We start from the raw sequence: 72,089 nt of genomic DNA on the forward strand, positions 1-72,089 counted from the left end.
ATCAAGTGACTACTTTGGCTATCATGGATTCATCTGAATATCAAACACCGCCAACAAAAGAATCTCCAAATGTTTCAAGGTGGTTGGGAGCTTCAATTAGTAAGAAATGAAATGTAGTCCCTATCAGTGTACCAATGGAGGATATGGTGAGTAGATGCCTCGGGAAAACACCTAAGTCTAAGAAGCTAAAAGCAGAAGCTATGCTAGAAGTGGATGAGAATACAGGGCATTGGGTAGCTGAAGTAGCTAGGCTGATTTCAGACAAAGATCTAGAGAATGCTACTGAGAAAGATTTTGTTGTTGAAAAGGTTGATTTAGGAACTGCTTCAAGGGCTGCTAACGCAAAACACCTAGAGTCCTCCACTAAAAGAATGTTATCCAGAACATGGAAGGATGAGAAGGACAAACGGGAGTTGAAACAGGTTGTTAAGCAAATGGTAGAGTACATCAATGCCATACATCATCCCAGTCCATAGCCCCTATCACAGGTTTCTCAAATTTTTGATCCTAAATCACCCATGAACCAAAATTTGTTGGATAAGGTTCAGAGGAATCGTATGATGGCAGAAACCTTTGAGGAGTGGCTTGAATCCATAATTCAGCAAGGAATAGGGTATATCGCCAATCTGATCAGGGTGTATGAGGATGTTGTAACTATAACTCAAGAGCTTGAAACAGAGGTGTCGGCGTGGGAGAAGGAAAGGAACAAATGGGCTGTAGTATTGATTCAGATGAGAGATGTGCAGAAATATGGTGTCATGAAATTTCTCGCAGAAAAGGTAGTAAAAGATTTGGATGACATGGTACTGTATGTGGCCAAGGAAAATATTGAATGGAGAAATTTAATCATAAAGAAAGGTCACGAAGAGTCCATTAAGATGTTGAAAGAATTGAAAGAACTCATTGCCGTGATGCAGAAAGACTTAAAGTGCATTGATGTACAACTTCTTAAGGAAGATGGACAAACCATTGAGCATACAATAGATATGGTGGAGAGTTTCAAAGGAAAGATGAACTTGGTTAAAGAATCAAAGTCTTTAACTAGAGATGACTTCGCTAGAGTAGCTCGAATTGAATCTATGTTAGTTGTCTATTCAGATCACTTGGAAGTGCACAAAATTAAAGTTATGCAAGTGAGTATGGACAAATAAGTTTGGAAGCAATTCATCCTACACATTGGGCTCCCACATTACTAGGTTGTTCATAACTTCTCTGTGGCTCATATGGAGTGGTGAAATATACATGGCACCACACACCCATGAGACAATTTAAGCCATTTTTTGTTGTTATCATTATAGCTCTATTTATGACTCTTGGTCATTTAGTTAATTTCAATTATGAACAGTTGTTTCTTGAAACTTTGGTTTTAGTTAATGGGTCAGTTTCATTTGCTAAAAAAAAGACAATTTAGCCTAGTGGCTATAAATATTAGTTATGGATGTTTTGGTGGGGATCCATAAAAATTTTGTAAAAATTGAGAGAGCAGACTGGTTTTACTTGTTAATTTCAGTGAAATACCCATCTTTGAATGGAATAGAATATATGATATATCTTTAGAAAACCTGTGAGTTTGAATATATAAAGATTTCTGTTGGAATAATTATGTGTTCATGTATCAGATTCCTTTCTCTGATTTTTCATTTTAAGTCTGTGAATCAATTAGATGAATGAAATTAGCTGAAAGCATTTGAATATTCTGATTCCCCTTGTCCTATGAGACATGAGCGAGTATCAATCAGAGTTCAAATATTTTTGATCATCATATGAGTTAATCTTTATTTGAAGTTTAATGTCTTAATATGAATTTCATTATCTATCATGAATTGTTCACGTTGTGTTTACAAGTGAATGTTAAAGCCTTTTGTTTGCTTTCTAGTTAAAAGAGAATTACATGATTAAATTTATTCAAGATTCATTGAATATCATATAGGGAGTTGTACCTTTATGTAGAGGGTAAAATAATAATTATTTACCCAACTGTTGGTTCTCATTGGTTTTCTATTGGGCAACAGGAGTATTTATTTATAAATTTTGAGAGATCCAATCTATTAACCAATAGATTTTTGGCGACTCTGCTGGGGAGTCGAATAATAAGATTAGTTATATAGCCACAAGAAAATAAGTGATTTGTTTCAGTTTGTGTGAACTTGTGAATCATGAGCACACTGGAGTCACAAAGGTACACTAGGTCTCAGAGGCGTGAAGGGATATTTGATCCAGTTTTTCAAGACTTGCAAAATTTGAATTTCTTTCCTCCCTTTATAGCCAGAAGAAGAGCAAGAAGTAGACCCCCAAGCTCTTCCCCTAATTTTCCTCAAACTTCTATTTGTTAGGCCTTAACCTTGCATGGTGTTACTTTTCCCTCTGTAATTAATCCTACTCCTTTGAATATTGTGCTTCCCATGGCTAGAAATAATCCATGGGGTCCAGCTGTAGGACCACTTGCTCTTGGCGCTAATTTACATTCTTTACCTAAAGGGTCTAGAGAACACTTACCCAAGTTCAATGGTGATGGAAGGGTGACAGTCGATGAACATTTTAATGCATTTAATGTTGCATGTGGGGTTTTAGCTGTTCAACATGAAGATGTAGCAATAAGGTTATTTGTCCAGACATTAACTGAAGGAGCAGCTGATTGGTTTTATCATTTGCCAGATGGTGTAATAACAAATTGGCAAGATTTGAAGACTGGGTTCGAGGTTAGGTTCAAAGTAGCAGAAGATGAGCATTCCCTCATAGCCCAGTTAGCCCAATTAAAAAAAGAGATTCCTAAATCAATGAGGGATTTTGTGGCAAAATTTGATAAAATTGTTCATAAGATTCCAGCTAATAGAAGGCCCTCTAATGATAATTTAAAGTGTTTCTTTATTAATGCAATGCCTACAGAAATAAGTTTCTTTATTCGTAGGCAAAGAGTGCAAGATTTGGCTGCTGCCAAAACTTTTGCAGTGGAGTTAGAAGATGATTTAATTAATGTGGGTAAATGGAAAAGAGAAGCTCATACTGCCATCTCACAGTCATCAAATTCCACAACTTCATCTGACCCTGTAATCCAAAGACTGATGAATTATTTAATTACCCTTAAAAGTCAGTTACCTAAGACTAGTACTTCCTATCCTCAACCTTATCAAGATGTTCCAAGAAGAACTAATAATCAACCCACAGGGATTGGGAATAAAACCTTACAACTACCTCCAGTTCAACAAAGACTGGCCATTGAACCACCACCTCATAGGGGAAACATGTGTATTTTTCATTTAATGGATGATCATGATGGTAGTTCATGCCCTGAAATGGTACGACATGCACAAATGCTTACTGCAGGAGAAGTCATAAGTGAGCTTGGTTCAGAAGGAGATGTTTATGGGCAGCCTGGCCACTCTGGAATACACTTTCTTGAATATGAATCTGATTCAGATAGAGGAGGTGATATATTGGTGACCTTTGAAGATCCCTCTTGTGTCGTTCTTACTAGGAGTCAGCGTCCTTCTAAAACTGCAAGTATCCCTACTTATTCTGAAATCTTAACTAAGGGTAAAGAAACCATGAACCGAAATTTTGATAATGGTTCAAAGGTTCAAGAAGTTCAAATGTTCAAGTGGTCTGAGTCTGATACTTCTTTTGATATAGTGGAATTTTCCAAATCATCAAGAATTCAAATCTTGCCTGCAGAATACCTTAAGCTAAACCCTAAAGAATTAGAAAAACTAATTAAGTATGTGCAAGAAGGAAATTCTCAGTTGAAACCCTCAAGCTTGCCATTGGTTAATCTTGAAACTTCACAATATAACAAGGAGGTCAAAACTACGGAATTGTTTGCCACTTCTACATCTAAGACATCTGTTGATGAACCAGTTGAACCATTGCACATATCTGATCCAAAACCTGAGCCATTTTATGTGTCTTTGTTTATTAATGGATATAAGCTCAATAATTGCATCATCGATTCAGGAGCTTCTAATAATATAATGCCCTCTGCAGTTGCCAAAGCTTTAGCCCTCCCTCTCACTAAAACCTTTGGGAAATGTTATTCAATGGATTCAAAATAGGTGCCCTTGCTTGGTCAGATAAAAGATGCTCAAGTTGCTCTGGCAGTTCATCCAAATAAAAGAGTAAGGCTAACCATACTAGTTGTTGATATTCCTGCAAGTTATGGAATGCTTTTAAGTAGAACCTTCTGTAAGGTTTTAGGTGGTGAAATTAAAATGGACTGGTCTGAATCAATGATTCCAGTAGGTAAATAGAAGATTACTCTCATTCCTAAACCAAAATCCAAATATACTGTTTTTCCTTCTGATGATCCAAAGTCACAAATATTATATCAGGAGTGTGAATTTGGAAACTACTTGCTTTTCTCTGATGATAAAAAGAGTATGTCAGAAGATGTGGTTGATCATACTGCAGAATTATGGATAATGGAATTTGATGGAAGTTGTGCATCTGCTGGGTTTGGCATTGGAGTGGTACTTATTTCTCCACAGGGTGAGAAGATTCCTTTTTCTTTTAAACTAGAGTTTAAAAATACAAATAACACTGTAGAATATGAAGCATTATTGCTAGGAATTGAACAAGCCAAGAAAAGAGGGATTAAATTGTTGTGCACTAAAGGTGATGTAGAATTGATTGTAAATCAGGTTCGTAATCATTATTCTATGAAAAATGAGAGACTCAAACATTATAGAAATAGAGTTTGGGATGAAATTGAGTATTTTGATGCATTTTCAATAGAAGCTATTCCCAGAAGTCAAAATTCTCGCGCAGATTCTCTAGCAGTATCAGCATCTTTACTACTTCCACATCCATATTTTGGTACTGATGTTTATAGAGTGGAAGTAATCTATCATCCTAACGTTCCTGATAATTTGGATTTCTGGCAAGTGTTTGAAGATGATAAGCATATTGATAAATTCTTACAAAATGCTGCCATGTTTGCTTCTTATTTTGAAGGTTCAGAAAACCAATGTAATGAATTTTGTCCAGATGAGAAGGGAAGCTTCAGAGAGGGAGTAGTTTAGCTTAAAGGGAATCAAATTCCAAAAGGATTGGTAACTTTAGAGAGCTTGTTTGACCGCAATGACAAGTGTGTAAGAAGAACTTAATCCCAAAATGCTTATACATCAGGTGAATATGAGAAAATTAATATTGGTGATGAAAATAATCCAAAAATGGTTAATTTGGGTAAATGTTGCACTCCTAAAGAAAGGCATTTGTTTATTGAACTGTTGCGAAGGTTTCTTGATGTTTTTGTCTAGTCTTATGAAGATTTGAAAGATTTTAGAGATGGTCAATTTCAACATCATATTCCCCTTAAACCAGGAGCAGCTCCTTTCAGGCAGAAACTAAGGAATTATAACCCAAAAGTTGCAGATGCAATTTTCAGAGAAATAGATAAAATGCTTCAGGCAAGGATAATCTATCCAATCCACCATTCTACATGGGTGGCTAATATTGTTTCGGTTCGTAAGAAAAATGGAGAAATAAGAATTTGTGTTGATTTTCAGAATCTGAATCAAGCTAGTTTGAAAGACAATTATCCTTTATCAACGATGGATCACATTCTCCAAACTGTTGCCAGATCTGAAATGATGTCAATGCTTGATGGTTTCTCTTGATATAATCAGGTAAGTGTGGCAAAAGAAGATCAACACAAAACCGCCTTTACAACACCACGGGGAACTTTTGCTTATAACCGCATGCCTTTCGGTCTGATAAATGCTAGAGCTACTTTCCAAAGAGCAATGAACCTTTCTTTTGGTCATCTGATTGGTAAGATTATTGTTGTGTATCTAGATGATTTGACATTTTTCTCCAAGAAAAGGGAAGATCATTTTAAGGATTTAAAAATTGTGTTGCAAAGATGTCGAGATCATGGTATTTCTCTTAACCCAAAGAAATCAGTTTTCTGTGTTATTGAAGGAAAGTTTTTAGGACATATAGTTTCACAAGATGGTATCAAGATTGATCCTGATCCTGTTAAAGCTATTCAACAACTAAGTTTGCCGTTAGACAGGAGTGGTGTCAAATCATTCTTTGGTCAGGTAAGCTTTCTTAGGAGATTTGTGCCATATTTTGCTGAAATCACTAAACATATTATAGGAATGATGAGTGAAAAACAAATCTTTAAATGGAAAGAGGAAGCAAAGAAAGCTATTGAAGAGGTTAAAAAGGCCATTGCTCATGCTCCAACATTAATTAATCCTGATTTCAAGAAAAACTTTATCATTTACTGTTATGCTTCGGAACATACAATGTCCGGTATTCTCCTGTAGAAGAATGAACTCGGTGAAGAGTTCCCCATTGCATTTATGAGCATTCTACTTAAAAAGCATGAATTAAACTATTCATTGAATGAGAAGCAGGCTTTCATAGTTGTTAAAGTTTTTAAGCATTTCAAGTATTACATATTGCATTCTCATTCAATTGTTTTTGTGCCAAATTCTGCTATTAAAAGTATGTTGACTCAGCAAGAGGTGGGAATGAATAATAGAGCAACTTGGGTTTCAAAGGTTCAAGAATTTGACTTGGATATCAGACCAACAAAGTTAGTTCATGGACAAGGATTATGTCGCCTAATGGCAGAAAATAAAGAAGAAGAAGAAAGTTTGCCTTTAACTCTGTTTGTTAGCCTGCAGGATGAATAGTTCACGGATGTAGCCTTTTTCCTGACATATGGAGAATGTCCTACACATTTATCTCCTAGAGAAAAGAGAAACTTGAAGTTAAAAGTAGCTAAGTATGTTATTTTTGATAACATATTATACAAGAAAGGTCTAGATGGAACTTTCCTAAGGTGTGTGGATAAAGCACAACATGAGGCCTTGTTGAAATCATTTCATGATGATGTTTGTGGTGGACATTTCTCTTCTATAGTCACCGCATACAAAATATTAAGGAACTGCTATTATTGGCCTAGTATGTTTAAAGATGCTTATGCCTGGGTTGCTAGGTGTGATAAATGTAAATTCTTTATAGGGAAACCGCAACTAGCTGCTTTACCTCTCAAGCCAGTGGTTGTGGAAGAACCTTTCAAGTAGTGGGGACTAGATTTTATCAGTCCACTGACACCCTCTTCTAGTGCTGGACATACACATATTCTCACGGCTACAGATTATTTTACTAAGTGGGTAGAAGCAGTGCCTATTAGGAGAACAACCTCAGAAGTAGTATGTGAGTTCATAAAGGAAAATATTGTGGTTCGCTTTGGGATACCATTAAAGATAGTGACTGATAATGCTGCAAATTTTTCTTCTACAGAAATATCCATGTTTTGTTATGATCACGGTATTTTTTTGGTGCATTCCTCTAACTATTATCCACAGGGTAATGGTCAGGCAGAATCTAGTAACAAAAATCTGATAAATATCATGAAGAAATTGGTCAGTGAAAATGCTAAAGATTGGCATAAAAGGTTATATGAAGCCCTGTGGGCATACATGACATCACCAAAATGAGCAATTGGTATGTCACCTTTTGAACTTGTGTATGGTGTTGGGGCTCAGCTCTCACTTCCTCTTGAATTGGCAGCTTCCAAATTACAGACAGTTATTGAAGATTCACATTTTCGAAATGCACTGGAAAGGAGGATTATGCATCTAGCTAGAATAGAAGAAGAAAGGGAAAAATTGGTTGACCACATTACGGAACATCAGCAGCGGGTTAAATAGATTTTTGATCGTAAAGCCAGGCTGAGGAAATTTATGCAAGGAGATCAAGTCCTACTCTGGGACAAAAGAAGGGAGCCGAGGGGAGCACATGGAAAATTTGAGTCCTTGTGGAAGGGTCCATTTCTGATTCATGAAGTAAAGGGACCAAATTCTTTCAAGCTTGCATATATGGATGGTACTGTTCTTCCCCTGTCTTATAATGGATAGGATCTCAAGCTTTACAAATTGTAAGCAGGCATTCCCTGCACTCTTTGTACATAGCTCAGTTTTGTTGTGTCTAGTTGTGCCTATTTTGAATCCTCGTCTTTGTTTTAGCGTGAAACCATAGATTCTAAGTTCCTTCCTAGTCCTTCACAGCCTTGGTCCCCAGTCAGAGACAATTGTTACCCCCTTTTTTTTTCCTCTTATAGCCCATCAAAAATAAGGGTCATCATTTTCGCAAATCTTAAGTCTTCATCAATCGAGTTTCGTACTCATCTGTTGAACCTTTTATAAAGTTCAAAATTTGGGTTCAAAGGAAATGCGATCCATTAAGTTCTAAGTCTTCATTAGCATAGTCATTGAACTTGAACTTTGAACCTTTCCGGTTCAAGGTTCAAGGTTCAATCGGTCTTTTGTCTTGTGTTTTGTGGCTGTCTCTTTAGTACTAGTCTTGTGGTCGCTTTGAACTTGAACCATTGAACCTTTTTTTTGAAATGGTTCAAGGTTCAAGGTTCATTCCCGTGTCATTGAATGTTCCTTTTGTCTCTTTCTACCTGTTCACAAATGTTGATCTTTTGTCATTGAACTTTGAACCAATGAACTTTTAAAATAGTTCAAGGTTCAAAGTGGTGTTTCAAATGAGCCCGATGGTGTTTAGGAAGAAAAGGCAGGGCGATGGAAACATAATATTCCTTGTTTTTTGTGTTTTCAAATTTTAATCATGGAAAACAATCATGAGAAAGCATGTCGACTATGTGAAATTGATTTTTAATTAATGAGCATGTCAGAACTATATCAAATCATGAGGGGTTTTACACAGATAAATGAGCTAGGGTGAAGCATGTTTTGGTACTTTTTAGTGTTTTCCGTCCTTAAATATGATGCTTCTCAAGTAAGACAATTATTGTTGCCGCTGGTGAAGAGTAGAGATGTGGAAGGTAATTTAGCTCAGTTTTTCCAAGGGTTACATAGTTTGATGGTGAAGACAGGTGAGTTCAATTGCTTATTTCCCCCTACTCTATTTTAGTTCTGAAATTGGAAAAGTGTAATTCTTTGCCTCAGAGTTGAATGCTGTCTGATTGATGCAATTTTAAGCAAAAAATGAGACCGACTCTTCCAAAATTGGGTCGAACATCATGCTTGATTAGTACCCTCCCAGAATTAGATGATACAATCTTCATTCAAGATGAGTTAGATAATTTTCTAGAAAGAGATAAGAACCCAAAAGCCAATTCCATGATGGAAAAGATAGTTCACAGTGGTCTGGTTGAGGCCGCCGCATTCCCAATTACTGCTCCTTGCCCATAATTAGTATATGCATGCATGAATAGATATGATGCTAGTAATAGGTGTATTAGGGCCAATAATGGAGACATGCTAGTGCAGATTGACAGAGAAACAGTAATGGCTACAATTGGAATTCCTCACAAAGAGCCATATGAAGATTGGTCCATAAGAACCTCATATGCATTTTTCTCTGAGAAGAAAAGTGTTTATCGGAGCGTCATTGCTAGAAACTGGCTCCTTAAAATATAGAAGGGAGGTTCTAGGTTGCCTAAAACCATTGACAAGAGAGAATTTTATTACAGAGGTAAGAGATATTGTGATTCTTTTGAATAGACTTAAGGGGAATTTGCATGCCTTCTATTGGGAAGACTGGATGTATTTTTACATGCAGGTATTATTATCTAGTGAGAAATACCTTGACTGGACGCAAGTAATTGCTGAGAGATTGCACGAAGGTTTGAGTAATTTTGTTGGAATAGCTGGTTTTCATATGACTTCCTACCTGTTTTATATTCTATCCTGTATCAGACAATGGCCAGCATTATATCAAGAACCTTGGGTTGATGGAATCAAGGTCTATGAGTTTTATCCACATTTGCAGATACAGAGGCACATAGAAAACTTCTTGAGATGGAATGATGTCTTTGTGGGAAGATTAACTTTTGAACTACAGGGAAATTTGAATAATAGAATGTCACCTGAAGCATTAAAGTTGGTCAGTACATATGGGAGTTGTTTTATTCAATTTCCTAGATTTACTTATATTACAATTGGTGGCTTTGAAGATGAACCTTTCAAATTGCCCAGATATTCTCTTGATAGTTATGTACTCTTAGAAGTTTGCAGATAGTTAGCTCATGTTGATAAGAAATTAGGGATGAAAAGTGAGTTTGAAGCAATTTTCCCAGTTGAACCTGGATATTATAGTTGCAAAATTGTTTTTGATGCATTGAACTTAGAAATGGAGCTCAAGAAAATGAATTTGCAGCCTTATGTTGCTCAGCAGGGGTTTGACAGCAAACAATATGCAATGAAACACCTGAATGTTGATGTGAACTTATCACATATACCCCAGTTAGAAGACTACTGGGAAGATTATCGTGATGAATTTGAAGTTCGGAGAAGATTATGGTCAAGGTTCACTATACGACAAATCATTACTTTGAAATTGTCAATGAACATAGCAAGAATACAAGAAGAGGAAGGTGAAGATGTATTGGACCCAGAGTTCAATGAAAGAGTTCATGAGCAACCTATTCCTAAAATTGACTGGAATGGGAGAGAAGAAGAAAATATTCAATCTAGAACCTTTAATGTTATAAGGAGAATAGAAAAATGGTTAAGAGACTATAGCTCTGGAATAAGATTGACCACTACCTCAGCCGAGAAATCAGTTGAGCAACCTCATGCTGTTGTACCAATTTCTTCTTCTGACATTATTGTTGATATTGCAGGTGTCACTGATACACAAAGTGAGAAGGTTCAAACTAGGAGATTTAAAGAATCACTATTTGACCCCTCATCAGTTCGAGTCACCCATTCCAGAAGTAAGAAGGAAAGTAAAGAAATTTCAGGAAAAGAAACTATCATAATTCTTGATAGTGAAGAGCCGCAAGTGATTATGGGTGAACCAGAAGTGAACATCCCTACAGCTCAAGATGCAGGTAAAGAAAAGGAGCAACCTGAGGAAAACCCCAATCAAGTGACTACTTTGGCTATCATGGATTCATCTGAATATCAGACGCCGCCAGCAAAAGAATCTCCAAATGTTTCAAGGTGGTTGGGAGCTTCAATTAGTAAGAAACGAAATGTAGTCCCTATTAGTGTACCAATGGAGGATATGGTGAGTAGATGCCTCGAGAAAACACCTAAGTCTAAGAAGCTAAAAGCAGAAGCTATGCTGGAAGTGGATGAGAATACAAGGCATTGGGTAGCTGAAGTGGCTAGGCCGATTTCAGACAAAGATCCAGAGAATGCTACTGAGAAGGATTTTACCGTTGAAAAGGTTGATTTAGGAACTGTTTCAAGGGCTGCTGACGCAAAACACGCAGTGTCCTCCACTAAAACAATGTTATCCAGAACATGGAAGGATGAGAAGGACAAATAGGAGTTGAAACAAGTTGTTAAGCAAATGACAGAGTACATCAATGCCATAAATCATTCCAGTCCATAGCCCCTATCACAGGTTTGTCAGAGTTTTAATCCTAAATCACCCATGAACCAAAATTTGTTAGATAAGGTTCAGAGGAATCGTATGATGGTGGAAACCTTCGAGGAGTGGCTTGAATCCATAATTCAGCAAGGAACAGGGTATATCGCCAATCTGATCAGGTTGTATGAGGATGTTGTAACTGTAACTCAAGAGCTTGAAATAGAGGTGTTGGCGTGGGAGAAGGAAAGGAACAAATGGGCTGCAGTATTGATTCAGATGAGAGATCAGCAAAAATATGGTGTCATGAAATTTCTCACAGAAAAGGCAGTAAAAGATTTGGATGACAAGGTACTACATGTGGCCAAGGAAAATATTGAATGGAGAAATTTAATCATAAAGCAAGGTCACAAAGAGTTCATTAAGCTAGTGAAAGAATTGAAAGAACTCATTGCCATGATGCAAAAAGACTTAAAGTGCATTGATGTACAACTTCTTAAGGAAGATGGACAGACCATCGAGCAGACAATAGATATGGTGTAGAGTTTCAAAGGATGGTTAAAGAATCAAAGTATTTAACCAGAGATGACTTCACCAGAGTAGCACGAATTGAATCTATGTTAGTTGTCTGTTTAGATCACCTGGAAGTGCACAAAATTAAAGTTATGCAAGTGAGTATGGACAAAGAAGTTTGGAAGCAATGCATCCTGCACATTGGGCTCCCACATTACCAGGTTGTTCATAACTTCTCCGTGGCTCATATGGAGTGGCGAAATATATGTGGCACCACACACCCATGAGACAATTTAAGCCATTTTCTGTTCTATCATTATAGCTCTATTTACGGCTCTTGGCCATTTAGTTAATTTCAGTTACAAACGGTTGTTTCTTGAAACTTTGGTTTTAGTTAATGGGTCAGTTTCATTTGCTAAAAAAAAGACAATTAAGCCTGGTGGCTATAAATATTAGTTATGGATGTTTTGGTGGGGATCCATAAATTTTTTTTAAAAATTAAGAGAGCAGACTGGATTTACTTGTTAATTTCAGTGAAATACCCATCTTTGAATGGAATGGAATATATGATACAACTTTAGAAAACCTGTGACCTTGAATATATAAAGATTTTAGTTGGAATAATTATGTGTTCATGTATCAGATTCCTTTCTCTGATTTTTCATTTTAAGTCTATGAATCAATTGGATGAATGAAATTAGCTGAAAGCATTTGAATATTCTAATTCCCCTTGTCCTGTGAGACATGAGCGAGTATCAATCAGAGTTCAAATATTTTTGATTTTCATGTTGTTTTGACAAGTGAATGTTAAAGACTTTTGTTTTCTTTCTAGTTAAAAGTGAATTACATGATTAAATTTATTTAAGATTCATTGAATATCATATAGGGAGCTCTACCTTTATGCAGAGGGTAAAATAATAATTATTTACCCAACTGTTGGTTCTCATTGGTTTTCTATTGGGCAACAGGAGTATTTATTTATAAATTTTGAGAGATCCAATCTGTTAACCAACACATGCAACCACCTAGGATTGTCAAATGATAAAAAGTGAATAGTGACAAAGCATTAACAAAGGATTTGAAAGTAAAACCATCAAAGAGAATACAATATTGATTAAAATATGAAAATTGATACCTAATGCAGTAAGTGAAATAGTCATAAGACCAAAAGAATAACAGTCAAGAGTAGAAACATTGAAGCTTGTAGAAATTGTTGATCATCCAAATTGTGTCATGACATTAATTTGTATTTTCCTCAACCTTTTGTAATGCTTAAGAACACCCTATAGGATATTGTCATAACATCACCAATCCACAAATTAGAGTAGTAATCTAAGACAAGCAAAAATGCCTAGGTTTTGAGAGAGTTTATCTGATAAGTAGAAGGAAAATATCATAGGTTTTTGTTACATAAAAGTCTCTCTAAGTATTATCCATAGATTGAGAAGACAACCCACTGTCAAAAAATAGGAGTCAAATTGCAGCCTAAAACGATGAAAGATGAACAAAAGGACATAAGATAGTTCATGGTAGTCAAGGACCATTATTCACAATGCAAACTAACACAATGGGAAAAATCTCAAGATGATAATCAATGGAGTTTCAAGAATCAAATTCTCAAAAGTGTATCATAGATATCATACACTAGAATTTGCAGTCATTTGTTAAGAGATCTAATGTATCTAAGCCATTAGATGGAAAGATAAATGAAACTCTGTCAATAGTCATGGCAGAGACATTTATGAAGCATTGAAGAGAGATAGATCAAGTCATAAGGTCATCAAACATCTTAACAATGAACAAGGTCTCAACCTAATAGATTAGAAAAATAGGCATATGACAGTAGAATAAAAATCACTATTCAAGACATTGTCAAAAGGGGAAAATTATGAAAAGTTGTAGACCGTTGTGCAATCATAAAGGGTCTAATGCATTAAGCTCAGGAACAACGATAAGGATTTTTGACAGTGGCCTTGAAGAGAAGCTCAAAGTTATAAAGGAGATATATTAGCCTAAAAGAGTTTGTTAGCACAAGACAAGTCAAACTCAAGTTAATGAATCCTTCCTTTATGACATGCAATCACCTTAGAGGTTTATCAATTCATTTGGATCATCATGCATCAGTCCAAGGGAAATTATAAAAGGAAAAAGTTGGAGTTAGAAATCATGGATCAGATCAAGGCTTTGAGAAAGAGGGACTTTGAGACTCCTACAACTATCAAACATCAGTTTAGACTCCCACATGGGTATAGTATGTTGGCAATCTGGAGGAATTTATTATGTGTTGTGTTGTCACTATTTTGATATTGAGAGTTTTTCCTTTCAATCCATTGATCTGTTAGGTTTTCAATGTCTTGTTGGTTCCTTAGGGTTATTTTTCTAAGGGTTTAGGGTTCTGCACTTAGAAATTTTGCGTATGTGAAAGTATTCCCTTATGTTTCCTTGTTACTTTTTCCACTTAAGTGGAAGGGCCAGTCCATCATTAGAAAGGGGCCCCCTTTCTCATTTTGGCTTTAGGCAGGTTTAATATTTCTTTAATTTTTTGCCTTTTTCCTAAGTTTGGATTTCCCCGTCGGGTTATGTAATGATCGTGCAAGTTCTAAAAAGATCAATGGTTGTTGCCACTCTGCAAAGTGAACGTGCCTAATGTTTACCCTTCACGGAGTAGCGACTAATGGTGGGGCCTACCCTTTTGAAGGTTACGGGTGTTAAAGAGCTGACAAGTTCCAAAAAGATCAATGGTTGTCTCTACTCTGCAAAGCGAAGGTGCCTGATGTTTACCCTTCGTGGAGTAGCGACTAATGATGGGACCTACCTTTTTTATAATATCTATGTGAGGTTAAAGTATCGATAGGTGGGATGATCATCGAGGGTTGTTGCTACTCCACAATGCAAAGGTGTCTGAAGTTTACCCTTCGCGAAGTAGTAACCGATGAGCTGGCAATCTGGGTGGCAATGAGCTGGCGGGACTTGCCAAGGTAGCAATGACAAAATAGGATACGTGGCAGACCAAATGGAAAAGATAGGAGGTCTACATGAGGAGAAAGAAGTGATCTAGTCATCAAAAGGTCCACGTGATGGTCATAAAATGGGAACCGCTAGACTCTTGAACCAATAAGTGACTGACATGTGGATACATCTGGCGAAAGTTCGCAGGCAAGTGGACTAACATGAAGGGCCCACTTTCAAAGTTAAGGTGTTTAAAGGTTGGGTAGGTTTGATGTGAATCAACAATTGTCACTCTATCACAAAGGGAAATAGCTCATCCGTTAAGCCTGTGAACCAGCGACAAACCATTGTCGGCCACAGTTAAGATAAAATTGTAATGGTGAATGGTCACAGTGAAAAGGTAAAGACCGAGCATGTTTAGGATCCATCAGCGGTTATCGCTATACCACAAGAGGAAGTTGCACGAATCTTTTTACTTGTGAATTAGTGACAAACCACCAACGGCAGTGGTTAAGGTCAGGTTTTAATAGGCAGGTAGTTATAGTGATTATAAAGGTCGAGCAGTTAGTCTATGATCTGACGATGGTCGCTGATCCACTATGCGAAGGTGTCTAAAGTTTACCCTTTGCAGATCAGCGACCAAGCAATGGGACCCATTTTGAGAGCTGACGGCCCAGGTAAGGTTAAAGGGATGTAAGTTGTGCATGATCCAATGACAGTAGTTGATTCGATGTGCAAAGGTGCTTGATGTTTACCCTTCGTGGATCAATGACAAAAAGGAAAATACTTTAATAGAATTTTGTTGTCCATTGCGCCATTTTTTTGAATTTATGAACAATTGATTGTTGAAGCATGTCATTTTATTAGCTCTAGTCAAATCCTTAGGTACTGTAATAAATCTTTCATGAGCCAAATCTTTCTATGTGCATTCACAATTCTTGCAGAAGAACCAAAGCGTGGGGCTGAATTTATCAAATAAACAAGTAAGTTTCTTGTGACTGTACTTTGTGATTATCAATAACTTGGTGTTGCTAAATTTCTCAATTTTTGGAAAGTTTGTTGAATTTTTATTTCAAAGAGGATAGTTATTGAAATGGCACCACAGAAAGAATTCATGGGAAAGGTGGATTACCAGGAAAGAGCCATCTATGATGACTTCCTAGAGCAATTAACTCTATCAACTAACAGTGCAGTAAAGGTAAGGGAGCTTGTGCCCAAATCTCCTTGCTCGAGATTTAGTGATGGTCTATATGACAAAGGGTATTGGTGAAGGGATGCCCAAATAGGCATGCCAGGTTTAGGACTCTTTAAGGTTGCCTTCAGTCAGAGAAATTCCTTCGCTCCAAGCAACAATATGTGGGAGCTGGATGTAGGAAAACTTATAATGCCTGGGGTTTTCATGGATGTTGACCTCCTGACTCAAATTGCAAACAATTATGACCCTGTTGCCAAGGTTATAAGGAGTGTAGGTGGAGGGACTCTGATTGAAATTAGCGATGATGAATTCAGGAAGGTTTTTAGACTCAGTGAGGTCTCGAACTATTTGAAGCCCATAAATTTCAAAATGCTTGCCCAAGTCTATGAAACACAAAGGGATCATCTTAGAAGTGGTCCATTAAAAGAATTCTTTGCAAAAATAGGAGGATTAACAATGGTAGGTCCAAGCACAATGGAGCCCTTCTCCTTGAACTTCTTTACCCTAAGAGCTAAGGGAATGTACTAGTCTTTATGTTAGATTCTTGGAGAGGATGCAGGGACACCTATGCCTACTCATTATATGCTTATGATGGCACAAATTTTAAACCCTTCCCTGGCTGCAACTTTAGATTTTTCTCCTTACCTTGTTGATGCCATTCATGAGGGCCTAATAGGGATAAAGAATGCAAAGGTAGACAGACCTTTTGCATGGTATTCTCTCCTTATACATATGTTCTTGTTCAAGGGTGCCGATTATTTTGCCAAAGAGATGGAATTATTGAAATTAAAGGATGGGGAGAAAATGTCGGTACAGTTCTAGAGCACCATTATGTCTTGGGATAGAGAGGATGCTAGTTACCTCAAATTTGATAGATGTTTTGCATCTAGGCTCAGAATCCTTTTGTGTTCAGAAAACCCTAGGATTCCTAAGGCTCTCCTTGAATTCCTCAGACTGAAAGAGTTTTTTGAAGACCTTAAAATTATGCACAACTGGGGTGATCTTTACCTATACCTAGTCTTAACTATTTTTAGAGTTTATGGTTTCAGAGGAGCTCCCTATCTGCTCCCTTATCAAGTCCCCTTAAAGATCAGAATTGCAGAAGTCTTGAGACAAATAGGAGGTCTGCAGGAGGTAGAATTGACAAATAAAGGAAGGGGAACTATCTTCCCAACTATCACCCTGGCACATCAATTTGTAATTACCAAAGGTGGGTGGGTCCATTTTGATAAAAAAAATTCAACCATACAAGTTGTCTACTGCAGTGGTAAGGTTTGCTAACACAGAGGGTTTCTTCAATAATATGTTCAAGAAAAAAGTTAGATGTGTAGGTAAGGCCCACTAGTTCCATTTTCCTCAAGATTTGATTAGAAATGAGTTCAATCTAGATGAATGGGAATTAAGGAAAGAAAAGTGGATAGATTTTAAGAAAGCTCTAGACTTCATCCACCAATTTGATAGTATCTATGACCCCCTGGCCATTTTTACTCCTTTTGAGGAAAAGGTCAAGTTTTTTATTCTTTACTTTGAAGATTTAATGCAAACTTTAAAGGAGAAGAGGGAGGCTATATTAAAGAGTGACCCTGAAAAGGTTAAACTTGTCTTGGCTAAGCCTGCTTTTGCCAAGATAGTACCCCCAAGTGATTATGTGATGCACAAAAGACCTACTTATATTGTGCTAATGTCAACAAATGGTGAATCTTCCTCCTCAATGGGAAAAAGGCCATTACTAGATATTGTGGAGATCCAAGAATCTCCTAAAAGGCAAAGGGCAGGAAAAGAGGTACAAACAAATGAGCCTTTATATTCTCCATCTCAGTCTCCAATTCATGTGGGAGATGTGAACCAATTGATGAATAATGATGAATAGTTAGTACCAAAATGGTACTGAGAGGGGGGGGTGAATCAGTACAGACAAAAAAAACTTATCCTGAACTAGTTTGACTACAAAGACTACACTTAACTGGTAAATAGTATCACCGGTCTAAATCAGGGCACTACCGATAAAACACAGTGAGAATGTGAAAGACATAAACCGGTAACACTTAGATATCCACACAATCTAATATCTCATTTCCACTTCATTCATATGCATAAACAAGTAATATATCATCAAAAATATAATGACTGTTGGTTCAACATGCTTTACCATTTGACAGAAAATATTAAAGCATCACATAAAAAGAATCACACATGACACAGAGTTTTCACATGGAAACCCAACTGGGAAAAACCACAGTGGGGATGAATACCCACAAGCTATTCTTTGAACTCTTCTGAAGTTCACTCTGTTAGGAGCCTTGTCCAGTTAAAGACTTTTACAATAGGTTCTTCTAGGAACCGATCCTATTAGGGATCACCCGGTTAAGGGATGGCTAAATACCTGGTTAAAGGTTACCTCGTAAGAGGATTTGAAGAACTCATTGAATTGAGTCACCCTATTAAAGGATTTACACAAAAGCCTATTAAAGCTACCCAGTTAAGGGATTTTTTAACTGCTGAAATGGTTAGAAGTCAACAAGTAATACATTGATCTGATAACAGCACACAATGCCAAGGTAGATCCTCTTTAGCTCCTTTGCTTCTGCAATCACACTCTGCAAGTATCCACACACTTCTCTGGTTTGGCAAGAATCAAGTATCTCTTCACTTGGATACACACATAACATTTTCCAATAACTTAAAAATAAAAAACATCTTTGACCTTATAGGAAACAGATAGGTCGGTAGCATAAACCTTAAACCCTAAACATTTAGGTTTAACAATTTAGTTGGTCCAATCCTGATTGTTAATCATAATGTATTGAATACAATTGTCTTGAACACATCTCAAGACATTCTCCAACATTCATTCTTTGTCTCTTCAGGAAGCTGATAACCCATCACACGCTCTCCACCATTTATGGAGACTTTGCACATTCCCGAGGTAGATAGGATCAATCTTCTTCATGCAATACCCTCAAGAAAATCCTTCACACGCACAAGGCTGACATGGCAACATGATCTGATCTTCATTACAATGCTAACTCATCACAAGATGTCATCGATTGAATCACACAAGCTTGGAATGCATCAACCAGAAACCCTAAAGCTAAGACTACCAATTGGTAGTCATGCCAAATGAAACCCCGATACAAAACTTCCCATATATTGGTTCTCATTCCAACATACCACTTCTTTTTCACATATACCGGTTCTCTTGCCAGTTTTCTTACTACAATATACCGGTTCATACTTCAGCATATTGACATCAATGACAACATACAATATCATCATGTCATCAAGCTCTGCATATATGCCAACAATCTCCCCCTTTGACATTGATGGCAATATACAAAGGTATCTCTCTACTTCACATCTTCTCCCCAATACTGTAGATATCTTCTCCACTTCTCATCTTCTCCCCCTTTTACAATAATGCCAAAGTGGACCCACAAACAACTATGTCCCACTATGTTGTCCCCCCTAAGGAGTAGCATCCTTCAATACACCAATCCTAAAATTTTTTTATCAATGCAATACCTAACTGATGTGGAGCACACACCTTTAGTTCAACTCTTGAAGGGGAAACACCCCTAATTCACCTCTTAAATAGGTAAATGTAGCCTTTGGTAGAGGCTTGGTGAATATGTCTGCTAACTACTCCTTACTGGAAACATGTTCCAATACAACCTCTTTGTTCTGAACATTCTCCCTCAAGAAATGATACTTGAGCTCAAAGTGCTTGGTTCTGGCATGCAAAATCAGATTCTTGGAAATATTAATTGCACTTGTCTTTGCACAGAATATACTCACTGGTTCAGATACAGGAACTTTGAAACCACTTAATACATGCTTCATTCAAATTGTCTGAGTGCAGTTCATAAATGCTACAATATATTCCGCTTCTGCTGGAGACTGAGAGATACAACTCTGCTTCTTACTCATCCATGAGACTAGTCTACCATAAAGAAAGAATGAACCACCGGTTGTGCTCTTCCGATGGTCCACATTACCAGCCCAATCAGCATCTGTAAACACTTTGAGGTTGAAATCATTACTGTATGGATACCACAATCCATAGTCAATAGTTCCATTCAGATATCTAAGAATCCGCTTGATTTCTACCAAGTGGGATTCTCTTGGACTTTTATGGAATCGTGCAGTAATTCCCAATGCATGTGCAATGTCCAGTCTTCTATGTACTATAGAGTGCAACTTACTAATCATTGATCGATATTCCTTCTCATTCACCAACACTGAGTCATCATCTTTTGACAATTTACAACCGGTCACCATCGGTGTACCAACCGGTTTGCTATCTTCCATGCCAAAGGTCTTCAACACCTCTTTGACATACTTAGACTGAGTGATAAAGATACCATCTTTCATTTGTTGAATCTGTAGTCCAATGAAGAACTTAATCTCCCCTATAAGTGACATCTCAAATTCCTTCTTCATCTCATCTGCAAAATCATGACTCATCTTGTCATCTCCACAAAAAATTATGTCATCAACAAATACTTCACAAATCAGAATCTGATCTCCTTCTGACTTCAAATAGATATTGCTATCTTCATCCAATCTTCACAAGATGGGAGTGTAAGCATTCATACCATGCTCTAGGTGCATGTTTCAATCCATATAAGGCTTTATGTAGCCTACACACCATGTCACTATCTTCTGATAGGGCAAACCCATCTGGTTTATCTATATACACCTCCTCTTCAAGTATTCCATTCAGGAATGCAGATTTTACATCCATTTGATATACTTTGAATCCCTTCAAGGCTGCATATGCAAGAAGCATACAAACTCCTTCCAATCTAGCTACTGGAGCAAAGGTTTTTCCATAGTCTTCTCCTTCTTCTTGAGCATATCCCTTACACACCAGTCTAGATTTGTTTCTTACCACTGTGCCATCTTCATTCAGCTTATTTTTGAAAACCCATTTGGTGCCAATGACATTTTTATGCTCAGGTCTGGGTACCAAAGACCATGTACCATACTTTTCTATCTGGTCAAGTTCCTCTTCTATTGCCTTGATCTAGTCTTCATCTTTATGTGCCTCTTTAAATGTTTTAGGCTCAAATTCAAAGATCATGCAAGAGTTTTCTCTAACCTTTCTTCTTGTAAGAATTCTTGCATCCTTATCTCCTATGATCTGCATTGGATCATGATTCAGCTTTACATACCTAGGAATGATCTTAACAAATTCCTCTTGCTTTTCTTCTTCATCCTCATCTTCATTAGCATCAACATCTACCGGTGTAGAAGCATTATTACTGGTACTAGGTTGTTTTGCAACCGGTTCCCAGAAGGTTACAATCGGTTCATCTACCACTTGCTCACTGTCGGTTTCCTCGGGTTTCTCAGAGGTTACATCAACTCTAACATTGATACTTTCAACAATTCTCTGAGTCCTATTGTTGAAACATTTGAGAGCTTTGCTCTTGGTGGAATACCCTAGGAATATTCCCTCATCACATTTTGCATCAAACTTTCTCTGGTGTTCACTCCTCTTGATATAACACTTGCTACCAAACACTCTAAAGTAGCTTACTACAGGAATCTTACCGGTCCAATACTCATAAGATGTTTTATCCTTACCTTTCTTGATGAGTACCCAGTTCATAGTGTAGACTATAGTTCTCACTGCTTCTCTCCAGAAGGTGTGAGCAACCTTCCCTTGAATCAGCATCATTCTGGCTGCTTCAACTACAGTCTAGTTATTCCTCTCTACTAGGCCATTTTTTTGTGGACTCTGGGGGGCAAACAGTTGCCTCTTGATGTCGTTCTCTTCACAGTACTTGTTGAATTTACTGGAAGTGAATTCTCCTCCTTGATCAGTTCTTAGGCACTTAATCCTCTTAGCGCTTTCCTTTTCGACTAGTGCTCTGAAAGCTTTGAACTTTCCAAAAGCTTCATACTTATATTTCAAGAATGTGACCCACATTATTCTTGAGCAGTCATCAATGAGAATCATAAAGTACCTATCTCCCTGCACACTCCTAGTTTTCATAGGACCACACAAATCAGTATGCACAAGATTAATTAAATTGTTTGCAGTGAAAGATTTATCTTTGAAGGTTGAGAAAGACATTTTCCCCAGTTGACACTCTCTGCACAAAGGATTCTCCGGTTTACACAACACAAGAAATCCTCTAACTACCTTGATCTTACTGGTCTTCACAATATTATCAAAGTTTACATGGCAGAGTCTCCTATGTCGTATCCAGATATCATCAAACTTAGCCATTAGACATGTACTAATATTTGCATTTAGCAGAAATAAGTTACCTCTGGTCTACATACCGGTGGCCATCAGCTCGCCACTCTTTCCTTTTATTTTGCACATCCTATCTTTGAATTCCAGAGTGAGTCCATTATCATTCAGTTGGGCAACAATCAAAAGGTTGTGCCTGAGACCTTCTTCCCAATACATATTATCAGCACTACTTTTTCCATTTAGAGAGATGGACCCTCTGCCTTTTACCATACATGGTGCATCATTACCAAATCAGACCACACCACCATCATACTCTTCCAGAGACAGAAAATTACTCTGGTCACTAGTCATGTGGTGAGAACAACTACTGTCAATAATCCACTCATTGGAATTATCAAAGTGGGAGATAAGAGCCTTCTTGTCTGACACATCTTCCTTAGCTGCTACAAACACAATGTCTTCACTTTCTTCATCTTCTAATTCCTCATCAATGACACCTTCACCAACTGCTACAAAATATTTTCTTCTATTTCCTCCTTTGAACTTCTTGAACTTCTTCGGTTTGTCCTTATTATCACCATTAGGACAATTTACAACAATGTGTCCTATCCTATTGCAAGAAAAGCATTTCAAAGGGAGCTTACCTTTGTATTTACCAGTTCCCTTAGGAAGTCTCTTGGCAAGAAGAGCTTCAAATTCCATCAGGATCTCCTCATCATCCATTTCTTTGCTTTGTCTTGGTTCACAACTAGTACTAGCTTATTTTCCCTTTCTAGATGGTGCAACAAATGCTCTAAAGATTGATTCAGTCTTCTAAATACTATCATCATAATTATTTAGCTCATATGCGGTCAACTTAGCAATGATGGAGTCTAGGTATACCTTTGTCTTGTCTATAGACCTCAACTCCTGAATAGAAGCAACCCTTATTGCATACACTGGCAACAAGGATCTCAAGACTTTGCTAACAATAGTGGAATCATCTATTTTACCTCCTGCACTCTTGATGTCTCCAACAATAGTTTTGATTCTTATTCCATATTGTTGAATGGCCTCTCCTTCAACAATCCACATGTCTTCAAACTTTCCCCTAAGGATCTCTTCCGTAGCTTGTTTCACATTCTCATCACCGCCATAGATATTCTCCAAAGCATCTCATACTTCTTTGGCATTGTCTTTATCCTAAACATCAATAAACTCAATGTCAAATAGACTACTGATTAGGGCTTCCATGACATTCCCATTCTCCTGAATCTCTCTTCTTTGATCGTCGGTGAGAGTACCAGTAGGAATAACATAAGCATTCACAACATAGCTTCAATTTTGAGCACCCATGCTTCTAATGTAGATCTTCATTTTTTCCTTCCATATCTTAAAGTTATCTCTGTTAAACTTTGGACCTTCCCTCTTCATCATTAGAATAGGATCTTTTCCTCAAGCGGTTAATCTTACAACACAGAGGACCTAGAGGATGCTCTGATACCAATTGATGAATAATGATGAACAGTTAGTACCAAACCGATACTGAGAGGGGGGGTTGAATCAGTACAGAAAAAAAAACTTACCCTGAACCAGTTTGACTGCAAAGACTACACTTAACTGGTAAATAGTATCACTGGTCTAAATCAGGGCACTACCGGTAAAAAACAGTGAGAATGTGAAAGACATAAACTAGTAATGCTTAGATCTCCACACAATCTAATATCTCATTTCCACTTCACCCGTATGCATAAACAAGTAATATATCATCAGAAATATAATGACTGTTCAACATGCTTTACCACTTGACAGAAAATATTAAAGCATCACATGAAAAGCATCACACATGACACCCTGATTTTTCATGTGGAAACCTAACTGGGAAAAACTAGGTTGGGGATGAATACCCACAAGCTGTTCTTTGAATTCTTTTGAAGTCCGCTCTGTTAGGAGCCTAGTCCGGTTAAAGACTTTTACAATAGGTTATGCTAGGAACCAATCCTGCTAGGGATCACCTGGTTAAGGGATGGCTAAATACCCAGTTAAAGGCTACCTTGCAAGAGGATTTGAAGAACTCATTGAATTGAGTCACACTATTAAAGGATTTACGCAAAAGCCTATTAAAGCTACTCGATTAAGGGATTTTGCAACTGCTGAAATGGTTAGAAGTCAATTGGTAATACACTGATCTGATAACAACACACAATGGCAAGGCAGATCCTCTTTAGCTCCTTTGCTTCTGCAATCACACTCTGTAGGTATCCACATACTTCTCTAGTCTAGAAAGAATCAAGTATCTCTTCACTTGGATACACACATAACATTTTCCAACAACTTCAAAATTAAAAACATCATTGACCTTATAGGAAACAGATAGGTCGGTAGTATAAACCCTAAACCCTAAACATTTAGGTTTAACAATTTAGTCGGTTCAATCCTGACCATTAATCACATTGCATTGAATACAATAGTCTTGAATAGATCTTAAGACATTCTCCAATGTTCATTCTTTGGAGCTTTAGGAAGCTGATAACCCATTACATGCTCTCCACCGTTTACAGAGACTTCGCACATTCCTGAGGTAGATAGGATCAATCTTCTTCATGCAAGATCCTTAAGGAAATCCTTCCCGCGTACAAGGTTGACGTGGCAACATGATCTGATCTTCATTACAATGCTAACTCATCACAAGATGTCATCGGCTGAATCACACAGGCTTGGAATGCATAAACCGGAAACCCTGAAGCTAAGACTACCAACCGGTAGTCATGCCAAATGAAACCCTGATACAAAACTTCCCATATACCGGTTCTCATTCCAGTATACTTCTTCTTTTTCATATATACCGGTTCACAACATCATACCGGTTCTCTTTCCAGTTTGCTTACTATAATATACCGGTTCATACTTCAGCATATTGACATCAATGACAACATACAATATCATCATGTCATCAAGCTCTGCACATATGCCAACAAGATGAGCATGCAATGGCAAAACAATTGTTGTAACTAGGAAGTCTTGGGGAGATTTCTTACACATGATAAAATGCAAGAAGGGATGTCGGAAGAATGAGAAAGTCCCAAAATGGATTTGACTGTGGAGGAATTTGTGGGCAAAGAATTGGACCCTGTTATCAAGCAAGCTAGTGAGGAATTCTTAGCTGATGATAATTTTGTTAAAATGGGATCTTTCATGCAATTCATTTGGATAAATAATAAAGATCATTTTAAAGAAAGATGTAAAAAGAGGAAGATCTAGCATCCTCATAAAGAGACATCTATAATTGAAGAAGATGTAAAAAGGGAAATGATGACTGAATTTGAGGCCACTACCCCTGAGCAGGGGAGACAAATCATAGCAAAAGCTAGGGTATTAATTCTCCCTGAGTGGGACATAGTTGATGCATTAGTCCTTGATGTTGTCAGAAAAGAAACAAAGCCCCTAGAAGGAGTGAATTTTAGCAAGGATCATGTTGCTTTGGTCATGTGGTCTTTGAGAAGGGAAGAAAGCAAGAAGACAAGAGGCTCCTCAAAATCCAATTACTCAGGAGGCATGATTGTAAAGAGAGTAAAAGACATAGGGCTGGTGGAGGCTGCTAGTACAACTTTGGAGTCTGCAAAGTTGAATGTGGTTGTAGCTGAAAGAGAGGCCAAGGAAAAGGATGATCTCCAAGCAAAATTGGAGATGATATTTAAGGCTTATAATGAAGCCAAAGTGCAATTAGCCCACAAGGATAATATAATTGTAAAGTTAAAAGGCTAGATTGAAGGGCAGCAATAGAAAGGTGAGTCATCCACTTTGATGATTGCTTCTATTCCAACAACATCTCCTCCCATTGCCCCAATCTCAGGCTATTTTTGCAAGCAAGTATGAACAGAAGGTCAGAGGCACAATTTTGAAGTTTGCTGACAGAATAGGGGCTTCTATTGTGTATATATACATGAAGAGAGTTTTGAGCATGTTGACTTCTTTCAATGAAGATAAGGTTGTTTTGGAGCCAATTATAAATAAATGGATGGCTAGGGAAGTGGATTTGGAACTTATGTGCTCATCCCATGAAGAGGCAGATACTGATGCTACTATTAAATCCACCCATGAGTTGGTAAAAGGTATGTCTAGGTTGGTAGAAGGAAGAGTTGGTCTAGAAAGAAAAGCAAACCTGTACAGGAAAGAGTACACTGACCAGAAATTTGAATTATTTCCTGGAGGTTTTGTTAGCACTAGCAAGTTAAAGGATGAAGAGGTATGGCTTGGTGAGTTAGGCCATAGATTGTCACAATGGATAAATAATGTTATCAATTCAGATGACACATCTTTATTCATTCGAACAATTGAAGAAATTGAAAAGATGAAGTCACATTATGGTTTTTTGGAGGCAGAAGTCAAGCAGTTAAGAAACACTTGGAAAAGATTAAATAAGTTGAAGAGCAAAATTGTTAGTTATTCTTGGCCTAGTGATGACGAGTTTAAAGAATGGAAAGACAAATATATGATGTGAGAAGCAGAGGCTCAAGAATAGTTAATTGATGTTGCAGCATTGCAACAACCCTTAGGGAGTTAGGAGTGGAAACGATTGTAACCTCTTTTGGAGGGGAATGTTTGTTGGAATCAAAAGATTGTTTTCTTGGAAAGTCCGAAGCTTGTTGCATCCATATCATTATAAATGGATACCAAGACTATTAAGGGGATCATCACAAGAATTTGTAGTGAAACTCTGGCAAAATATATTTAGGGTTTTCTGATATTCTGGAAATCATCATGAGTTATGTAAGATTTTGATGAAGGACATTAATATACAAATCAGAACATTTTGAGCCGTGACTCATGTTTGTCTTCTTGTATGCATCATTGATTTAATGGTTTGATTAAATAATTTAGGATTATTTAATTGAATGAGTTGTAAGGCAATTTGTGAGAATGTTTTAGGTTATTCTCTCAAGGAGGGAAATTAAATATACTTAACTCTTCTTGTCGGTAATTAATAAATGTACTTGAATTTGATGGCTAGGTCTAGTATAAGGTGGAATTTTATATATGTAAGGCATGTATAGATTTTCTGAGGTCAATGTAATGATGTGTTTGTGAGTTTCCTATTGAGAATTCTTATTTGGTTTTAGGTGACTCTGAAGCCCGGATAAGGCATTGATATACCTTGTTGAGTTTTTTGACCTTCTTGGAGATCAATTTAAAATGAATATGAATCTTTAGTAATGTAAGGTGATGGGGTTTGCAGAAGTTGGCACTGGTTTCCTGTGAACTCTCTGTCACGACTGTGAAAAGTATTCACAAAACGTATACCCACCTAAGTTTGTTATAAGATTGAAGTGTAGAAGGTTTTGGTATAAACCTTGTTATATGTTGTCTTTGACTTCTATTTCCTTGTTGTTCTCTCCATATATGATAGAGGTTTGAAAATTCTTATAGAGAAGATAAGAAAATTAGAAATTGATAACAACATGTTGCATTGATGTCAACACTAGTTGTTTTGTTGTCTACCGACTTCCGATAGAGTGGTTGGATTTTGATGATGATCAGGAGATTTGTCTTCATTTTGGTCCAGCTTATGGAATTAGATTGGATTTGTTATTCATGTGTTTCTGATGCATATCACATTTAGTTGGTTTGGGATTTGATGATCTGGATACTATCATTTGTTCTCGTAAGCCTTTTGGTCACCGGTAAGGGTTTTATCAGCAGCGCTTTGATAAAGATCTTTTGATGAATCCGATAAGTGGTGTTGGTGCGGCTTCTAGAAGGTTATCAAGATGCTGATGGTTATCATGTTCATGTTCCATCTAATCGTGGTGTTTCATTTGGCTTATGGTGACCTATTTTGGGTCTGGTATTATTTTGCTAGGTTGTGGACTGGTTTATGTAATGTGTTGGTTGATGGTCCTGATGCGTCAGTGGTTGGATTTATTGTTTGGTTTATGTTGTTTCAGTCTTAGGATGACTTGGTTTATCATTGGTCTGCGGGATTATGTAAAGGATCTATTGTATTATCTTTTTGGTGGCCGACCTAATTGTTTAGGTCTCGAGTTGGTATAAATATGATGTAAGATCTCTTTGTAGATCATAGATGAGATCGGATGGCTATGTATGTGTGTGCGAATAAAGTTGTAATCATATATAGAGGTTTTGGTCGATAATAGGTGATCAAATTGGGTTTGTGAAAGATGTTTAAGACCTCTGGTATTGATCTTAACCAGAACTACACTCAAGCATAGGAGATGCTATTCTTGCAGTTCACTTATCTTTCCAGATTTTAGTCTGGATTTCTTTGTAGTCAGTGAGGCTCCTTTTGTGATGAGTAGTATTCTCTAGGTAGTGTGCCTTCCTGCATGTGCAAGCCCCTGTTAATGTAATCACATACTTGTTTCAAAAGTATTATTTGACTGTGGGTAGGCTTCCCACCGTGGTTTTTCTCTTTACCAGGTTTTCCACATACAAATCTCGGTGTTATGTGTTGTTGATGGTTGGTAATTGTTATGGGATTTATGTTTATGCTTAATTGTTATATCCTCTATTCTGGTATTTGGTTTATGCATTTCGATAGAAGGTTTTGTATGCTTAAAGTTTTATAATCTGTTGACAACCAATTCACCCCCCCACCTCTCAGTTGTTCATCAGTTATCCTAACAATTGGTATCAAAGCTTAGTCCTCTTTGCGGAGGCTTAACTGCTTGAGGAAGATCCTATGGTAACTAATAATTCAACTGCATTTGTTTTTTGAAGAGAAACCCCTAAGCTTGATTTGACAAATTATAGAGTATGGAAGATTCAGATGGAGACTCATTTGAGATGTATTGGGAAAGAGATTTGGGAGATCATGGAGAAAGGCTATACCCCTCATAATCCGGCATCTGGCAATCCTCCTCCAACAAACTTGGATAAGACATTGAAAATGATTGTAGGGCAAGAGAAGCACTCTTGAGAGCACTTTCTGATCATCAAATAATGGGATTAACTGACCAATCAACTACAAAGGCTATATGGGATAAGTTGGAGGCTCTGAATGAAGGTGGCCCTACTGTTAAAATTTCTAAACCTGATGGTTACCAGGTGAGGTATGAGAACCTGAAGATGGAAGAAGATGAAAGGATTACTACTTTTATGGAAAAAGTTAATGAAATTGTTATGGGAATTCAGTGTTGTGGTGGATCTCTAAGTGAAGATAAGATTGTTTCTAAAGTTTTGAGAGCCTTGCCACTGACTTACAAGATAAAAGCTACTGCAATTAATGAGTTGAGAATGATGGCTAACACATATGTTAACAGGGATACTTTTGTTGGAAAATTATCTTCTTTTGAGCTTGAAGAATTTGGTCCTCAAGGAGCTGTAAAGACTGAATCTGCTTTTCATGCACCTACATCATCAACCAAAAAGAGTGATTGGAAAGATTTATATGTGAAGGAAATGGATGAAATGAAGAAAGAAGATGAAGAGTTTGAGGAACTTGAAGCCCTATTTTCTAGAACAGTACCTAAAGGTCCGAAAAGAAGTAAGTATGAAGGAAAATCACCTTTTAAATGTTTTGCATGTAATAAGATAGGTCATTTTGCATCTATATGTCCTGAGAGGAATTCAAGATTTGAAGAGAGAGATAGAAGATCTTTTAGACCTAACCATTATTATCAGAACAAGCATAAGTATAAGAGAAATAAGGACGAATCATGTTACTATGCGGATGAGGAAGGTGTGACTGATTCTGATGATGAACTGGCATAAGATTCAGCTAGTGGATCCGATAGTGGTAAGGAATGGGTATTTTTGGCTATTAAGGAAGATGCTCTGGTACCTGTTATTCAAAATGAGAAAAAGGCCCTTGCTAATAAAATTAAAGACAAGGATGAATGGGTGATAGACAGTGGATGTTCACATAATATGATTGGAGATAAAAAGGAAGTTTTTATCTTTGCAAGAATTTGATGGTGGACTGGTTAGATTTGGAGATGACAAAGCATGCATGATTAGGCAAAGAGGAACTATATCATTGGATGGTAAGAATAATATTGATAATGTTTATTATGTTGAAGGTTTAAGTCATAATCTCTTGAGTGTTGGACAATTGGTGGATTAGGTATTTCAATTACAGTTCAAGGATGGAAAATGTTTTATTAACAAATCTGGATTGGAGATTGCAACTGGTACATAGACTAAAGGTAACATATTTCATTTGAACTCAGGTGAGAAGACATATTTGATTTCACAAATTGATGAGAGTTGGCTATGGCATAAGAGGTTGTGTCATGTGATTTTTTATTGCATTGTTAAGATTAGTTCAACTAAGGTTGTTAGAGATATACCTAAGATTGTGAAGCCCTATAATCCGATATGTAAGGAATATCAAATGGGAAAATAGGTCAGAACTTCTTTTAAGATTATACAAGAAAAATCTAATGATGTTCTTGATCTTATTCATATTAATTTATGTGGTCCTGCTAGAATTAAAAGTTTTCAGGGTGATAGATATTTTATGCTAATCATTGATGACTATTCTAGAATGATGTGGGTTACTTTTCTAAGGGGAAAATTTGGAGCTTTTGGAAAGTTTAAGATCTTTAAAGCTAAAGTTGAGATAGAGACATGGTTGAAGATTACATGCTTAAGGTCATATCAGGGTAGTGAATTCACATCCGGTGAATTTAACAGTTATTGTGAGAAGCATGGGATAAGGAGACAGTTGTCTGCCCCTCAAACACCTCAACAGAATGGTGTTGTAGAAAGAAAGAACAAAACTATCTTGGATGCGGCTAGAAATATGATGATGGAACCTAATTTGCCTCATATCTATTGGAGAGAAGTTGTGAGAATGACGATATACACATTCAATAGAGTTCATATCAAAGGAGACGCTGACAAGACACCTTATGAGTTATGGTTTGGTCATACACCTTCAGTTAAGTATTTCAGAATCTTTGGTAGTAAATGCTATATCAAAAGAGATGATCCCATTGAAAAGTTTGAGTCTAGATGTGATGAAGGGATATTTCTTGGTTATTCTAATGAAAGAAAAGCATATATATGTTATAACAAAAGATTGCAGAGAATTGTGGAAAGTGCTAATGTCAAGGTGGATGAGCTATACAAAGGTCAAATAAGAACTTATGAGAGAGAACTAGAAGTGGAGATGATCATAATTGAACCGGTAGCACCTGTACTAGAAAAAAATGTTGAACTAGTTACTCCAATAGTATTAGAAAATTCAACAGTAACTAAAGATTAGAGGAGGGAAATAGAAAGTTAGAAAACTCCTCGGTATGTAAGGTTAAATCATTCAAAAGATCAGATTATTGGAGACAAGAGAAAATGAGTAATGACAAGAAAAAGGTTGTCAGCTGATGAGGTATGTTTAATTTCTCAATTTGAACTGGCATTAGTTATTAAAGCTTGTAAAGATGAATGTTGGATGAAAGCTATGGAAGAGGAATTAGATCAGATAGAAAAGAACAACACATGGACTTTAGTTCCCCGACCTAAAAAATAAGAATGTTATTGGAACTAAATGAGTTTTTAGGAATAAATTAAATGAGGATGGACAAGTTGTAAAGAATAAGGCTAGATCGGTATGCAAAGGATATTCTCAGAAGGAAGGAATTGATTTTGATGAGACTTTTTGTCCAGTAGCTAGGATTGAAGCTATGAGATTATTTCTTTCTTATGTTGCCCATAAGAAATACAAGGTTTATCAGATGGATATTAAATGTGCATTTTTTAATGGAGATCTTGATGATGAAGTTTATATTGAGAAACTTGATGGTTTTTCACTTTCAGATGATAAAAACATGGTTTGTAGGTTAAGGAAAGAGTTATATGGATTGAAACAAGCCCCTAGAGATTGGTATGCTAGATTGGACAAATATCTTTTGAAGTTTGGTTTCACTAAAGGTAATGTTGATAGTGACTTATATTATAAGATCACAGATGATGACATATTGATTACTAAATTATTTGTTGATGATATCATTTTTGGAGGTGAGGATAAGTTATGTATAGAGTTCTTTGAAAAATATGAAGAATGAATTTGAGATGTCTATGATTGGGGAGATGAATTTTTTCTTAGGTTTGCAGATTACTCAGAATGATAAAAGTATTTTCATCTATCAAACTAAGTATGCTAGAGAGTTATTGAAGAAATTTGGTATGGAAAATTCTAAACTGATTGGTACCCCTATGGTTACAAGTGAGAAATTGACAAAGAAAGATGTATCAGCTTCGGTAAATCCTACAAGGTATAAATCTATGATTGGAGGTTTGTTATATCTGACTCGGACTAGACCAAATATAATGAACATAGTTTTTATTGTATCAAGATGTCAGAGTGATCCTAGAGAGAATTATGAGAGTGTAGTGAAAGGATTTCAGGTATTTGCGAGGAACAACTGAGTATGATTTGTGGTATCCTAAAAATGATGACTTTACACTATGTGAATATACAGATGTTGACTGGGCTGGAGATGTTGATGACCAGAAGAGCACATCTAGTGGATCTTTTTTTCTTGGAAAGAAACTTGTTTCATGAATCAACAAGAAACAATCATGTACTTCTTTATCTACTGTTGAAGCTGAGTATGTTGATGCTGCTACTAATTGTACACAAGTTTTATGGATGAAGTAAATGTTGAAGGATATAAGGGTTGATTGCAATGAATTAGTAGTTATTCATTGTGATAACTTTGTTGCTATTGATATATCAAAGAATCCGGTATTTCATTCTAAGACTAAGCACATCTATATCAAGTATAATTTTTTGAAGGAGAAGGTGGAAGCAAATGGAGTGACTGGTTTATGTGAACACTAAAGAGAAGATTGAAAATATCTTCACTAAACCTTTGCCTACGGAATCATTTGAGTACTTCAAAGATAGATTGGGGGTCTATGCCCCTCTAGTAGAGATTTGAGTGATGTTGATTGGCTTCAGTCTGGTATGCATTTATCAATGTATCATTCATTCTGGATTGATGTGTTGATGGTACTGCTCAGGGGGGGTAGTCGGCTATGTGGTTCAGAGGTTTTATGATCTTTCCTTGATGTTTATGTGATATTTATGGCATTGATGTCAAAGGGGGAGAGATATATGTGAAAAATAGATCTTTACAAAGATATCATTCACAGGGGGAGTTTGGTCTTTGGTTTAGAACTTCATTGTCATGTCATCTTGGAGAGTTTGTTGGATGTCTTCCATTGGGGAAGACTTGTTTGGCATTTCTTGGCACTTGGATGTTTTTCACATCTAGTGTTGCCATCAATGCCAAAGGGGGAGATTGTTGGAAATTTGGAGGAATTTATTATGTGTTGCATTGATTTTTTTTCATTGATGTCAACACTAGTTGTTTTGTTGTCTACCAACTTTCGGTAGAGTGGTTGGCTTTTGATGATAATCAGGAGATTTGTCTCCAGATTGGTCTGGCTTTTGGAATTGGATTGGACTGTTTATTCATGTGTTTCTGATGCATATCACATTCATTTGGTTTAGGATTTGATGATATGGATGCTATCATTTGTTCTAGTAAGCCTTTTGGTCACCGGCAAGGGTTTTACCGGCAGCGCTTTGATGAAGATCTTTTGATGAATCTGATAAGTGGTATTGGTGAGTATTCTAGAAGGTTATCAGGATGTTGATGGTTATCATGTTTGTGTTCCAGTTTATTATGGTGTTTCATTTGGCTTATGGTGACCTACTTTGGGTCCACTATTATTCTGCTAGGTTATGGACCAATTTAAGTAATGTGTTGGTTGATGCTCCTGATGCATCACCAGTTGGATATATTGTTTGGTTTAAGTTGTTTCGGTCTTAGGCCGACTTGGTTTATTATTGGATTGTGGGATTATGTAATAGATCTATTATATTATCTTTTAGGTGGCCAACCTAATTGTATAGGTCCCGGGTTGGTATAAATATGATGTAAGATCTCTTTGTAGATCATAGATGGGATCAAATGGCTATGTATATGTGTATGAATACAGTTGTAATCATATGCAGAGGTTTTGGTCGATCATAGGTGATCGAATTGGGTTTGTAAAAGAGGTTTAAGACCTCTGATATTGAGCTTAACCAGAATTGTACTTAGGCATAGGAGATGTTATTCTTGCAGTTCACTCATCTTTCTAGATTGTAGTTAGTGAGGCTCCTTTTATAATGAGAATTGTGCCTTCCTGCATGTGTAGGACCCTCTTATTGTAATCACATACTTGGTGTAGAAGTATTATCTAACTATGGGTAGGCTTCCCACTATGGTTTTTTCCTTTACCATCTTTTTTCATGTACAAATCTTGGTGTTATGTGTTGTGGATGGTTGGTAATTGTTCTGTGATTTATGAATATGCTTAATTGTTATATCTTCTATTTGGGTATTTGGTTTATGCATTCTGCTAGAAGGTTTTGTGTGCTTAAATTTTTATAATCTGTTGACAACTGATTTACCCCCCCTTTTAGTTGTTCACCAGTTATCCTAGCATAGTATGAGTCAAGACAACTTTCAAGTAGTTAAATAGACAATTTCCAGTAGTTTCACCTCCTTTTTTGCATATTCTTTCTTCAAATTTGACCCCAAGGCTTCACTCTTGCAAAGTTGAAGATGAAAATAGGAATGAACCATAGTTCAAGCTAAGATCAAGGAGGCATGATCAGTTACATCTTTTAGTTCAAAGAAGCTTCCTTTTCTATAAGATCTTCTTTTGTCTCTTTTGAGAGAGTTCTTTCTTTTCTTTCAACTTTTATTGTAGCTTTTAGAGCTCTTTCAAGCTTAAGAGAAGAATTGTAACTCTTTATTTTCAGATTGTATGGCTATTGTAAGACACCTTTTGATTAATAAAATCAATTCTTTTGTCCTTCTAAGAGTTGTGTTATTGTGCAAATATTTTTGAATGATGGATGTAATCATGTGATGATGTATCTTCTCCTTGATTTTTGTCTCATTTCTATTGCCTTTATGCAAAAAGTTATATACCTTAAAGTGTATTGCTTGTGTTTATCAGCTAAGGGGTAGATGTTAGGATGTGATGACTTATACAGCTCCTTAATGTTGTCCCTAGTGTTTTGAACCTAGTTTTAAATCATTTTTGCAAAATACATCTGAAATTCTAAGTTGTGTATGTTCTGGCTTGATAAGTTAGTCATTTTGTGTGTCTAGAATAGTGGTATGAATCTGAAAAACACATTCGATCCACCTCTGAGGATTCATTAGTCTTCATTTCAAACATATATTTATGTCCCTTTTCCCAGTAATCAAAGTTAGGATTAGGAGGTATCCATCAGGAGAACCAGCTCACTTTGGAGATTCAACTTCATTACCAACAATTCACAGGCTCGAAGGTGTTTCCATGTATCACAAGATTGCTGAGTTTCATACTTAACATTCAAGGTGCAATCCTCGTGACAATAGTTACATTTTGGTGACCCCGACATATTGCTTGCATTAATTTTGATTTTTCATCTTAGATCTAATTTGAATGTATTTAACTAATTCAAATTTTCAATAATTTTTTAAATACATAATTTATGCATTTACATTACATAAATTTAGAGATCTAATTCACAAAAACCCTAAAAATCTTGATAAAGTTAATTTGCAGGTTGCATAGTTTCTAATCTATATGCTCAAATCCAATTGTTATGCCATATTATTTTTTAGATTTAGAAGAATTAATTATTCATTTCTTTAGTGCATATTGCTTAAGTGGTTAATCAATCATTCTATTGGGAAATTTCGTTTCTTAATCATGCATTTTACTTTCATTTTCAATTACATATGAGGCATTATGAGTACAAATTCATTCTATTGGCTTTGTCCTTTTTGTATCTAAGTTTCACTACCCTTTCACATGCATCCAATATCCCGATGAGAAGAAGTTGTATACTTATGGCTTCCCAAATTTTAAACACTAAGGGGTGTGATCTTGGGGTGAATAACCTATTACATGGGGACTTGGGTGAATCTTCTATTCCTACACAAGACATACCTAGCATTATGGAGAATAAATTCTCTCAAACTTCTCATGATGAGGATGAATCCTTAACTCAAGTAACTATTGACCAATTGGGAAAGCTTGACCATGAGTTAGATAAGCTTCAAAAATAGATGGGTCAAGAAGACTAGAATAGTGAGGCAACCCCCTTGACTAAAGGCTTGAGGATAATGATTCAAAGTGATAAAATTGGTGTGGAAGTGTTGTGTGACATTGTTCATATTGTTGACTCTAATTTTATACCGATGAGAAGTTGTTTTGAAGTTCTTGGCCTTTCCAATCCTGCAAATCAAGTTGAGCATTCCATTCTCATGCCTACATCTTTTCTTAACATTCCTACATAAACATCTTCCATTATGGCTACCTCTACACTAAATTTTTACTACACATGTTAGTAATGGGGGCAATTATATCAATCAATACTCCTACATACCTCCTTCTACTACCCTTCCATTTGTGTTACAACTATCTCCTATACACACCTACCATAATGTTCCACCAATTCCTATTCTCAAGCTCCACCTATTTATCCTCATGTTACACCTCCATTGAAATCCAACATGTCCAATTATAATTCATCCACTAAAGCCACTCTAAAAAATTTACCTCAAAGTTTCTTATCCTTAAAACAATTGGCTTCTTTAATGCAATCCAAATACAATATTCCCACATGTGACATTGCTAGCCCACTCTCTGATGACATTGTCCATGTTATTACTCCTCAATACATGGATGTTCCCCATTTGGAGTTATACAATGGAAAAGGTGAACTCCAAACTCATGTGAAAATATTTCAAGCATTGTGTAGTCACTTCTCTTATGATGACAGACTTATGGAAAAACTATTGTACATTTAAAGATAAGGCTTTGCAATGGTATTTTTCATCACCTCCTCAATCAATTCCTTCTTTTCAACAATTGGCTAATGCATTTGTGAAACATTTTCAAAACAATATTTGTCCTCAAATTACTTTAACTAATTTGATACACTATAAGCAAGGAGTTAACAAAAAAGTGACCAATTCCATTGGTAGATATCAATATGTACATGCACAAATTACTTATTTTGTGTCTGATGGTGATGTTCAAAGAATTTTCATTAATAATTTACAAAAAGATTTTAGAGATAAGCTTCTAATTTTTTTATATATTTCACACATTTATATGCATACTACTTCATAATTATAAGCTTCAAGTGGGTCAATTTGAATCTTCTTCATCAATGGCTTCGATTGATAAGAATGAGAGTACTTAGCACCAATCATTTCAAAAGTTTCAAAAACAAACCAATAACTTCAACAAGATCAACAAAAATCCTTCCAAACTGATGTAGAGGCTAAAGGTTCACACAAAACTCACACAACTGATCTTCTTACAAGGTACTTGGAGAACATATTCACTTGGCTTTTCAAGGCCATCCGACACATTAGATGAACTCAACTTAACAATACTTCAAGGCAATATTACCCAACTCAACCTATTTGCAACCATGAAATCAAAACACACAACACCTTACTTTATGATTGTCTTGTCAATATGAAACAATGGAAACATCCCCCTCAGGACATCTTTGAATCATGAACATGTCACACAATACAACTTTGTTTTGTAACAACACCAAACAATGAATTGACAAAACTAGATTAGGCCTAACTAGACCTTTATGGACTGCCCTCCTTCCAAAAAACTCAACATACAATATCAAAAACCCACTTGATCACCAAAACAAATTAAAACATTCAATACATTCTCTTGAATGATCTTAATCTGAAATACATAATCTTAAATGGAGAAAAGTCAAATTAAAGGCGAGTTACAGTCTGGACTAGATTGTCAACATCCTGCCCTTACTAGTCTGATCACAGTCATCATAAAAGGAACACAAATGGTATTGTACTTTGTTGTTTTGGAACCTTCAATACCTTGATGTGTTTTCTAGACACACACCAATCAAATTACAACATATCCTTTCATGAATAAGTCTCCTTTTGTTTACAAATAGAACAAACAACTCCTATTGTTGATTATTACAAATCAATATTATCAAACAGTGATATAATGGAAACAAATGCTTATGGTTTCATCAAATCACAATGTGAAGGGGATCCTAATACACTCCACCAGCCTCATTCAATGATTTTTCCCATGAACAAACAACCACTCCCATTCAAATCGTCAATATTTTGTTTATCTTTGTTATTGACAGTCTGAGACACATGGAAACAAAGCCTAGGACATAAAATTTATACAAGCAAACCTCAACCAATAAATTTGCACCTTTGAGACATGGAATATTACATTGTATTGCATCATTTTACCAATTTATGATCTTTTCTAACAATGGAAGAGAAAGATACAAAATTTTAAAATTCACTGGTTACCCTCATTGAGGGTTTTAACAGTTTGTATAAAACTTCAATAACTCTTGCAATACCTTATGAAATTCAATGCAATTTAATTTGGATGAAAGGTGACTAAATTTACCAACATTCACAATCATTCATAGATCAATTTCAAGCCATACAAAGTCACAGATGTTGACCGTTACAATCACAGGGTTAGAGAAATACAAAAAAATAACTGAATGTTATTGCCTTTCTCCAAATTTTGATACAATCTCCACCCCATACCTACTCTTTCTCATTAAAATGATTCATACAAGGGTATTTAACCCCTTCCATCCCTTTCAACTGACTCCAACTACTTTTGAATTGATTTGCATTGTGCATTATGACAACAATTTTGACAAATTTTGCTTGATGACTCCAAACTTTGCAAAAACATTCTAAGTGGCCTATAATCATCTACACATTCCTAACTAAGGACAAATAAGCCTTAATACATCAAAATATGTCATGGAAGGCAAATTTACAACTTTTCCATCCTATGACAACATTAGTAATTTGTATACAACTTTACATTATAGATTTAAAATGACCCCCAAATGTATAGAATGACTATAAACCCATCCAAAAATGGTCCTTAAGGCCTCATTTGACATGAAACAAAACATAGCTTAAAATTTTGCTTGTAATGACATGTTAGGTGCCCCTACACCACAATCGCATTAATACACAAGTCGCAGTCACAACTTCAAGTGTGGCCTCTTTATCATCAATCTTTGCATGTCATAATTTTACTCCTATTTTTTAATCATTGCATAGTATCATGATTAAATTAATTAATGCTAATGTGATGAAGTTGTTAGTCCTAACCGGTGCTGAGAGGGGAGGGGTGAATTAACACTATACCAGTTTGTTCCAGATTTAAACTTAATCAAAACTTCTATTCAAACTTAACACTTATCAGTATAAGCAACATTAATAAGAAATATGCACACATACAATCAAACACACATGACTACCAAGATTTATCACGTGGAAAACCAAATGGGAGAAAACCATGGTGTGAGTAGGAACTCACAAAATCTACACTCTTCTGGAGTATGCTCGATGAGGAGCCATCCCTATTAGGAGATTACAAAGACACTATTAGGTGCCACCCGATTAAGGGATTTTCTTTAAGGCCTATTAGAACCTTTACCCATTTAGAGGTAGCCTTTTTAAATGACTTAGTATCATCATTTAAGATGTCACCTGATTAAGGGATTTTACAAAGGGACCTGTTAAAGTACACCCGGTTAAGGGATTATACTGTTGTAGTTATTAGAAAACAACAAAGAGAATGATCTATTTTAATAGCTACTCTTAGCTTAATCAGATCCAAATGAAGCTCTTTGGTTTGACCACCGGTTACACTTACTCTGCACTCTACTAGTTCTCTACATTACAGTTGCTCTGCATTCTTTCTCTTCCCTTCACACTTTCTGATCTTTGCACACACTCTTCACCACTCTGTTATTCACTTAACAGTTCTGCCCTCTTCTCACCTTGTTGGATCGCCTCTCTTCAAAATTGTACTTTGCAGTTTTTATGATCAATCTTCTGGTTTTTGCCAAAAACCTTTATACCATATTTTGCCAACACATACCCACTGGTTCCTCAATGAGTTTACACCTAACACTTGGTAGACTTTAAATCCAATATTTCCAAATCTTTCTGCACGCTCTCCATCAATCTTGCCAGCAACTCATCCTTATCTGCCTCTACAACTCATAATTTCACCAACCTCTAGGTCATGTTCTATCTTTTTAATGCAAACCAGAAAATCTGCGCAAATCTCATCTTAACTGGTTACTAACTATTGTAGACTTCACTAGCTGTTTGTTTGATGATATCTCACCATGACTGACTCATCTTTGGTCATCTCATCCACCTTGCCGATTAGTGCTCCGAGATTCTCGGTGGATAGCATTCTTCAACATGTATCAGCGGTTCACCAGTGTAACTCTTTATCTTTTGCCACCAATCACTAATCATCAATCAGACTAATCACCTATCTATCTAGAGTGTTTCGGTCATACATAAGACTAGTAAAATACAATCCAAGTCACCTCTTGTGACCACGTCATCATTTCATCTGCCAGTTTTAAGAAACTGATCTCAACACCTATCGGGTGCTTGACTGACTGGTCAGCTACTCTTTTTATCCTTCAATCGATCATTCTTCTACCAACATACTGCTTAAGTGTGTCAATAATGCATATTTGGGAAGCACTGAATCCTCCATACTATTTGCAACCATGAGTAAACCATTGGGGTTTACCACACCTCCTTGCCTATGAGCTTGGCCTTATTCACCGATAAGTGTTAGTCATCAATGACAATACTAACTAATGAACCGGTTGTGCCAACACCAATAGTTATGCCAACAAAAGCTTCCTCCCATCAAATCCATAGATACCTCTTAGCCTTTGCCAACTTCCTTCAGATCCTAAATCATTATTCCAACACCATTGCCAACCTAACCAAGATACTAAGAGGTGTTATAAATTGAAGAATATGATCCAAGGCCTTATTTATTCCAACTCTATAAATGTGGAGGGTGTGAATGCTAAAGGAAATAAATTCATCACACCTCCTAATCAAAACTTGCAAATCTTTGTTGAACCCAAGTGATGACTAAGAGAGGGGGGGGTGAATCAGTCTAAACAAAAATCAATGCAACACATATCCAACACATGAACACCAATATTTTCTACATGGAAACACCAAATGGGGAAAAACCATGGTGAGCACTTGCCCACAAAATATATCCACTATGTATATTAGATTACAATGAAAAGAGCTCACTGCTCTAGACTTGCAAACCAAGGCTAATTTCTCTTGGGGCAAGATACAAAAGAGGACTTGTAAAACCTAAAGCTAATTGCAACAGGGCAAGATACAAAAATGATCTAAAAATAAGGATCCCTTGATCATGAAGTGATGTCCTTCAACTCTGCATCAAGCGACCAACATCACTACACAACTTAGAGCTCAACTATCAACACTTTGTCTCATACATCTGCCACAATCTCAAAACATCTTGCATATCATTCAAATACAACTTTTCTTCTTTTCTCACACACTTCCTTTCACATTCTCTACAATATTCTTCCCACTCTCTCTACACTCAACACCTCATTGCATTCTTAACTGAATCACATTCATTCCTTATATACAAGATAGATCATCAAAGCTTGAACTAAGTCGACCTAAACCAAAATATACCTTCTAGACCAAACATAAAAACACTAATCCACTCTAGGAGAAATAGGGGAACAATACACATTTTCCAAAGATCAATTCACCAATTTGCAATCATCAAAACATAACTATCAACATATCAACATGCAACACATCCAAATAAACAATTAACAATCAAAACATATTATCTAATGCAAATAACTATAATTCAGATCTCCACATGCTATGGTGAGACCCATAACACATCAACCACCCTTCCATAAAAAATATCCAGACCCAAGGATAGGTCTAGAGTATCACAACCTGCTATGAAATATACAACAACTTCTAGAAAACAAAAAGATATTTCTAGTCCACAAAAAAAACATATGCATGATACCAAAATTCTATCCAAAAAAGATAACACTATCAAACAATCATCAACAACACTTTATGGACCTGAACACATCTAAAACAACTACAACAACAAGATATTTCTACACCACAAACTTTTCAGACCAACACCTATCTAGAACAACAAGTTTGACATCAATGACAACCACAACAACACATTATTCCAACAATATTTACCAATCCTTTGCCTTCTCATTCTACCAATCTCATTGAGCCTAAATATTCAACTAATATAGTCCCAACTGAGATGTGTGTAGAGGCTACAAATGTTGTGAACCTTATTGAGAAATCAAAGCCTAACCCGAACCTCACATTACCTTTGACTCAAGGGAAACTACTGATGCACTTGATGGACCATCATACATTACTACAAAAAATAAAGGAAAACTCTCACGAGGAGTTCTCATAGATCCAATATGTATGGTGAATGTTATTCCTAAAGAACATCTTTATACTCAATAATTTTATCAAAATAATTATGACAAATTCGATGTTAATATTAAGGTGCATGATGGCTTCACTTGTCCCACTATAGGTTCCATCACTCTTCCTATTGAGGTTGGCACTAAGTGCTTAGATGTTATCTTTGCTATTATTCCTACCTCAGACCAATTTTGTGTGAGTTGGGGCATCCTTGGCTCCATTTCATAAAATCTATCCCTTCTACCACCCATAAATGTTTAAATTTACCTCATTATGGGTATATTATCATGATCAATCATAGTCTTCATAAGCCCAAGGTTGGCAAATCATGGGAATTTCACCTTAGATTTTTTTTGGCTTGAGAAACCTAAACCTTTGTAACCACATAAGGCTATCCTATTCTTATCTTATAAAAAATTTAAACATGAAAGGATATCATCCTTCAGTAATTCTAAGGATCCTTCACCAATGGATATTCCTCCTCCTAATCCTAGACTTGGACTTCTTCCTACATCTTCTATTCTAGACCCATGTATGTTGTGATCCCACCTCCTACATCATATAGAATAAATCACCCAACATCCTACATCTCTCAACCTAGTGAGGTTTCTACCATCCCCCCCTAGCAAGGGAAGAAGATAATCCTATGTTGATTGATCCCCAACCTTGGTAAGTATCAAGATGAACATAAAGAGATTATAGTGCGAGAGAACATCAATGAAAACACCATGCCAAGACTTGTGATTCTTCCCAATCCATTTTCTCTCCTAAGATGACAAATGTTGACTTGATCCCATTTTTCCAATCTTTGTCTAGTCCAAGGGAGGAATTTCATCTTAATGAACCACGTCAAAAGTTAAAATTGTCTAAACAAAATGATGATTGATTTTCATTATGAATTAAAGATCCTTTTGATTAATTTGGATGATGATGATGTTGATTATAACAATGTGGATACTAATTATTCTAATGATATGTATGAGACTATTGAGATTAATCATGACTTATCTTTGAGATTTTCCAAAGCATTAATCCTAGCTCCTAGTGACAAAAAAAGTGATCCATCATTAGTCCTTGTTTGGAACTTTCTCTAGGTCCATTTATCATGATTGTTGTGGCTCCTCTTGCATCTTGTCCACCATCCCTAAATGATGTTAAGCAATATTGGGAGGCAGATGACTTGCTAGAATAGCCTAACTAGTGCAGTTGATTCACTTCTGTGTGTTTTCTTGCATATAATGAGCTTTCCCTTGTGACATGTTGTTTGATATTGCCTTTGTGTTATGTTAGGTTCTCTTTGGTGACCCTTGTTTCTCCATCATTAAAAAGGTAATAAAGGCCAAAAATACATTGTGACATTCCTCTATATCTCAATTCTTTCGTATATCATATTCATGTTATGTCGTACATATGCTAGTGTCGTAAATGTGCCTTTGTGTTGTTGATTTGGGGACAATGCAAAATGTTGAGACATCTCTTTTTGGTATTTTTCATGTTGAACCAAAAATATTTTTTTTGTTCATCAAGTATGTGCTCTTATTCCATTCTGTTTTTAGTTCCATTACCCTTAGGGGATGAGGTAAATTCAATGCAATCATACTTGATATACATGATTTTATCAAAAGCACATACTAACCCTAGTTAGTGGATCTCAATCATACTTGATGTACATGATTTTATCAAAAGCACATACTGACCCTAGTTAGTGGATCTCTTATGTGTTTTCCTTTTGTTATGTGCTCCCTTTACCTTGATTTTGTCCTTTCTTAGGGGAATATTATTGTGGTAATGTACTTTTCTTTTGGATGCATGTATGCTACCTTAAATAAATTTCTCTTGGTAATGTGTGTGCAATTTCTTTAATGTGGGGGTATACACTCTTCTATTTGTTATACTTTACGCACACACCATGAGGTTTTGTTTGTACACTTTGAACAAACACCACAACATGTTACAATTCATTATTTAGATTACGTTGCAAACTAAGCCTTTTTCTTGTAATCTTTTGCGCATCATTTTTTCTTTCTCAACGTGACTCATAGTAAGCATAATCTTTACTAGGACAACCTAGTCATGGTTTCTCTCTTTTTTTCATGTGTTTCTCATTTTATCTTGATATTAGGTCAAGATCCTAAGTCCCTAAGGGCTTCGTGTGTCTTGCCCCTTTAATATATTGATGAAAGGTTTTCAATGCTATTAAGTTCTTTATTGAGAGTATGACTGTAGGTTCATACTCATACTAAAGTGGGGGCTAAATGTAGTATCATAAATTGTATCCCTATACAATTTTCATCCTCACTTAGGCCTCACTTTGGTGTCTTGGCCTTTTAAACTTTGAACATGTTTGATTTTTCTCACACTAGCTTCAAATTGAAATCTCCACTTAGCATCTAGTTTGTGGACCTTTGTTCAGACTTGATAAGCTAGACAAAGGTGGCCCAAATGCCCTTGTCCTTGGAAAATGGCACCCTAGGCACCCTTGTCCCACTTAAGGGGAGGGTGAACCCACAATAGTGGGTTACACTTTTTTGGACAAAGAAATTGCACTTGTTTGTCCAAAACATAATTTTAACCACTTTCGATCGAATGCCATGTTCGATCAGACCAAAAAAATGATTCGATCGATTGTATTATTTTAAATACGTTCAATTGAATATAAAATTATTAAAAAAGGGGGTTCGATCGAACCCCCTTTTTTAATGGTTTTTAAAAAAGAACATGGTTATTATGCTCAGAGGTGTTTGATAGAACATGGGTTTGAGAGAACCCTTTTAATAGAACATATGTTCTATCGAACCCACCTGTTAGAGATCTTCCCCACAAACTCTCCTAGTTTCTGCAAATTTTTATTCTTCGAAGCTCAAATTGGGGGCTCAAATGGATGAATTTTGATAAACCTAAATGCATGATAGTAGTACTCGAAGTGAGCTTTCTATGATTATTATTTTAATATATATTGAGTTTATTAAGATTTTTGTTTTTAGGTTAACTAAACATAGGTTTCACACCAAACATCAATTTCTGAGTTCAACGCTTATGGAAAAGTAGTAAACAAGTGAAAAAATTTCTGAAAATATCTATGCACTAGGTATTGAAGTGTTCTTTCCAACAAAAAAAAAAGAATTTCGTTACATACACAACAAGTTATGAATGACCAAATGAACATATGTCAAAATTACAATTAACTTGACTTCAAAACTAAATAAATTATGAAATATTGAAGATAATGTTATGAAACCAATTGCAAACATTAGATAAGGATGTTACAAAACTAAATTCGAAAGAGTCACATTCATATCTATTTTAGAAAAAAAGTTATGCCTAACCAAGTGAGTATCACCCTAAAAAATGTTTGTTTTTGTAAAAAACTAGTTTTCGAGGGAGATAGAAAAATGGAAGCAAATTGATTCCAAAAAAATTTTTTAAAATATTTTTAGAGTCTACACACAAAATGACATAATTCACTAGTTCACATCATCTACTTATGGTTTAGCAGTAATAGGTGTTTGAATATGAAGTTTTTTTTTTGTTTTGTTTTGTTTTGTTTTTTTTGTTTTTTTCTGAAAAAGGAATATTGCAGTGTCAAAGTTGGCAAAAAAGTGTAACCCACCATTGTGGGTTCACCTGGGCCCAATTTTGGTGTCTACAATATTCATAAAAATTGAGTGGGAATTCCCTTCCCATGTTGACCTATCTCAAAATTTCGCACACGTTTGATAAAGTGGGGTATAAAAGAAAGTCTTGCCCCCTCATTTGAATAAGTCCATCTATCCTCTCTACATGATTCAAGTTTGAATTCAATTTAATTAAAGTGAGCAAGTGATCAAGCATTTTTAAGATACTGGAGGAGAGGTCAAGTACTCAAGTTTTAGGCATTTAAGATGGCATCCATGATTAAGAATTTATTAAGATATCCTACATCCTATATGACAATATCAACCTTTGCATGAAGACTTCAAAGAAAAACTTAACAAGGTATAATATTTCAATATTAAGCATTTCAATTCAGATCTAGCCTCTACCCTTAAAAGGAATAACATTTCCATTTCATTTCAATTTTAATATCATTTATAGATATAATTACAAACTTGTCATTTGACTTAGGAAAATCCCTATCCACAATAAAATTTCACTTCTTCTGTGTGCAAGTGACATTTTTTAGAAGCTGTAATTGCAAAATTAGGTAGAGTAGACAGAGACGATTAGACCTAGATTTTGTAGGTGTGAAAAGCAAAGGACAAGGTTGCCCCACACATCTATGTCAGACAAATTTCTGACAAAATAAGTTCTAGGATAGATTTTGAGCATCATTCTGGTTCTAGAAAAAATCCTTTTATCCACATCTAACATTCTAAGGCCAGGATCACCCGAAGCATCCCTGTCCCACATTTTTCAAGTCTAGATTCTAATCCTAGGTTCTACTCAACTTCCTCATTCTAGATTTATGTTTATAGCTGCATATGAAATCTGAATCTATTTGTTCATGCCAATTTACATCAATTTTAATCCATATGTAGCCCTAGATCTATCATCCAATTTACATTTTTGCAATATCTATTTCAACTCAAATAGCCCACATAGCATGGACCCTACATAGAACTAATTGAGGTTGAGTCTATTAGTGGAATCCAACCATTATTCAGCCCTTTTCATACAATTGAGGTTGAATCTATTGATGCCATCTCCTGTCTCTAATGTAATATTATGAAATAGGTCTAGCTCCTAGTTTGTATGCCTAAACTTGTGAACACCTTTTTCACCACCTTATAAAATATTATTCTAAATCATGGGGGGTGGTGGAACTAGTTGAGCATCTAGAAATTAAATGCAGGAATCTTGCATGCCCCAATTTGGTAGAGGTTATGTTGAGAAATTAATGCATAGGCCTTTCAAGCTAATTTACATGTAATGATAGGTGGGAGTTACAAATTTCATTCATGAATGCAGGTGTAAGTAAGATCCTATTAGATAATATTTAATTTTTTTTTTCCAATTTATGTTGGATTATTCTAGGACTAGCTAAAAGCCAAAAAGGAGTTATGACTCTAAATTTAAAATTAATATTTATCATTTCCAAACATTGGCATTAGATTTTAGGGGAATATTATAGGCCTCTTGAGGTGGACTCCAATATGGGAGGTAAACTTTCATGAATTTCTAAAAAAGCATATAATTCCATGAATATTTAAAAAAATATTAATTTGGGGTCATGTTGGAAACTTGACAAGGAGTGAACATGTAGAGAAGCACAAAAAGGGAACAATAAAAAAGGTGTATGAAGCATAATGTTTTGTATATTTATAATATTTTCTATATTTATGAATTTTCATGGTGAAGAAAAGAAGATTCTACATGAAGAAGATCACCTAAATTGAAGATCCATGGATCCAAATTGTAGTGTTGTTGCATAGATATATAATTGTTTTTCCCAATCCAAACTTAGTTGATTGTATGAGTGATGTATTATATCCCATGGTTTTGTAATCAAAGTTATTGAGGACCTTGATGGATGTACTTTTATATTTGAAAATGTTTGTTTGAAGTAAATTTGAAGTTGTGTTGTTTGCATTCATTCTATGTGGTTATAAATTGTACAATTATTTTGTGAGAATATTTTTGAGGGAAGTAAACTTCATGGAGTTTTTTTTATAAGTGTAATCAAGGGAAATAAACCTACAACAATCAGTATCAGAGCTAGAGTTCTCGAGTTTATAAATAGATCACGAAATGTGAAATAGTTTGCATTAGGACCTAGTATTTTGGGTATGTACATAATTTTCTATACTCCAACAGAGATTAAGGATGGGTAGAAAGTGTAAAAGTGTCCAACATGAAAATTGGGTAGAGGAGGTTTTGAGAGGTACATCTTCCAAGATCTTTTTTGGAGAGAGGATAGTTGAAGTAGTATTTGTGTGTGTAAAATTTATTTTATTGTAGGCAAGAGGATACTTGTGATTGCAAAATGTTCAAAGGGATAAAATGCCTCAAAGAACGATGGTCCCCAAAATTAAGATGTTTGGTGAGTTGATATGTTGAAATGAGTTACTTGATGTGATTGTAAGTTTGAGAAGAAATCATGTGTATATCAAGACAAACTTACAAATGAAGAAGTTGTAGATGAAGTATAAGGCTAAATATAAAATAAATAGCCAATGCATGTAGGAGAGGAAATATTCCTAAGAGACCTTACTATAATCATTGAAAGTCATGAAATGGAGGCCCAAATTTACATACAAAATTTAGTAAGAAGAATTTTCATACAATAATTTTGTAAATCGAGGTACAAAAAAAATGCTATTTGATATTATTATTGGATTACATCCTAAGGGGGTTGTAGAGCTCAAGGACATTAGCTCAAAGGGGTAAAAGATGTGCAAAGGTAGAAGAATTTGTAGACTACATGGAGACTATGCATAAGCAAATCAAACAATATTTAGAAAAAATGAATGAAAAATACAAGGGTTGAGTGGATGCCAAGAGATGCCATAAAGAGTTTTCCATTGGAGATGAAATATTGAGATATAGATTCAAACATGCTTAAATAACTATCAATTAGCCTTGCATTGAATATTATGTCTTTGTATGTATACATACGTTTGATCACAAAATTTGTAGATGGCTCAAGTTACATAACATCCATATGTTCTTGATAATTTAGAAAGGTTCCATATCAATCAAAAGCTATGTTAAGTTATTAAATAACTAAGAGATAAATATGCCTACACATATTTTCTCTTGACTTGGGATAATATAGAGGATATAAATTGTGCTATACTTCTCCTATATGTTAGATAATTTTTAAATTACTTTATTTTTTCTAGTTACTAGATTTGATCTTATAGCTCTTTTATAATTACACATATTAGAAGTTGAGATGTAGATATAGAGGGTTTCTAGAGTCTACTCAACCAACATCATGCAATATAATATGTATTTAATTCACATAATTATTTGGTATTTTTTATATTCATCACCATTCACTATCTACCACTCTCATCAAAGAGCATGGACACTCCTAGTTTGGGATAAGTGCAATGGATTGCTAAGTTCATGATTGGAAGAAAAGTGCATGGATGATGCTCTCCCTCCTTGTAACAAATCACTCCAAATTAATTAGTCAAGTAATATAAATATGTCAAACTGGTTTGTATTAAATTTATAAACACCTGCATGCATAATAATGGGTAGAAAATTCTAAAATGATTTTGATATTTTTATTTTGTATCCAATAAAAATAAAAAAAATGTTTTTGTAATCACATGGGAATATTGATGTCTATTGAAAATATTTTTTTCATAATGTGAATGAAATTTGAAATTATTGTTATTATATCAATCTATCTTTGTTATAAATTTTACAAAATATTCATTCAAATAGTTATAATATTAAAAAAAAAAATTGAAAGAAATAAAATTTAGATGTTTGAATATTTATTTTTTAAAATTTTTATGTAAGCTCCTAGAAAGATTCTTACACTTTCATTTCACATCATTTAATTTTTGATGCAAAACAAATCAACCAAACACATCTATCAAAATTAAACTAAAAATCAAATATCATTTATTAATTCATTTTAGTATCAAATTTATTTTAATACACTATTTTAAAGTTACATCTATATGAGTTGAGTATAATTCAAGGATATATTAGTTTCTTACAAATATAGACTTTAATATATATTTTTATATAAAGTAATTTAGAGAACATAAAAATAATTAGGGGAGAAGATTTAGTCGATGAATAAGCTTTAATAGAAAACATTAAGGTTGTGCATAACAATGATTAACTTCAATTATTAATTTGAAACATAAACACTAGTAGCCATTTTATTTTTGTACTTATAAATGACAAAAAATATTTATTTTCACAAATTGCAATGAGAAAAAATCAATCGTATGGTGATACATAAGACGATTTATAGTACGTCTTGATATACATGTTTCAATCTATTTTTTGAGGTGTTTTTGGACAACTTAACAACTAATATGACCATTATTGATACCTAAAACCTCAAATAGTAGATTTGAACTCTTATTCACCTATAAATTTAAATTAAAAAAACAGTTTACCATTTATAAACTTTAAAAATACAAATTTCGGTACAATCTCCACCCCATACCTACTCTTTCTCATTCAAATGATTTATACAAGGGTATTTAACCCCTTCCATCTCTTTCAACCGACTCCAACTACTTTTGAACTGATTTGACCATTGGGACAACATGACGACATGACTGATTTGCATTGTGCATTATGACAACAATTTTGACAAATTTTGCTTGATGACTCCAAACTTTGCAAAAACATTCTAAGTGACCTGTAATCATCTACACATGCCTAACTAAGGAAAAATAAGCCTTAATACATCAAAATGTGTCATGGAAGGCACATTTACAACTTTGTCATCTTATGACAACATTAGTAATTTATATGCAACTTTACATTATAGATTTCAAATGAATCCCAAATGTATAGAATGACTATAAACCCATCCAAAAATGGTCCTTAAGGCCTCATTTGACATGAAACAAAACATAACTAAAAATTTGGCTTGTAATGACATGCTAGGTGCCCCTGCACCATGATCGTATTAATACACAAGTCGTAGTCACAACTTTAGGTGTGGTCCCTTCATCATCAATCTTTGCATGTCATTATTTTACTCCTATTTTTCAATCATTGCATAGTATCATGATTAAATTAATTAATGCTAATATGATGAAGTTTTTAGTCCCAATCGGTGTTGAGAGGGGAAGGGTGAATCAACACTATACCGGTTTGTTCTATATTTAAACTTAATCAAAACTTCTATTCAAACTTAACACTTATCACTATAAGAAGCATTAATAAGAAATGTGCACACATAAAATCAAACACACATGACTACCAAGATTTATCACGTGGAAACCCAAATGGGAGAAAATCGTCATGTGGGTAGAAACTCACAAAATTTGCACTCTTCTAGAGTACGCCCGATGAGGAGCTATCCCCGTTAGGATATTACAAAGACACTGTTAGGTGCCACCCGGTTAAGGGATTTTATTTAAGGCTTGTTAGAACCTTTACCCTGTTAGAGGTAGCCTTGTTAAAGGACTTAGGATCATAATTTAAGATGTCACCCGATTAAGGGATTTTACAAAGGGACTTGTTAAAGTCCACCCGGTTAAGGGATTTACTATTGTGGTTATTAGAAAACAACAGAGAGAATGATTTGTTGTAATATCTACTCTTAGTTTAATCAGATCCAAATGAAGCTCTTCAGTTTGACCACCGGTTACACTTGCTTTGCACTCTAATGGTGCTCTGCATTACACTTGCTATGCACTCTACTGGTGCTCTACATTCTTTCTCTGCTCTTCACACTATCTGATCTCTGCACACTCTCTTCACCACTCTTCTATTCGCTTAGCAGTTCTACCCTCTTATCACCTTGCTGGATCACCTCTCTTCAAAATTGCACTTTGCAATTTTTACAATCAATATTTTTGGTTTACGCCAAAAAACTTTATACCATATTTTGCCAACACATACCTATTGATTCCTCAATGAGTTTACACCTAACACTTTGTATATTTGAAATTCAAATCTTTCCAAATCTTCCCGCACTCTCTCTATGCACTCTCCATCAATCTCGCTAGCAACTCATCCTTATCTGCCTCTGCAACTCATAATTTTACCAACCTCTGGGTCATGTTTAGTCTTTTTAATGTGAACCAGAAAATATGCACAAATCTCACCTTAACTAGTTGTTAACTATTGTAGACTTCACTAGCCATTTGTTTGATGATATCTCGCCATGACTAACTCACCTTTGGTCATTGCATCCAGCTTATTGGTCACTACTCTGAGATTCTTGGTGGATAGCATTCTTCAACTTGTATCACCGATTCACTGGTGTAACTCTGCATCTTTTACCACCGGTCACTGATCATCAATCAAACTGATCATTTGTCTATCCAAAGTGTTTCAGTCATGTATAAGTCTACTAAATTGCAATCTGAGTTACCTCTTGTGACCACATCATAATTTCATCTGCCAGTTTTAAGAAACTGATCTCAACACCTATCGAGTGCTTGACTGACCGGTCAGCTACTCTGCTTATCCTTCAGCTAATTAGTCTTCTACCAACATACTACTTAAGTGTGTCAATAATGTATATTTGGGAGGCACTGAATCCTCCATACTGTTTGCATCCATGAGTAAACCATTGGGGTTTACCACACCTCCTTACCTATGAGCTTGGCCTTATTCACTGATAAGTGTTAGTCATCAATGACAATACTAATTGATGAACAGGTTGTGCCAATACATATAGTTATGCCAACAAAAGCTTCCTCCCATCAAACTCATAGATACCTCTAAGCCTTTGCCAACTTCCTTAAAATCCTAAATCATTTTTCCAACACCATCACCAACCCAACCAAGATACTAAGAGGTGTTATAAATTGAAGAATATGATGTTGGAAACCAATAACACTGAGAGGGGGTGAATCAGTGTTATACTAGAATAGTAGATTTTAGCCTTAACAAAACATTCATACACCAACTGATATACCGGTATACATAGAATTGAAAGAAGTAAAGTGACCAATAAGACAAACACATAAATGAGAACCATAAAACACAAATTTATACGTGGAAAACCTTAATGAGGAAAAACCATGGTGGGATTTATGACCCACAATATCAATCCACTAGCCATATGAAGAGATATTATAATAAATGATAGGCCTGCACTTGCAGGAAGGCTTACAACCTAGAGCACACTGCTCAATCATAATAGGAGCCTCACTGACTACATAAAATTCTAGACAACAATCTAGAGAAGTGTGAACTGCTAAGATAACATCTTCTATGCTAGAATACAGTTCTGGTTTAAGCTCTGTCTATTCCGGCTGAAACCCTAAACCCCTTTACCAGAATAACCCTTACAATAAATTCTTCACATACATATTCTCTCTAATATATTTCACATTACATTACATCCATATATCCATCACCATATTCCTATCCTTATTATAAAATGATCTAATCAATCTGCCCTATATACCCTACACAAATTTATTCCTTATGCTAGCTTACAAAGGTATATACAATATCAGATTACATGTCGGCCATATAACATAAATGAATAGACATTAAAATAAGTTGTTGATGTCAGATACAAGATAAGTTAGCCATGTTCAAAGGGATAAAATGCCTCAAAGAAGGATGTTCCCCAAAATAAAGATGTTTGGTGAGTTGATATGTTGAAATGAGTTAGTTGATATGACTGTAAGTTTGAGAAGAAATAATGTGTATATCAAGATAAACTTACAAATAAAGAAGTTGTAGATGAAGTATAAGGAGGATAAAATAAATAGCCAATGCATGTAGGAGAGTAAATATTCCTAAGAGACCTTACTAGAATCATTGAAAGTCATAAAATGGAGGTCCAAATTTACATACAAAATTTAGTAAGAAGAATTTCCGTACAATAATTTTGTAAATCGAGGTACATAAAAAATGCTATTTGATATTGTTATTGGATTACATCCTAAGGGGGTTGTAGAGCTCAGGGACCTTAGCTCAAACGGGTAAAAGATGTGCAAATGTAGAAGAATTTGTAGACTACATGGAGACTATGCATAAGCAAGTCAAACAATATTTTGAAAAAATGAATGAAAAATACAAGGGTTGGGTGGATGCCAAGAGATGCAATAAAGAGTTTTCCATTGGAGATGAAATATTGAGATATAGATTCAAACATGCTTAAATAACTATCAATTAGCCTTGCATTGAATATTCTGTCTTTGTATATATACATATGTTTGACCGCAAAATTTGTAGATGGCTCAAGTTACATAACATCTATATGTTCTTGAAAATTTAGAAAGGTTCCATATCAATCAAAAGCTATGTTAAGTTATTAAATAACTAAGAGATAAATATGCCTACACATATTTTCTCTTGACTTGGGATAATATAGAGGATATAAATTGTGCTATACTTCTCCTATATGTTAGATAATTTTTAAATTACTTTATTTTTTCTAGTTACTAGATTTGATCTTATAACTCTTTTATAATTACACATGTTAGAAGTTGAGATGTAGATATAGAGGGTTTCTAGAGTCTACTCAACCAACATCATGTAATATAATATGTATTTAATTCACAGGATTATTTGGTAGTTTTGATATTCATCACCATTCACTATCTACCACTCTCATCAAAGGGCATGGACACTCCTAGTTTGGGTTAAGTGCAATGGATTGCTAAGTTCATGATTGGAGGAAAAGTGCATGGATGATGCTCTCCCTCCTTGTAACAAATCACTCCAAATTGATTACTCAAGTAATATAAATATGTCAAACTGGTTTGTATTAAATCTATAAACACCTACACCCATAATAATGGGTAGAAAATTCTAAAATGATTTTGATATTTTTATTTTGTATCTAATAAAAATTAAAAAATATTTTTGTAATCACATGGGAATATTGATGTCTATTGAAAATATTTTTTTCATAATGTGAATGAAATTTGGAATTATTTTTATTATATTAATCTATCTTTGTTATAAATTTTACAAAATATTCATTCAAATAGTTATAATATAAAAAAATAAAAATTGAAAGAAATAAAATTTAGATGTTTGAATATTTATTTTTTAGAATGTTTATGTAAGCTCCTAGAAAGATTCTTACACTTTCATTTCACATCATTTAATTTTTGATGCAAAACAAATCAACCAAACACATCTGTCAAAATTAAACTAAAAATCAAATATCATTTATTAATTCATTTTAGTATCAAATTTATTTTAATACACTATTTTAAAGTTGCATCTATATGAGTTGAGTATAATTCAAGGATATATTTTATTTTTTTGGCAAAAGTGGGAGACCACTTAAATATATTAATATAATAATAAAGATGTTACAAAAATAATGGCTCGACGAGCATACGAGAAAGAAAGAGCCAGGGGAGAAAACCTCCGGTTATAGCTTGACTTGACAAAGTAGAGACCTAAAAAACTAAAGACGAAAACCTAAATCCTAATATCTAAAAGCCTAAGGGTCATTCCCAAAAATAAGGCCAATGACCCTTTTACAAAGATGATAATCAGTAATTATCATAGAAAGCCAAGTAAGCCTAAGTGTTGCCGACAGATATTTGTTGTTAAATTTTAGAAGCAAGCCAATAAAAAAATACCAATATTCACTGAAGGGAACGTCGAGTTTCTACCATAGCAAAAAAATTGAAACAGATCCCTTTAGGTATTTATTCTTCCATAACTGATGGAAACCTTTCTATGTCATCATGTAAATCAGTAGGTAGGATCATACCCCTAGTGACCTGCTAGGGTGAAGCAAAATCAATTTCGCTACCATCCAAAATAAAGCCATTCTGAGGAGGAGCATTGAGATCTGGCACGGGATTATGCAGAGCAACCGATTGAGCATTTAGGTCTCTTGTATCACCAAAAGGAGCGTGAAGGAGAATAAGATGGGCATTGACTTTTTGTTTAATTTAGACCATCATTTCATGCCCAATGTCCCTATAATTTCTATCTAAAATCCTTTGAATAAGAGCATAATTTTGCATTTCTAGAGAGTGTTTGATGTTGTCATAGATTGAAAGGAAAACATGCCTACTAAGGAGGAATTGTCACGGCAAGATACCACCTATGTGAGCTTCTCCAACCCATAAGTCATACCTTTGCACTGGAAGAAAAAGCTTATTGTCTAGGAGGAAAGCATCTCTGACCACTTTAGCAACTATAATTTCTAGCAAAGGCATGGATTGAAGAAGGTCGAGAGCATTAGAGAGGAAGACTGAAACTAACTAAGAGGGTAAAATGACTCTCCCTAATTGGGGAAACAAAATGTGCTCCCCAATTATCCTTTTGATACTCTTCCGCACCTGGTAACTATGGGAAAGAAAGACCGAGCCAAGATGTTCATCTGTTATGTGTTCATAAAAAGGTTGCTCTCATTCTTGCACATAAATGTTAACCCTGTAATTGGGAGGCATGTATTCAAGATTCTCTCTTCGGCATGTATGACATACTGGAGAATTATGCATGTCACCCATCCCTTTAATTTCCCTATCTATCTACATAAAGAAAACGTTAGCTTGCCAAGCGAAAAAGATCGTCGACTGAAGCCGAAATAAACCTGCTAGAAAATTGGTGGAGAAGATAATAATAGCAATGTGTCTGCTCAGGCCTTGGATTTCGAGGGTAGTAAATACTAGCACATGGAGCAATGTTTTTGCATGATCAAAGATAACAAATCAATATTTTTGCTAAGGGAGCTTCCGCTAATAGGTCAATTAATAAATTTTGCACATGCGACCGTATGGATTATGAATAATATCTCGGCATTGGAAATATATTTCCTGCAAAAAATCATGTCAAAGAAAACCAAAAAAACTTGAAATAATGATTAGGATACTTTTTAAGTGGCTAATCTTTTCCTGCAAAGGCCAAATCTGACTTTAATGTATCCTCCAGGTAAGAAATGATAAATTTTAAATTAAACCCATCTTTTGCTGAGTCAGCAACTACACCATCACAGCCCAAGTTGGCTAGCCTATCCATGAGCTTATTCCATTCCCTATATGTGTGTGACAGATGAACTTCCTCAAAAGAGTCTAATAGATTCCACACTTGAGTGAGAACATAATGAATGTGCCAATTAAAAGAGCTCTTGCACTTACAAGCATTAATAATAATAGAGGAATCCCCCTCAACATGAATTTTAATGTAGCCCATTTGTTTGGCTAGAATCAACCCTTGAAGTAAAGCTTGAGATTCGGACAAATTTTTAGTACCTGGAGGCAATGAAGATGATTTGTAGGCTCTTAATCTCCCTTTATCATCCCTAATGCAAGATCTAGCACCTGAAATACCTGGATTCCCTCAAGAAGAGCCATCAAAATTAATTTTAATAAAGTTACTCTGAGGAGGTTGCTAGATGATAGAGGCCTTGTCAATTTTGATTTTATTGTCTAATGATGGAAAAGTAGAAGTAGGAAAGACAACCTGTTTCCATTCCATAAGAATGCTTGCATCCCATGAGGTGAATAACAAATGAGCATGCTTCAGCACAGAGGAATTAACCAATTCATAAATTGTTGATTCTAAATTTTCAAGAAAGGATTCAATAGAAGATGATTGATTCCTGAAGACTCTTTTGTTCCTTTCCCACCATACTGACCATAGGACTGTTTCTAGAATTATCTGCCAGATGCAAGAAAAAAAAAGGAGGATCTAAACAAAATTGGCCATGATTGAAATAAGTCCCAGAGGGAAATTGGGAGGGGCATAGAGAGACTCAGTTTTTTCAAGATGAAACACCAGCATTGAAAGGAAAAGGAACATTGGAGAAACAAATGATCAACATCCTCATTGGCTTGGCCACATAAAACACATAAAAAAGGATGAGCAATCTGTAGTTTATGCAGTTTGTCACTAGTAAGAATTTGTTTTTAAGGGCCAACCATGAGAAGCATCCTACTTCTGCTAAAATTAAATTGTTCCAGCAAAAGAATAAAGGCCTTTTTTTAATTTTTTGAGTCACCTTTTGGTGTAAAGCTTTATAGCTGAGCTTAAATGAATAAGCACCATCTTTGGAGGGAGCCCAGATCACTTTATCTTCCTTATTACATAAAAAATTACTCGATGAGCTAAAGATTCAAGGACTAATCCCAAAGCATTATTGTCATAAATTATTTCAGAAAAATCTTTCCAAATTACTGTTAGGTCCTGGAGACAACTGAGAGGGGGGGGGTGAACCAGTTGTCCAACAAATTCAAACCAAAAACAACTTAACCAGCTTAATGCTTAATACCGGTAAACCAGTCTTTTATGTCGATAGATAGTTTTATTAGTTAATTGTAATACCAGTAAAGATTAATGCATGAAACAAAAAGACAAAGTCGTCCACAACACATAACACCAATATTTGTACGTGGAAACCCTGTAAGAGGAAAAACCATGGTGGGAAACCTTACCCACAATCAAATGATACTACTGCAGATAGTATGTGTATACAAATGGGGTCTGCACATGCAGAAAGGCCAAGCACCTAGAGCTCACTGCTCAAACACAAATAGGAGTCACACTGACTACAATTGGATGGTTAAATCCAATAAGGATGTACTGCTCAAATTAGCATCTTTCTATGTTGGATTCAGTACCGGTGTAGTTCTGATTGTCTTCATATAAACCTTCCTTCAACCTTCAAATGATGTCTGTGTGTGTAGCTTTGCTTATTATCGCATATACCTTCACACAATTCTTTTTCGCCTTCCTTCTCTGATCTTACAAATAAGATCTTACATTTATATCATAACCTAAGCCCAATTTTAGTAGGTCGGCTCTAAAAGATATTGCAATAGAATCAATTTACAAATAAAACAATGTCTAATGCAGTAACCGATTCAACATGTCAGCTTGATGCATTTACAACAATAATAAGACATCTTCATAGCGTGTCATGCTCATCTGGAAAAGATAAACCTGTCGGTGTATAACCTGGACCTATTTGCCGGCAACAACAAATATGCAAATACGAATATGCCAATGAACAAATCTCCAAGACAAAGTGTCCAAACGATGTCTTTGACATAACCAGGTGTTTTCTATGCTATTCCAAGTGTTGGTGAACATTATATCCTACCGGTGTACCAGATATCAGTGATTGTGCATAAGTCACTTGCTTGCCGGTGAATGTTGTTGATTCTCCAAAGTGCCAGAGTTGATAAGTGTTAGTAGGTGTTGACATCAATGGCAAAACTATACCAAAATACCAACAATTAACTTCCCTGAGTAAATTTCAACTGCAACTACATAATCAATAAGTTTATCTCCCCATTTTTGGATAGCAAATGAAATTACACCTTGTAAAATTTGCAGTTGAGATAATGGAGTATACCCATTCCAGGAATCATTCCAGAATAGGATTGATTCACCATTATTCACTTGCCAAGAGATATAGGATGTGATCACTTCTTTGGATAGCATCATGAATTCCCACATAGCAAAACCTTTGGGGGGATTAGAAATTGTAAATATTATGTTGGGATGAGAAGAGTCAAGGTATTTCGATTGCATAATTTGACGCCATTTTGTGTTAGGTTTAGCATATATTTTCTAGACCAACTTGCCTCCAAAAGCCAAGTTTTGTTTAGAGAGATCATGTAGGCCTACCCCTCCTGGGACCTTATCATTTGACATTTTGTTTAGGGAAGCAAGAGAAATCTTGTCTCCTTGGGATAAGTTACCTTTCTAGAGAAATTCTCTAATAATTTTCTCTATCTAGGTTATAATAGATTTAGGAGCCTAGATGTATTCTTTCTGAGAGAGAGAGCCATCTAACTTTCCAGGCTACAATTCTATCTTTAATTATATCTATGACACTTTTTGAGTAAGAAGACCTATTAGCTCCCATGAAGAAAGGGATGCCTAAATAGGTGCAAGGAAGTTCCTCAGTCTTGAAACCAAAGATTTTGGTAATCTGTTTTTTAACAGCCGACCTTGTATTGAATATGAATATTTTGGATTTGTGTGCATTAATCCTTTGATTTGAAACTGACAAATAATCTTCCAAGGAATTTTTCATGTGCTTAGCTTCAAAGATAGATGATTTACCATAGAGAAGGATGTCATCTGCAAATAAAGTATGGGTGACAACAATGTTAGTTCTTGGAATTACAATCCCATGCCAATTTCCACTATCATTATTAGAACTGATCAATCTACTAAGGGCTTCAACCATGATTATGAATAAGAAAGGGGATAAAGGGTCCCCTTGTCTAAGGCCTTGAGTTCCAGATAAAAACCCCAATGGGGACCCATTGATGACGACTGAAAAGGTTGCTCTTGAGACACGTGCCTTGATCCATTTACATCATTTCTCTGAGAAACCGAATTTGTGAAGAACTTTTAAGAGGTAATTCCAATCCACCTTATCATATGCTTTCATCATGTCAAGTTTAATAATAAAGGATGGCAATTGAGACGAATGAATTGAGTGCAGGACTTCATGAGCAACTAGAGAACCTTCAAAAGTTTCCCTTCCAGGAACAAAACCTCCTTGTTCAAGAGATATAATTTTTGGAATTAGATAGAGCAATATGAGATAGATGGCCTTAGTGATGATTTTATAGCTAGTGTTGCATAGTGAAATAGGCCCGAATTCTACAAAAGTCCTTGTGTCCTTAACTTTGGGGATGATTGCAATATTTGTGGTATTGAACATTTTTTAAATTGAAGAGGTTCTTCTTGATTCTTCCAGAACAGCCACCAGGTCAACACAAATTATATCCTAGCATTTTTGGTAAAAAAGGCCCATGATTCCATTAGGCCTCAGAGCTTTGCCTACAGATAGTGAAAAAACTACCTCATGCACTTCTTCTAAAGTGAAACGTTTCATAAGAATATTATTATCTTGTTGTGATACTAAAGAAGGAATGGGGGCTAAGACTTCTTGATCATTAACATTGGCACTATTGGCATTTGCAGAGGGAAGGGGAGCTAATAAGGACTTGAAAAAAGTAAATCCTTCATCCCGAATCTCCTTTGCATTAGTGAGGACTTTACCTGTCTTAGCATCATTAATTGAAAAAATAGTGGATTCTAATCTTTTTGCTTTTGCAGGTGCATGAATTTTTTTTATGTTCCTATCCCCTTCTTTCAACCATAATTCCATATATTTTTGTCTCCAATAGATTTCTTCTCTTTTGCTAAGTTCTTCCCATTTGGATTATAATTCTCTTTGCTTATCATAAGTGGAAGCATCCATACCATATAGAATGATATGCTGATGAATATCATTACGTTCTTTAGTAACTAATTCTTTTTCTAGGAAAATATTTTTGAATGAGAGCACATTCCAAAGTTTAATTTGTGTTTTAACAAACTACATTTTCTTGAAAAATTGGTACATCCTAGATCCAATGAAACGTGGAGCACTCACCCACCATTGTCTCAATAGAGGGAGGAAATGTGGATGCCTGGACCACATTCTCTCAAACTTGAAAGTTGGACGATGAGAGGGTATTTGAGAGGTTGAAGAAATGGAGAATGAAATAGCAAAGTGATCTAAGCAAATAAGAGGTAAAATGTCCATTTCAATTTTAAAAATTTTAAGCAGCATATTTTGAGAAATAAGAAATCTATCTAATCTCTTAGCAATTTGTGCAAAATCTCTTCTCTTATTTGTCCAAGTAAACAAGCCTTTCTGAGGGACTACATCTTGTAAGACATTATCAGAAATGAAGCTTACAAAGTCATCAATGGTTTTTTGTGGAGGGATAATATCTCCTAATTTCTCTTGAGTAGAGACAATGGCATTAAAATCCCCACCCAAAATAAAATTCTGATCAGGGGATTGCTGAATAATCTTTGATAAAGAGTCCCAAAGCTTCTTTTTCTCATGGGTATGTGTAGGACCATAAACATTAAAGAATTTGAAAGAAAGATCAAAACACTGAACATTTATCATTTGCCAATTATTGTTTTCACCGACAATCTCTACAGTTAACTTGTTTGGATTCCATAAGACTAATAGACCTCCATATGCCCCTATAGTTGCAACATGAGAAGCTTTCCAGTTAGAACATTTACAAACCATAGATTGAAAATTTTCTGAAGATAGTTTTGTCTCCTGTAAAGTATAATATCTTCACCTGAAGAGTCAAGCTGGAGCTTGACTCGATTTCTTTTGTCAAAGGCATTAATGCTTCTGACATTCCAAGAGATGATCTTCATTGTTGTCGAGGGAAGCGACATGCTCTCCTCGGTCTTTTTGTAACTGAAAATTTCCCATCTAAGGTGGATTGTATTCCAACCTCAATCTCTTCTTTAAGTTTAGCTACATTTGTTTTTCTCTCTCTAGGCTTTGGAGAATACTTGACATGATCCCTCAAGGATATATTATTTTCTTAAAAATATAGACTTTAATATATATTTTTATATAAAGTAATTTAGAGAATATAAAAAATAATTAGGGGATAAGATTTAGTTGATGAATGAGTTTTAATAGAAAACATTATGGTTGTGTGCATAAAAATGATTAACTTTAATTATTACTTTGAAACTCAAACACTAGTAGCCATTTTATTTTTGTACATAGAAATGACAAAAAATATTTATTTTTTTGTACATAGAAATGACAAAAAATATTTATTTTCACAAGTTGCAATGAGAAAAAAAAAATCATATGGTGACACATAAGACAATTTATAGTATGTCTTGATATACATGTTTCAATCTATTTTTTGAGGCATTTTTGGACAACTTAACAACTAATATGACCATTGTTGATACCTAAAATCTCAAACAATAGCTTTGAACTCTTATTCACCTATAAATTTAAATTAAAATTAAAAAAATAGTTTACCATTTATAAACTTTAAAAATACAAATTTAATCAAGAGAGAAGATTTAATAGATGAATGAGCTTCAATAGGAGCTATGATTGTGCACAACAATGACCCTTTTTCTTAACTTTGAAAATTAATGCTAGAAACCATTTACATGTGTACATAAAAAATTTCACAAACCATGTCAAAGAAACAATTGATCACATGGTGGCACATAAGATAATCCATTTAAAATAATTTGATGTACGTGTTTTGGTCATTTTCGAGACATTTTAGACAACTCAACAATTAATATGACTATATTGTTGATACTTAGAACCTCAAATAATAGCTTTGAACTCCTAATTCACCTATAAATATACATTAAAATTTTGAAAAAAAAAATAATCATTTAAAAACTTTAAAAATATGAAGTTAATTAGAAGACAGGGCTTAGTAGATTAATGAGTTTCAATAGGAGTTATTGTTGTCCATAACAATGAATCTTTTTAAACTTTACTTCAAATATTAAATGTAACAACTATTTTATGTTTACACATAAAAATGACAAAAAATATTTATTAGTTCGGTTACTATTGTGAATTTTTAGTTTCAATTAATTAACCAATGAATACAAATAAAAAAAAATTTCACCAAAAATGCTATAACTTAAATTTAATTTTTATTTTATTTTATTATAAAAATACCATTGTCCTCTATTCTTATTGGTTTGTGTGGATGGAAAAACAATAGTGCTTTGAACTTAATGCCCTAATTAAAAACATTTATCACCCACTCCACCCAATTCAATCCCTCCTTACATTCATGTGTATGCCATTTTTTTTAGAAAGCCCAATTTTCTTCAATTATTATTTATTTAAATGCATTCTCTTCCAATGGGATCGTGACAAAATAAAATATTAAATTTCAATTTTTCAATAACTAGTATATCTATATCAATTTTTTTTTAAATAATAGAAGTTTCTTTTATATCTAGATTTAAAAACATAATTTTTATGTTTTTAAATAAGAAGTTTCTTCTAAATTTAGATTTAAAAATATAATTTTTTAAATAAGAAGTTTTTTAAAAATCTAGATTAAAAATTATAATTTTTTTACATTTAATAAATAATAATAGTAGAAAGTTACTTTCTAATTTAAATTTATTTCTTTTAAATGTAGATTTATAACAAAAAAAAATTATATTTAATAAATAATAATAATAGAAAGTTTCTTTTTAATTTAGATTTTAGTCTATAACTTATTTTTAAATTATACGCTATTTATCATTAAAATTACATGGATAAAAAAGTTGGGTGGGTGCCATTGTACTCTTATGCCTCGTAATTAATAATTATACTTAAATACATATTTACATGTTGATAAATAATGTGCTTAATTTATTATAGAAATTTAATAATATTAATTTATTTTTTAATATCTTTTATTTTATGAAAATTTTATAATTGTAAAAGTAATGATTATTATATTTGTAACTAAAATCTATAAACTACAAAATTGCTTTCAACCTAAGTAACATGGCAATGAGAAAGCTTGACTTGTTTGTGCTCTCTATCTCTCTCGACCTTTATCTCTTTCTCTACCTCTTCCTCTCTATTCATCTAATTCCTTATCTTTATCTCTCGATTTTAATATCTATTTTTTGACCCTTGTGTGCATAGCGGATCCCACAACATATGTTTTTACTACCCAAAAGCCAAAACAATAGCTATTAACAATTAAGTCGCATATACAAAGACAACCCAAAAAAACATTGAAATCCGATGTATTGTTTAAGAAGTGGTGATGCTCAAAGTTAGCTATAATGACTCTTCCTCTACTTCTAAAATTATATGCTAGTATGTATTTTCACAAGTCACATCAAAGAGACGTACAATCACATAACAATCCATAAGACATGTCTTGATGCATATTTTTTTCAATATTGTTTTTTTAAAATATTTTGATATACCTCAGCCATTCAAACCTCAAACAATGACTTCATAAATTTATATTAAAACATTATTAAAAAAAATAAAAACTTAAAAGATAGATTGCCATTCCAAAACCATGCGTCACCAAGAACATGGAACCCACTAGGATGTGAAGTAAATGCTGTGGATTACATCAGCTTACCATGGTAATCATTACAAATAACGTGAGAAATTTTGAAAAACTTTAGTATGACGTAAGCTTCTTGGAAAAAGTCAAAATAGCCGAATGGGACACTAAACATAATTGAAATCAATCACATTCTTTTGTTCTTTTCTTTCAACAAATTTAGTAGTGATTGATTTTTACACTGTTTTCTCCCTATAAACCAAAGAGGAAAAAGTAGCTAAATCATAGGTTTTAAAAACTATATAACTGACCTAATCTTAGCTTTTTAAAAATAAAAAAAAATTCAACTTTTCAAGATGTTGTCTATTAGACGCTAGGGGGGGTTGCCATGGGCTCTCCTTTGTCTTCTATCATACCTAACCTTTGTATGGAAATCACTCTAACTTGATAAAAATTCACACTCATAAATTTAATTACAAAATAGAGGGTAAGTATGCAACTCGAAGTCTATCACATAAATCATGTGAGCAAATTATGGCTGTTTGTTAGTTATATCATCACAATAATCTAATGAAATACTCTGATCTAATCATATAGTATCAATATCCATGCTAATCCATGACATAATCATAATATGAAACATAATTTGTAAATCCGTGAGTCAATATCCAAAGCAAGTCTATTAGGTGCAAGTAAATACATATGAAAATGGTGGGCCTCACATCCTCCCCCAATAGGATTAGGATTCCTCTTGGAATCCCTTAAAGAGATGAGGGTAGAGTACCTTCATCTAGGAAGCATTTTCCTACGTGATCACCATCCCATCATATTAGTCCTATTAGACTTTGAACTAGTCTAGCTTCCACTTTTGAAGGGCCATCATCCAACAAGCCAAGATACAAATGGGCTCCAAAGCTAGATACCCATCAACCTTTTCTTACAAGTCTCCCCAATCTATACCATGAGTAACATAAAGAATCTATCTCCTCAAATTAGACAGGTAAAAATTATTGTGGATGTAAGACATGCTAGGTGGCAAGGTTACTTAGCAGCCTATTAGGCCAATCTACTCCAAGATCTCAAAATGATCCACAAAGTGAGGTGCAAGATTAGAGAACTTTTTATAGATTGGACTCTTTATGACCACACTCTTGAAAATGTTATATCACCAATTAGGAAGTGTCAATCTAACTGTTTACCATTAACACTATAGGTGTGAAAAATAGTGTTTTACCTAACTAGGAAGCTTTAATATATCTCTTTTTGTAAAACACCTAGCAATGCCCTTGATTGTATTGGCGACTACTCGTCAACCCCAAATGGCCAATTTTTTTTTTCCCAATGCTCTAATATAGTTAGATTTTTTCAAATCACCTTATCTTTTGATCTAAAAGTTAGATTTTCATAGTGAGATATTATTGAAAAATTAGTCCTACATATTTTCTAATGGTATAGGCCTCATTATTAGATTCAACCCCTGATGCATTTTATTGTTGTTTGAATTCAAATTTTCTATTCGGACATCTAAGCTCATAACTTGTTTCTTATTTATCCAGTTTTCACAATTCTTATAGTATTGAAAAGGTATTGAGAAGCTCCTTCAATCTAATCATGCACTTTTCACAGAATTATCCTAAGATACATTTTATTCATTTTTTACAAATATCACATTATAATTGACTACTTGGATATCCTAATACTTATAGAGGTTACATATTTTTGGGAGGGCTTCATTTTTTGTATTGATCATGTTTGCGGAGTTTCTAATTGCTATTGAAGATTAATATCTTTATAAATTTGGAGATTTATCATGGTCATTCTAGATTTTTTTATTTCATCCTTCTTTGACAATATTGAAATAGGGAAACTATAAACAACTGAGAGATGAGATCTTGACACATCTTCATTGGTTTCATCTTTTTCCATATTTATATGGTCATGTTCCCCCTCTAAGTATTTATAGTAACAACATTTTCTTGGAATTGCAAAAGGATCATGTCCTAGGAGTGAATGTTTTCCATGTTGATGATGACACTTTGAATGCCATTATAAACATTAAGAGTCCTCATGCTCTTTTGGAGTGTGTGTGTGTGTTGAGACCTTGATGCACAACCATTGTCATGTGATACTATTTCAGATTGTCTTGTACCTTTTGATACTTTAGACAACATCTCATATGACTATGATACTATTAAGGAGATAAATATTTTGGAGACAATTTAATATTCAAATAATGATGATGATGATGATGATGATGAGGTTTCTTTAGATTTTCCTTCTCCACCTTTAGAGATAGTTGATGATCCTTCACGTTCATTGATTCCTTATGTAAAATAATTGATTAATGTTGTAGATTTGGAGCAATGTGTTTTCATTGACGTCAACTTTGATTTCAACTCATATGGAATAGTGTGTTGTGATTGTTGCAAATATGGAGTAGTGTGTTTTCATTGATGTCAACCTCTAATAATGAATGATTTTGTTTGGATGTCCAAAGGGGAGATTGTTGCATCAGTTTGTTGCAGTTGAAGAGTTAAATTGAAGAGATGTAATGTTGTGTTGTATCCTTAGTTTTGATGTCAAACGTGTTGATATGTAGTTCATGGTTGGATGTCAAATGTGTGATGTTCTAAAGTATGCTCTAATTGATAGGTTGTTGCAAATGGAACAACTCAAGTATGTAGTGCTAGTTTTGGTGTCTCTCACTTGAGAGATTGTACCACATTTCTCTAAATTTTAAGATATGGTTTCTGTTGGCAACAAGGCAACAAAATGAGGGGGGGGGGGCGGGAGGGGTGGGGGGTGAATCAGTTTTCTCAAAAAATTTACTTAACTCAACCACAATTTGAGATCAAAGAATTAACAGTGAAAGCATAAATCAACACTACATCAATAACACACATAACATCAAGATTTTTGATGTGGAAAACCCAGTTAAGGGAAAAACCACGGTGGGATTGAGACCCACAATATAAATATACCCTTTTATAACTATATAAATATTACAATGAGAATGCACATGCATTCAAGCACACTACCTAGAGCTCATTGCTCAAAAACAATAAAGGGCTACGACCCTAGGAAGGCTCACTGCCTTACAAACAGATTCAAATTACATTTGAAAGATGATGAACTGATAAAATAGCATCTTCTCATGCCTGGTTATAGTTCCGGTTAAGCACATATCACGTATTCTTCTCTTTCGCACTTCTTCACACTTCCTTGAACTTCTTCTCTACTACCAAATGATTAATAGATTATTCAAGCGCATGTAGACACCTCTCTCACATGAACAATACATTTATATATACATATCATCAACCTATCTTTCAAGGTCGGCTCAACATACATCACAAATTCCAAAGATATAACCATACACGCTACAATAGTACATGCGGACCAAAACAATGTCGGCTAAGACATAGTATGGACCTAAATCAACACCTCGAATAAGAAACACCTCCAATAATTATCCTTCGAATATCCACAAAACGCTACAATCATCATGTCAACCAAGAACATGAACATCACCACCAAATAAGGAAAATCATCAATAATGCAAACAACAATCAATGCAGACCATCAACACGAATAGAACACTATCTAGAAACATCCACAAGCATCATGAATTACCACAACAACAACCACAACATCACCACTTACTAGAATCATCATCATCATTATACTAGACTTCAAAAACACTGACTGAACTGACTGTCAAACTGACAGATTCGCTTGTAGACCTCCAAACCACAAACCATCTGAATTGAGGATACATATGAACATCCTAAACACTCTACCAAATTTTCAAATCAAGATATTGCAACGCGGAGCAATGCAAAGAAAAATCCAGAACACTAATCAACAAGAACAATTCAAAAATCAACCGCACTACCAGATCTCATAAATCAATCAAATCTCTATGCAGACCTCTAAAACTTTAGTTGAATCAACTAGAGATACTTATCTCAAAACCCTTTAATCTACAACAACTCATCTGCAACACACTAGCCAAACCAAATCATTTAATCTGACTACAACACTGAAACATATAGAGGAATGTGTTGACATCAATGACAACACATCATTCTAGAAAACTTCTCAACAATATCCAACAATCTCCCCCTTTGGCATTGATGTGAACATATGAATGTGAAAACAATCAATGCAAAGAAATAAATCAACTACCAACAATCTCCCCATAACTCTCAACAATCTCCCCCAAGATCTACCACATGATATGACATTTTTTCACATGATTCTCTCCCCCTTTGACATCAATGCAAAAGGCACATATGCAAATCATGATTCTCTCCCTCTTTAGCCAAACTCACTCTCCTTACAACTGAACATCAAAGCTAAAAAATATGAACATCTGAACCACAACACTGACTACTCCACCTGAGTAGCAGCCACCACTCATCAATCCAGATCACATGATATCTCTGTAAAATCCACTGGACTAATGCAACTCAATGCATCTTATTTCTCAACAGAAAGGGAAATAACCCCTAGCTTCTCTTGGAGATACTCAAAATTATCCTTAGGCAAAGGCTTCGTGAAGATATCTGCAATTTGTTCCTTTGTAGATACATACTCCAATCTGACTTCCTTCTCATTCATCTTTTCTCTCAAGAAATGAAACTTGATTGATATATGCTTGGTCTTTGAATGTAGCACCAGATTCTTAGAAATGTTGATAGCACTTGATTTATCACAGTATATAGCAGTAGGCTTTAAAAAACAACTCTGATATCCTTCAACATCTGCTTCATCCACATCACCTGAGTACAATTGCTAGCAACAACAATGTATTCAATAGTAGATAATGAAATTGCATTTTTCTTCTTACTTACCCAAGAAATCAATCTCTTACCCAAGAAAAATGCACCACCACTAGTAATTTTCTCGTCATCCACATCACCTACCCAATCAGCATTAGTAAAAGAACTCAAAGTAAAATCAACATCTTTAGGATACCATAAACCAAAATCAATTATCCCTTTCAAATATCTGAAAATTCTTTTCACAGCTATAACATGAGATTCCTTAGGATCAACTCAAAATCTAGCATTAGGACAAACAACATTCATTATATCTGGTCTAGTTTGAGTCAAATATAACAGTCCACCAATCAAAGATTTGTATCTGATTTGGTTTTCTTTCGGAGAATTATCATCCTTAGTCAAGTTACATCCGATCACCATAGGAGTACCAACTAGATTTGAATCATCTAGACCAAACTTCTTCAACAATTCCTTCACATACTTGGACTAAGATATATAAATGCCTTTATCCAACTAAGTAATTTGCAATCCCAAAAATAATTTCATCTCACCAATCATAGACATCTCAAACTCATTTTGCATTTCGTTAGCAAACTTGCACAAACCATCATCTCCACCAAAAATAATATCATCAACAAAAACATCAAAAATCAAGATGTTATAATGATCAATCTTGAAATAGAGATTATTATCAACAGTACTTTTATTGAATTCAAGCTTTAGCAAATACTTATCCAATCTAGCATACCAAGCTCTTGGGGCTTGCTTCAATCCATACAACACTTTCTTCAATCTGCAAACCATTAAGAAAGGCTGACTTGACATCCATCTGATACACTTTGAAATCTTTGTAAGCAGCATGAGCAAGAAATAATCTAATAGCTTCTATTCTTGCCATTGGAGAAAAAGTCTCCTCAAAATCAATTCCTGCCAACTGAGAATATCCCTTACAAACAAGTCTTGATTTATTCCTAACAACTTCACCTTTTTCATCCAATTTATTCCAGAACACCCATTTAGTTCCAATTATATTTTTATCCTTAGGTCTGAGAACAATAATCCATGTATTATTCTTTTCAATTTGGTTCAATTTTTCTTCCATTGCTTTAGCCCAATTTTCATCTTTGCATGCTTCATTAACATCCTTAGGTTCAATCTTTGAAATCAAGCAACATTCTTCAACAATTATTCTCCTAGTCATCACACCTTTATTCTTATCTCCTATGATCTGATTCTCTGAATGATTCAATCTTACATGACAAGTCTTAGGATTTTCCTGATTTTCAGATTCTTGAGCTCTTTCTTCTACACTAGCACTAGTACCTTCTCCTTCATTCTCAGGCTTTTTCAAAATAATTTGAATTTGATTATGGGTTTGCACTTTCTTTCCTTTATCTGAACTGACATCCTAATCATCTAAATCATATCCACAATATCTGATCTATCTCACATTGCTTTCAACAATTTTCACATTAGCACTTTCAACTATCTTCCTCAATCTCTTATTATAACACTGGTATGCCTTGCCCTTAGTAGAATAACCAAGAAACATTTCTTCACCACATCTAGCATCAAAATTTCCTAGATTTTCATCTCTTCTGATATAGCATTTACCACCAAAAATTCTGAAATATATAATTGTAGGAACATGACCAAACCATAACTCATAAGGAGTCTTACCGGTATCACCTCAGATATGCACCTGATTAAGAGTGTATACAATAATACTCACAACTTCTCTCCAATAGATATGTGGAACATTTCCTTCAATCATCATCATCCTGGTAGCTTCCTGAATTGTTCTATTCTTCCTCTTCACAACACCATTCTGTTGAGGGGTCTGTGGAGCAGATAACTATCTCTTCACCCCATGCTCTTCACAAAATGCATTGAACTCACCGGAAGTGAATTCACCACCTCTGTCAAATCTCATACACTTCAACTTCAATCCAGTCTCAGTCTCAACCACGGCTTTGAAAATATTGAACTTTTCCAATGCTTCAGACTTCTCTCTTAAGAAAGTAACCCACATTATCCTTGAATAGTCATCAATCAACAACATGAAGCACCTGTCTCCCTACAAGATTCTCACTCTAGAAGGACCACATAGATTAGTATGCACAAGATCCAATAATCCATTAGAACTATACCGATTTCTTTTGAAAGTAACTCTTGTCTTCTAAGTTCCTAATTGACATTCCTTGCATACCGGATTAGTAGGTTTTACCAACTTAGGAAGATCTCTCACTACTTGAGTATAACTTATCTTTACCATGCAATCAAAATTAACATGACACATCCTTCTATGCCATAACCAACATTCATCAATCTGAGAAATCAAACAACTTTAACCACCAGCATTCAAGT

Source organism: Cryptomeria japonica, chromosome 11 (assembly GCF_030272615.1).
Source record: "Cryptomeria japonica chromosome 11, Sugi_1.0, whole genome shotgun sequence".
Classification (NCBI taxonomy): domain Eukaryota; kingdom Viridiplantae; phylum Streptophyta; class Pinopsida; order Cupressales; family Cupressaceae; genus Cryptomeria; species Cryptomeria japonica.